This window comes from Hylaeus anthracinus, unplaced genomic scaffold (assembly GCF_026225885.1).
Source record: "Hylaeus anthracinus isolate JK02 unplaced genomic scaffold, UHH_iyHylAnth1.0_haploid 11994, whole genome shotgun sequence".
NCBI lineage: Eukaryota > Metazoa > Arthropoda > Insecta > Hymenoptera > Colletidae > Hylaeus > Hylaeus anthracinus.
The window spans coordinates 16099522-16171610 of record NW_026534341.1 but is presented as its reverse complement, the minus strand read 5'-3'; the positions used below and the strand labels follow the sequence as shown (position 1 = coordinate 16171610).

The 72089-nt window shown below is 38.4% G+C and overlaps 3 protein-coding genes across 6 annotated transcripts in view; all 3 read left to right on the top strand.

Annotated features, from left to right (window-relative positions):
• The window catches only part of LOC128888868 (uncharacterized), a 2633-nt gene extending 1553 nt beyond the window's left edge, over positions 1 to 1080 (top strand). Inside the window, exon 2 of the mRNA XM_054146034.1 lies at positions 459 to 1080. Within this exon, the coding sequence (XP_054002009.1) occupies positions 459 to 1080 (622 nt within the window). The remainder of the gene's footprint in view (positions 1 to 458) is intronic.
• Positions 1081 to 31813: 30733 nt separating this feature from the next.
• LOC128888593 (phosphatidylserine decarboxylase proenzyme, mitochondrial) lies at positions 31814 to 34388 on the top strand. Of its 4 annotated transcripts, none has more exons than XM_054145602.1 (5): positions 31814 to 32087; positions 32152 to 32419; positions 32557 to 32790; positions 32864 to 33155; positions 33330 to 34388. In XM_054145602.1, exons 1-5 carry the CDS (start codon positions 32047 to 32049, stop codon positions 33737 to 33739), a joined length of 1245 nt encoding a protein of 414 aa, XP_054001577.1. In that variant the 5' UTR covers positions 31814 to 32046; the 3' UTR covers positions 33740 to 34388. The 4 variants fall into 4 exon arrangements, with proteins under 4 accessions (XP_054001577.1, XP_054001579.1, XP_054001578.1 ...); XM_054145604.1 differs by having other exon boundaries at positions 31817 to 32082; XM_054145603.1 differs by having other exon boundaries at positions 31818 to 32087; positions 32178 to 32419.
• A 765-nt stretch (positions 34389 to 35153) lies between these two features.
• On the top strand, positions 35154 to 70107 carry LOC128888665 (uncharacterized). Its single transcript, XM_054145736.1, has 2 exons — positions 35154 to 35785; positions 70006 to 70107. Exons 1-2 carry the CDS (start codon positions 35610 to 35612, stop codon positions 70094 to 70096), a joined length of 267 nt encoding a protein of 88 aa, XP_054001711.1. The 5' UTR covers positions 35154 to 35609; the 3' UTR covers positions 70097 to 70107.
• Positions 70108 to 72089: the final 1982 nt, after the last annotated feature.

The following is a 72089-nucleotide window of genomic DNA, read 5'->3' as shown; positions in this document are numbered from 1 at the left end:
GAGGAGTTTGGAGGTGGTAAACGTAGAGAAACAAGGTTGCTCGATGAAACAGAAAGAAGGGAAAAAGCAATGAGTGAAAGGAGGAACAGTACGGAATCGAAAGAGGAGAGAGAGGGAAGGGAAAGAAAGGATCAAATGTTATTTTGGAATGTAGCTGAAGTGCTCAACAAAGACAGGGATTTCTGGGAATTTGTGAAGGGTTTTGGCTTTGTAGGTTTGACGGAAACATGGATTAATGAAAAAGGTTGGGAGAAGATAAAAAATATAATGCCAAAGGAATGTAATTGAAAATGCCAATATGCCATACTGGAAAAGGAAAAAGGAAGAGCGATGGGGGGAATTATCACAGGAGTAAGTAACCGGTGGGGTGTAAATGAAGAAACAATACAAGCGGAAGGCGTGAGGTGATGAGCAGGGTGGAATCGGATCATCAGCCTATTGTTATCACACTTGGGGAGACGGAAATCCGAGAAGAGGAAGGAAAGGAAAAGAGCGAAAAAAGAAATAGAAAGTTGGTGCTGGGAGGAAGACAAAGTGCAATCCTTTAAAGATAAGACAGGTGACAGAGTATTCGAACAGGAAGGAGTAGAAGAGAGTTGGATTGAATTAGGAGAAGGAATACGAGAGTGTGCAGTAAGGAGAAAGAGGAAGATCAAAGAAAGAAAGATAGAATATAAACTCCGGTGGGATAAAGAGTGTGGACAAAGAAAAAGGAAACTGAAAAGACTGTACAGGAAATGGAAGGCAGGAAAGGTGGAAAGGGAAGAATACGTGAAAGGCAGAACGGAGTTAAGGAAATTATATGAGGAGAAAGAAAAGAGGAAAAAAGAAGAAGAATTAGAAGAGATCAAAGGGGCAAAAACGGAGGCGCAAATATGGAAGTACATAAACAAAGAGCGGAAAAAGAGAATCATGATAGAAAAGAGCATCAGAATAGAGGAATGGGCAGAACATTTCAGAAACCTATTGGGGGGAAGTCAGGAAAAAGTGACTGAAGTAAGAAGGCAAAGAGGGAGTGAAGGAGATGGAGAGGAAGAGCTGTCTCATAGAGAAATAGAGGAGCAGATACCTAGAAGTTGAAGAAGGGGAAGGCGTCAGGGGAGGACGGGATACCAGCGGAGGCATGGAAACATTGTCAGGGTAGGACTAGGGAGAAACTAAGAGAAATACTAGAAAAGGTATGGAGAGGGGAAGGTTTCCTGAGGGATTGGAGGAAAGGGATTATAGTCCCGATTCATAAGAAGGGGGATACAGAGGAGGCCAAAAATTATAGGGGGGTCTCACTTCTGAGTACAGCATATAAAATATACGCGGCAATGCTAAATGGGAGACTGAAGAAGGAGGTGGAGGATAAGAAGATCCTACCAGAGTCGCAGGCAGGCTTCAGAAAGGATAGAGGGACGATGGATAATGTCTATGTACTGCAACACATACTGGAAAGAGAGATAGCTAAGAAGAGGGGAAAGCTATATACGATATTTATAGACTTAAAGGCAACGTTTGACAAGGTGTCAAGAGAAGAACTTTAGAGGGTGATGGAGAGAAGAGGAATACGTAGGGGGTTGATTGAAAGAGTTAAGGAAATGTATCAGGAAACGGAAAATGTAGTGAAAGTAGGGAAAGAATCGTCGGAAAGTTTTTGGACAAGTGAAGGAGTAAGACAGGGATGTCCGATAAGCCCAACACTGTTTGCGATATTTATATCAAAGTAGGGAGAGGTGTTGAGGAAAGCACAGGCAGGAGGAATGGTAATTGGCAAAGAAAAGTTTTGGTCCTTGGCATATGTAGATGACATAGTGTTGGTATCGAAGAGGGCAGAAGAGTTGGAAGAGATGTTGAAAACGCTGGAAAGCTATCTAGAGAAAAGAAAGTTAACTCTAAACGCGGAAAAATCCAAAATAATGGTTTTTAAGAAAGGAGGGGGGGAGAGGAGAGGGAGGGAGTGGAGATGGAAATTTAAGGTTCTGGAAACAGTAAAAGAATTTGTATACCTGGGGGTACGTTTCCAAAGGAATGGGGACATGGTCGGACACGTGAAGGAGAGAGCGAAGAAAGCTAATATAATAATCAGGCCGATATGGGGTATAGGGGAACGTAAATTCAAGAAGAATTTTAGAAAAAGGATGCTAATGTTTGACAGCCTGGTGACAGCAGTAATGTTGTATGGGGCGGAGATTTTCGGATGGAAAGAGAGAGCAGAATTAGAAGCGACTCAAACGAAATATATCAGGTGGTGTCTAGGCTTGGATTGCTGCACATTATTATATATATTACTAGAGGAGTCAAAAAGGGAAAAAATAAGGATGAGAGCGGGAATAAAAGCGTTGAGATTCGAAGAGAAAGTCAGGAGTGCAGAAGGAAGGGTGTTAGTGAAGGAATGTTTAAAGGAGTAGGAAAGTACAACAGTAGAGACCAGGAATAGCAGAGAAAAAACAGATTATCTCAGGAGAATTGAGTATATCCAAGCGGGAATTGAGGTATTACGAGAAGAAGGGAGAGACGTTGTGAAGGAATTAAAGGAGAGAGACAGTCAAGTACAAAGACAAGTGCAATTCAATAAAATAAGAGAGGCTAAATACAATAGTAGATTTAAATATATTGTAACGATGCTACGACCGGAATATCTAGTAAGACAGGAAAAGAAGATAGCCAAAAATATATTGCGAGGGTAAGATGTGGAAATTTGGAAGAAGAGAACAAGTATTGGCTGAGGGAGGAGGATAGGAGGTGTATTGTGTAATCTAGAGATAGGAACACTGAAACACTACACTGAGGAATGTCAGGAGCTAGAAAGAGGGGAATTAAGTGAGGAAACATTGGTAGAGGGGAGGGCAGAGGAGAGAGTTGCAGAATGCGTAAGGAAGTTGGAGAAAAAGCGAAAGGAAAAGAGCGGAAAGTAAAGAGAGAGGTGGAAGACAGAGATAAGAGGATGGGGGGTGACTTAGAGAGGGGCAACATATGTATGTGTATATTTATATGGAATATATTTATGGATAGTTTATATGTTTTGGTGTCTATATGTTTAGATGTTTTATATGTTTGACATGTTTATATAGTTTTGGTATATCTATGTGCGTTTAAGTGAAATATAGGTATGTTAGGATAGGTCTAGGTTTATATATACATATAAGTTAGGGGAAATAGATAGTAGTTAAGGGAGTGGACTCCGCCGAAAAGATCAACGCGACATAAAAACCGAGCGGCCGCTAGAAGAAGTAAATTAAGTAAAACATTTAGGCCGGAAGAGGAGCTGAATGCAATTTCTGCTGTTCAAAATATGCTGCTGATAAGGTAAGGTAAGCTTTATAAGCAAGCGAGACGTCAACGACAATGTATCGTTGGAGCGAGCAGCCGTGCCGGAACACACTCACACATGCAACGCTCCGTAGCATGTCCGTGTGCCTACGAGACTGCAAAGGTTCCGTATTGTCCTATTTATGTCTCGACAATGCAGATTCGAGACCTCTCAAAACTTGTTTCCGCTAGATAAATGTTCAAACTAGAGCGCAAGCTGGCATAGGGACTCTACTTTTGCTCTTTTCTGTCATAACTAACAATATTCGGCAGCATGATGCCGACCCGTCTCATTCAAAAAGCGCTCGTCCGGATCACGACCTTCCCTTGTGAGCTGTTGAACGTTTTCGAAACGGCTTTTTCTCCGCGTCGTCCATTATCATCTCGAAGATAAACATTCCAAATGATTTGCTATTGAACCAGACAGAAAAGGTATATTAACAAAATGCGGAAAAAAATGAAAGATATACTTCAAGATTTAAAAATTAAAATTCCTCTCTTCTGCTTACCTTGCCAGCTGATGCTCGTTCGCCGAGTCGTCGGTCAACATTACGACGATCGCTGTGTCTCCGGGTATCACACTTGTGTCAACTTCGTAACAATAGTCCAGATGATTCGTTGCTACAACATAACAAAAAAGAAAATTAATATAATCTGAAAATATAAAAGGTAAGGTGACACGCGAATCAATAGATTTCCACATCACCCTTGAGGTACTATTGTTGATGCGTTTTTTTTTGTTAGTGGTATCCCCTATAGGCCTATTCCACTGTGTCACCAGCTGATTGAGTCAGCTGGGTTGCACTTTTGTAAGTGCACTCGACGTCTGAAAATTACAACTTTAATATAATATTTTAATATTATATTCATTCGCTGATAGAATCAGCGAGTCTGCGCACTTATCTGAAAGTGTGCAGCTCGACGTCGGTTAGCCTTTGGATCGTCACTTTATATTATTAAACTTTTTTTTCTTACTTACCTTCACTTTTTGATATTCTGAGGCTCCCGTATTGCATGCCTCTGTTATATCTGCTGTCAACTATTTCTGGCAGCATACAATTCAGATAAAATTGTGTTAATTTTGGTTCCATTTCTCACTTGCAAAAATCGTCATCCTTTTCAACACGAATGGACATGATTCCTTTTTTGGTCCACAGACATAACAGGTAGTATTTTCTACCCGTTGTGTGTAATTGTCCTTGGATTTGGTAGAAGTACGGGTGTGTTTTGCGCAATGCGCTGCCCGTACTGTCGGTAAATATGGCCTTCACAGACTTCTTTGTTGTTATTGCCTCTTCTGGAGTAACATCTTCTGCAGATTTCGGGCATTTTATTTCTACAATGCCGTCTTCACCGATAACGCCATCCGACGATGCTCCCAAATAGGATAGGATGCGTCGATGAAAAGACCACATTTTTTTATTTCAATGTTTTCCTTTTTCGACAATTCTCCCCGAGCAATTTCTTCATTCTCCAGTCCGTATTCTACGGCAGAAACGTTCAATACACGTGAATACAACAGAGACTGTACCATCTTGGCACACGGTGTATCTTTGCATCGGCGGCAAACTTTACCGAAGTTGGGCGCTGTCAAAAGTTTTGTCTTGTGAGCCAACCATTTCCTGCTTTTACATTGTTCTATGGTTTCCTGCTCAATTTTTTCTTTTTGATTTTGCCATTCGTTCAGCATTTCCAGATGTTTCTCTTTCTGGAGATCGAACATAAATTCATCCATGTCTCACTTCTGTGCATTTGGTCCGTAATCATTATCTTTACTTGCACGGAAATTTTTCTTTTTGGTCTCGCTCTTCTTTTCTTTTTCGGTATTTGTCAATTCTTTCTTCTTCTTCGAATTCTCTAGATTTAGTAACAGCTGTGGCGGCTCTTTTCCACACGTTCTCTGTAATCGAGACAACACTTATTTAGTGTTGTACTGAATTACAGCACAGCACATCTTCCTGTGTATGATCCTCTTTGGCCAAAATTAATGCGTTTTCCGCAAATATATTTCGCAATGATGGCATTAAAACTTTCTACTGTATTATTGTTGGTTCGGTACAGTAAGCTTTTTGCGTGTGCCGCCAACGATCGAAGAATATCTTGTATTTTTTTGATAAACTCCCAGGTTTAATAAATGTGGGACGATGTTTTGTTCATTCTCCTTCATCGTTCCGTTGCAGAAATATCCAATTCTTTTGCAGTCTTTATGTTCTCCAAACACGTGGCTGGATACATTCATAATATCTTCGTATAATTTTTGTTGTCTCTGTAATATCGAAGTATTTTCATTAAATCTATATTCTGCAGCTTTTGTAATTCCCATACGCATCCGTCGAATATTATTTTCGATGGCTTGTCTATAACAGCCCGGCGGAGTCTTCTTCGCAACTTCTTTTAACTTATTGCCGAAGTTGCGCAACAAATGATTCGTGGATTCAATTTTCTTTACACGAATCATATTTTTATATGGGTCGCAGTCTAAAATTTTTTTGTAGACGCTACTATCGCCATCAGCAAACAGTGTCGAATAAATTAATCCTCTTTTTTCGACACTGCTCTTGAAACCTTCTACGATGGCATCGCTCTCCATCTTGGTAGACGCTTTATTTCTACCCCAATTTTTGAAACATTGATGGTGTGGCGGGTCTTTTTCTTTTACGGCTGCATTCCGGCATATACAACAAATTTTGTTCTTCGCGCCAATAAATAATACTTTCTTGGTGTGATAACCAATGATCACACCAACACCAAGCAGTGAGTCGTACTTTCCTGTTCGGTACGACCTTTTCATCCAGCTTCCGTCTGCAACTACAGGAATATGTGGAATTCCACATGAAAGGACATCACTTCTTTCAACGGCTAGCCTTTTTTCTTCTTTTGCCGCTGCTGCCACTTCTGTTTCGGCAGCAGCGATTAATTTATTGACGATGTGATCGTGACATTTCCTATATTTCTTTTTTGAAATGCAAGGGACATTGATAGATGTCAAAAAGTCCTCCATTTGTGCGTAGCCGCCTCCACTGAAAATGTTTGCTGCAACTGCATTCTCAGTTGTATTCATTATCTGAGCATTTTTAGGTTGGCTGTGCACTTCGGCTCTATAATTGCACATCTTGCATTTTAGAATAAGGGTTGAATTTAAACACGATCTTTTCAAACGTTTCTAAATGTTCGCCGATCAATTTTATCTGGTCGAACACGTGATGCATGTCAACAATGCTGAACCCGTCAGACCGACATAACTTTTCGTCTGATTTCGTCATTTCTTTTTCTACGACTAGATATTCTTCTTCGTCAGTGGCAGTTTCTGTCTGCATGACGACGTCTACTATCCGATGAAATTCTTCTTCTGTTTCATTTCTTATATCTTCTATTTCTTCTTCTTGTCGATCTTGACATTTATTCTCTACAATGTATCTTCCATCTAATTCTATTTCCATTGCTTCTTTCATTTGTAATATTTCATGTGCCGTTGCAGCTGACACAGTTTCAGTCTACTCCTCTTCGCAAACTTGTTTACCTAACCGTTTCAATCTAGAAACAAAATAACATAAAAACCATGCTATAACGATATGGCCTTAAGTTTCCCTTATACAGACATATTTTTTTAAATCTGGAGACTTGACATATCGCGAAATTAAACTGATTTAAAATGAACGCTACACATATTTTTAAAAAACAGTCTGTACAAAATGCATTTCGAAAAAAATTAGGTACATTCTATTTAACGACGTACGTGATTATGAATTTTTTCAGTTTTTTTGCACTGCAAATAGGATTTTTAAAAAATTCAAAAAGTTTAAAAACATTTGTTTTTTAGAAATTATGAAATGACCACGATTATATTTTTACACTGTTAATGTCTTCTTATGATTATTGGTCTGTAATTTTTCCATATTTTTAGAAGTGGTGGAACGACGTTGGAAAAATGAAAAACCGATTGTTGTTTACATTATTACCTTAATTTGTCACCTGACTATGTTCATATTGTGTCTGTTTTAATAGTTTATTACCGTTATTATAGTATGATATTTTCAGATTTTTTGCACAGGTGTGCTACATACAAAAAAATTGTAAATAGATATTTTCTAACTTTCCACCGTCGATTTTGGTCAAACTCTAAAATTGTCTACAAAAATTATTTTTCACATTCTCGGTCAAAATGAAGCATATTTTGTTTAATAACATATTGGAGTGACTTCTATTATTTATGAGAACAAAATTCCTAAAAAAAAGAATAAAAATGGTTTGAAAGAAGTGATCCTCGGAAAATATCTTTTTTTCGAAAAAATATATTTAAAAACAGATTCATATTATTGGATTATGGAATTTTTAAATGAACAAATTCACACTAAATATTTCATATCAAATATTCTTTTATTTTAAAGAACACGGAAGGACGTCTTTATTCTTCTAGCGAGACTAACAGCTCTTTCAAAAGCACATAGGAAAATCGGCGCCCAGGTCGTAGAAGAAAAACACGGCATGGGTCTGCCACATGTTTTTCACACTGCTCTCCTGAACATAAATACTGTCAGAGGCCCAACTACGAAAGACAGAAGAAAAGAAGCTTTCACTTTTGTAAAACGCAGTGTCCCTCAACTCTAGATTTATTTTTGTTACGTTTATTATTAAATGAAGCACAACATATCTCATCGAGATGTACAAATTTTGTTTAAAAGATTCGAATATACACAGTACTCCGCTGCAAACGAAAAGTTAAAAAATCGATTTATAATTTTTTTTGTATGTGGCAAACATGTGCAAAAAATCTGACAAAATCATACAATAATAACAGCCACGATAAAACAACCACAATATGAACATAGTCAAATGAAAAATTAAGGTAATAATATAAACAACAATCGGTTTTTCATTTTTCCAACATCGTTCCATCTCTTCCAAAAATCTGAAAAAATTACAGATTAATAATCATAAGAAAACACTAACAGTATAAAAATATAAACGTGGTTATTTCATAATTTCTATTAAAAATAAATGTTTTTAAAGTTTTTGAATTTTTTAAAAATTAGCTCTGGAACTATCCCTCCGGTAATGGTAACGGGTTGAAATTTTGCACAAATGGTTTTCTTTGAACGCTCTATTAAATGATATGCTTACTTTCCAATTTGGGTCAAGGGTAAGGGCACTTTTGACCCCCTTATCCGGCTATGTTATAAACATTAAGAAATTCATAGATTTTTACAAATGGGAAAACAATGAAATCAGCTGTCATTCAATGTGATCTCAATAGACATTTAGAGATTTTGCAGTAGTAATTGTTATAAACATTGAGAAATCCATGGATTTTTACAAATGGGGAACTCAAGACATTGATCAATTTCGATCGATAAATTCATCTCCAAGTTACATAATAAATAGGAATTTTGCAATAACAATACTTATAAATAATAAGAAAAAGTCATTTCTGTAAAGTGAACAAGTCGAAAACCTTTTCGGCAGCAAAACGTAAAGGGTTTCATCGATTTCATCGAATTCAGGCCGAACATACGTAAAATAGTACAATTTTGCGATAAAAAAGTGCAATAAAATTATAAAAGATGGATGAAGGTGAAATGCCTTTTTAAGCTTTTAGGAGGCACCGAAGCCCTACCAGATGCAAGAAGAGTCAATCCGATTGGTCAATCCCTTTTGAAATAAGAAGCAATACAAAATTTTTCTGTTCTTTTGGTAAAAAAAAGAACGGGAGAAAAATAAAAAATCTTAAAATGTCGAAGTAACGGGGCCAAACTGGGAATATGCTCTACAAGATACAAGAGATTTCATCCCGATCAATCAAGCCGTCTGGACGTAATCGGCGAACATACATAAAAAAAAAGGTAATTATAGAGAACATCCTCTCCAATTTCGATAATTCTTAAATATGTTGTAGAAATCAACATTGTGAATAACTTTTTCCTATACATATAACCGTCGCTCGGCCTTAGTTTCCGAGATATTTGCAAAATATCATTGCTACTACTACAATGAATATTGCGTATAGCTACGCAACTGTGGCAGTGTGTGTGTAAGCGTTCAGTCGTCGATTGTTTAGGCTCGGAATACACGTACACGTCTGTGAGTTTCCGTAATTTCGAGGCGTATACTTTTCACGCAAAATCCTTTTACAAAAATTGAAAGGCATATATGTCTCAATCACACGCATGTTGGCAGGCTGCGCCCCCCAGACCCCCCGCTAAACTATAAACACTCCTCAGGCTAACCGTGTACACACCTGAGTGGTGCGCTGCAGTACTCGTTGTTGGGGGCTTCGCGCTCAAACCCCCGACCGGGGGCAAGTCCCCGGACCCCCATTTTTTTACTGTACGAATATAGATCATGCGCTACTTTATATGTATAAATGAGTTCGGAACAGATTGAATCACGAGCCGACCAGCGAATGGTAGGTAACGCATACAAACTCACAGACGCGTATGTGCATTCCGAGCCTAAACAAGTGACAACTCAACGCTTACACACACGCTGTCACAGACGCGTGGCTAGCTATACGCAGTATTCATTGTTGTAGCACCACATGGTATTTTGCAAATATCTCAGAAACTAAGGCCGAGCGACGGTTATAAGTGTGGAAAAGTTATTCACAATGTTGATTTCTACAACATATTTAAGAATTATCGAAATTGGAGAGGATGTAACCTGTTCTCTATAATTACCGTAAATGCATATTGTTTACACTGACCTATTTCGAAGGTACGCTCCTTTTCTGCTGTATCTTTTCCTGGAGATGCGAAGACGTTTCAATGATTCTTTCCCCTTCAAGTATCGTGACGCCACATTCCGTTCCATTCATATCGTAGAATTATTGTTATCCGTTTTAGAAACACAATATTACAAACACTATACACAATATTCAAAAATAGCTCAATTTTATATGTACACGTGCGAACGGGTTACGATATATCACTGAACTGATTTCCCTGTGGGTCGGGGAACAGAATACGCCCACAGTAATCCCTACTTGTCGTAAGAGGCGACTAAAAGGGATAGGCGAGACCGTGGGCTGTGGCATCCGCGGTCAGGTGGGGAGGTATTCACTCCCCACCGGAGATGGCACTCCTCCCTTCGTTGGGGGGGGGGAGGTGCGGGGGGGGCACCGGTAGCGTTCGTAAGAGATCCCGGGATCTCTTACGAACGCTATCGGTGCCCCTCCCCAATGCGCCGTGGCCGGCCACCGTTAGGTTTTAGTGGGTATTCCCCTTGATATCAAATCAAGGGGCGAGTCCCACACTACCCCCTCCTTATGAAGGGGCGTGCGTAAACGCATTTCCTCACATAAAAAAAAAAAAAAAAAAATCACTGAACTGAATCAGAAGTACGAAATTCATTTAGTAGCTTTCAAAGTCAGACGAGTGGGATGATTGTCGTTCTCGGTATACGATCTTGAAGACGCGGGGGTTTGGGGGGCGGATTGGCTGAAGGGACCGATCACGTCCGACGTCAAAAATGACGATCTCAGAAGTTTCGTCGTTGACGCCGATCGCGAGCACAGCAGTCAAGCTAGAAGAAGCAACAGTGCATGTTCAAACCGCTGCAAGTTTACTGTACTACAGAAGTTTACTGTAAGTGGCTTGTTTTCTTATAATTATCAGAATCCAGTTTTATACAGACTGTTTGTGTCAATGATTAATATTTAAAACCAGGAAAGAGGAGAAAGTGATAGTGTTTATTATAACCAACGTAACAATGTATATAAAGGGTATAGCCGGATAAGGCAGTCAAAAGTGCTTTTAGATCGCTTTCGATCTGCGACGATGTATTCGATAGGTTATCAAAAAAAACTAATCTATGCTAAGTTTCAAGTACCCCTCCCGCCCGGGGGGGGGGGGGGAGTAAACAAGAAAAAAAAAATCATGTTTTTGACCAATTTCTCTTGTCCTATTGCATACAAAATTTTAAAATATTTCAATTAGCGCGTCACATATTTCATAATTTTTTCGGATTTTCAATTCAAAATCCAAGTTGTGAAAAATAAAAAACGCAACAGAATCATTAAAAATACCAGTTTGGTACCGAAATAATTTCAGAAGTATGATTATATAATTACAGGAAGTGTATTGTTGCTGCTGTTGTTGTTGTTGTTGTTGTTGTTGTTGTTGTTGTTATAATCCTCAATTTTTTCATAATTTTTAGTGTGATGCGCCTAGTTGAAAAAATAAAAAACCGATTTATTAGCTGTTTTGCTGTGTTATAGTAACTTATATAAGGAAATTTGTATACATACTAGTATGAAAAAAATTGAGGATAATAATAATAATAATATACACTTCCTGTAATTATATAATCACAGTTCTACTTGGATTTTGAATTGAAATATCTGATAAAATTATGAAATATGTGACGAGCTAATTGATATATTTCTGATTTTTTTCAAAATTTTGTATACAATAGGACGAGAAAAATTAGTCAAAAACATGATTTCTGTTTTTTCTTGTTTACTTGCCCCCTCCCCCTTCTCCCCCAGTCGAGATAGGCACTTAAAACTTGGCACAGATTAGTTTTTTTCGTTAACCTATCGAATACATCGTCGCAGATCGAAATCGATCTAAAGGCACTTTTGACCCCCTTATCCGGCTATACCCTTTATATACATTGTTACGTTGGTTATAATAAACACTATCACTTTCGCCTCTTTCCTGGTTTTAAATATTAATCATTTACGAGAAAAACGCTTGCTAATTAATCTCTGAACAATTTTTTACTGATACATATTTTCGTATATAGATGGAATCCGAAAATAACAATATTGCGCCGACGCCGACGCCAGCGCAAACACCGGCGCCAACAACACCGGCGCCAACACCAGCGCCAACACCAGCGCCAATAGCGACGTCAACACTAGACCAGGATAAAAAAAGAATTAAAAAGTTGGAGAAAAAAATGGTAAGTTACCCTAAATATATTTGAATTACATCAACAATCTGAAATATGTTATTTTTAAATTTTCATTCACTTTTTACAGAACAAAATGTTACGCCGCCTTCGCGGTAATATGTACAAACATAATTGGCGGAGAAGCGGAAGAGGAGGAGGAAGGGGAAGAGGAAAAAGAGGAAGAAGAGGAAGAAGAAGAGAAGGAGGATGGAGTGAAGGGGGGGGGGGAATGTCTATGTCTTCCAAAGAAGTTAAACAAAAAAGAAATTTAATAAATAACAAAAAAAGTTTTAAATTATTGACTTTATTTTTAGTTGTATTGTCCTCCTCCTGTTGTAGTCATAAATTACTTTCAGGTATAGGAAAGAAGAAAAATTATTGTAAATATCGACTAGACTCTGCCGATTAAGCGAGACTTGCAATATTACATTTGTGACATTTTTCTGATTACGATGATATTTACAGTAATTTTTCTTCTAGCCGCTAGACCCTTACTTTCAGGTATCGCGTCATCACGCAGCCTATTCGTAGGCACACGGACATGCCACCAGGTGTTGCATGTGTGCGTGTGTCTCGGCACGGCTGCTCGCCAGCTTTCATGGTCGGCATCATGCTGCCAAATATTGTTAATTATGACAGAAAAGAGCAAAAGTAAAGTCTCTATGGGAGCTTGCGCTCTAGTTTGAACATTTATCTAGCGGAAACGAGTTTTGAGTAGTCTCGAATCTGCATTGTCGGGAAGAACTTTAAGTACAAGATTTAAAATACAAGGACTGTTTCTATACGTTTAAATAACTAAACGTATTTACTATATATTAGCATAGCATATTAAAAAAAAAAAAAGAAGAAGAAGAAAATATAGAACGTATTCTCCTAAGCATACCGGTAAGATAATTTTTCAAAAAAAAAAAAAAAATATGACATGCAAATCCTTGTTATGCAATATAACATAAGGAGCTCAACCTTAGGCTGTTTTTCAGTTTCCTAATTTTCATTTTTAATTTATTTTTAATTTTTACTTTTAATTTTTATTTTTAGTTATACCTTGATACATGTACTTTTTTGTTATAATTCTGTTACGAGCCAGGGCGATAGCGACGCGCGTGTGAGCCGTGCGAGTGGGTTGAATTCAAGAATCGAAGAAGATACGATTAGTCCTGTTTATTTCAATGGATCCAAAGATTGAGGATGGAGTAGAAATCGTAGACGACTCTGACGCGAAGTCAGATAGCTGCTGGGAATTGGTATCTCCCAATTAAGGGTAACCGTAGGATCGGTATCTTCCTGCCTCTTCCACAAACCTCCAGGTCGAGTCAAAAACCACGACCTAGCTGATATTTCCTTATACCAGGGGGGGCGCTTTGGCGTCCTCCTGGGCGGGGAATTTCGGCAAAGTTGGCGGGCTGCATCCGATCAAGACCACTCACCGCACCTCCTCTTGGGGCTCCTGGGGCTCCGCTTCAGTAGTCGGCGCTCGCTCGCGAGAACTGATTTGCTGGATGCGGAGAGCGAACGCGGTGAGCTGGCAACAGGACGGATCACTTGTGGACGACACGGCAAGCGAGAAGGAGTCTAGGGTACGGTGCCCACCCGCAATGGGGCACCTTATTATGAACAATGGACACTAAAAGAACTCAAGTTTACGGTGCAGGGGGCTTCGGATCCCCCAGTACCGGCGCGGTAAGGAGTAGTCGACCAGGCTCCCCCGCGTCGTTATCCTACCCTTGGGAGAACCCCGGGGTGGACCACCAGGCCCCCGGGTTCAGCAATGCATCTGGTGAGGAGGCGACTGTGGCGTGGACATCCTCCGCCGCAGCGTCTGCTTCGGCAAACGGGGCGCGCGATGGCACCCTCCTCACTCGGGCCGTTATACGGATTGAGAAGTTGGGGGATCGTCGGTTAGGATCCAGGCGCCGATTAAGATCGGATGTGGACCTGACTACCGACGGTGCCGACTTAGACGCCTCGACAGGTTCCGGTGTGTCGAACGGTGCGTGCTAAAAAGCGGAGGGAGCACCGTAAGGCCGCGGCAGTGCTTAAGGTTGCCGGCGGTTCCGCGGCTACAAGGCCGCCTGCTGCCCGGCCTGGCGCGCGTGGCCAGCCCAGTGCTGGGCTCGCCGTCGCCCCGACGGTGTTGCGGGCGGTCTCTGTGCGACAAAAGTGCTCCAGCGAGGCGGACCGCAGCGCCAGGTGCTACCGACCACAGGGTCCGGGACTGCACGGCGCCGCCGTGCTGCCCGATGTGCGCCGACATCGGTATGCTGGCCAATCACCGACTGAGCGCCAAGGGCTGCGCTCCTCCCCCGCCGAAGCGCAGAAGGAGGGCTCCCGCGGAGCCCGGATCGTCGGGGCTGCCGACGCCGGTCAATAAACCGGTGGAGGAGCCGCGGGCACAGGCACCCGCTAAGGGTGAAGTATGATCCGGCCCTGGGGAGACCATGGACACGGCCTAGAGTTCATGCACCAGATACGGATCCTCCAAACCAACCTCAACCACTCGGCCCGGGCACAGGGCCTGTTCGTCCACAGCCTGGCAGAGATGGGCGTGTGGTTGGCCGTCGCTGCGGAGCCGTACCGCGTCCGTGACCGCCCTGATTGGGTGGCGGACGTGCTGGACTCCGTGGGGATCGTGAGCGACGGAACCGTGCTCCTGAGTGTAGTTTCGCGGGGGGGCGAATTCGTCGCTGTGCTCTATGGGCGCTTGGCGGTGATCGGCGTATACGCTTCGCAAAGCCTTCCCCTCGTGTCCTTCGAGAAGTTGCTGGACGGGTTGCGGGAACTCTTGTTCCGTAATCCAACCCCCCCAGCTCTGGTCCTGGGGGATTTTAACGCGAAGTCCACCCTCTGTGGCAGCCCCAGAACCGATGCAAGAGGGGAGGCCGTGCTGGAGTGCACCGGCTCCTAAACCGGGGGTCGGTAAGCACGTGCGTGCGTTGGCAGGGCAAGTCGATTGTCGACTTGTCGTGGGCGACGCCTGCCGCCGCGCGCCTTGTGTCCGGGTGGGGGGTGGCGGAAGAAGTAGAATATTGGTGGAGCGACGAGATAGCCGCGTTGCGATCTTCGTGCAGCGCGGCGCGGCGTCGATTCACCAAGGCACGCCGGAGACGCAACTGTGACCCAGCGAAGGAGACCGAACTCTACGGGGTCTACCGTCAGGCGACGGTCGACTTCCAGAGAGCCAAGGCGCAAACCTGGGGAGAGCTTCTCGGAACTCTGGACCAAGACCCATGGGGGTAGCCGTACTGCGCCGTGTTGGGGCGCATGCGCCCGGCCGCACCCTCGGTAACGGAGTCCCTCGACCCCCAAGTGCTCGGCCAAGTCGTTGACGCCCTCTTCCCAGCAGATCCGGAGGAGGTCGCGCGGCCGCCCGGGCCGGCGGTTTCGAGCGATTGGACCGCCAACATGGGGGTCACGACCGAGGAGCTCGCAGCAGCTGTCCGGCGCCTGGTAACCAAGAACACGGCGCCGGGTCCGGACGGCATACCCGGGCGAGCGCTGGCCCTGGCCCTGCGCGTCCTGGGCCTACGACTCAGACGGCTATTTGACGGCTGCCTGCGGTCGGGGCGGGTCCCGCTCCAATGGAAGCGGGCACGGATGATCCTCGTCCCCAAGAAGGGAAAGCCCGCGAGCACACTCTCCGCGTATCGGCCGATCTGTCTCCTCGACGAGGCGGGCAAGCTCTTCGAGCGTGTGCTCACTGCCCGCCTGTCGAGGAGCCTGTCCGACTGTGGTCCCGGACTGGCAGACTGCCAGTACGGTTTCCGCGGGGGCAGGTCGACGCTTGACGCAATCGACCATGTGCGTGCCCTCGCGAACTGGGCGGTCTCCCGGGGCAGGGTAGCGTTGGCGATCAGCCTGGATATCGCCAACGCCTTTAACACTCTGGGCTGGGGCACGATCCGAGAGGCACTCCAAGAGCATGGAGTGCCTCTCTACGTGCGGGATGTGCTGCGGGACTACCTGTCGGACAGGCAGATCGAGTTCCCCCGGTGTGCCGGAGGATCAATCGAGGTGTGCCCCAGGGGTTTGTTTTAGGACCCCTACTATGGAACGTGGGGTACGACTCGATACTGCGCGGGCTGCTCCCGTCCGGTGTCAGCGTCGTCTGCTAAGCAGACGACACGCTGATTATCGTGACGGGACACATCGGGACGAGGATCATTCGTTTGGCGGAAATGGCGGTGGTCATCGTCGTCGCCAAGATCCGGACACTGGGACTGGAGATCTCGTCGAAGAAGACGGAGGTAGTCATGTTTCACGGACCGCCTTTGTCGCGGCGGGCGCCCCAGGCTTGGATCCGAGTTGGTGACGCTCACGTCCAGGTGAGCGAGACGATGAGGTACCTCGGCCTCGAACTGGATAGCCGCTGGCGCTTCGAGGCTCATTTTGACCGCCTTCTCCCCCGAGTCCAGGGCGTAGCGACCCAATTGGGTAGTCTGATGCCCAACCTCGGGGGTCCGGAAGGGGGTCAATGACCGTATACGGGGGTTACCCGTTTGGGCCGGCGACATGATGGTCCGTCGGCGCAGCCGGATGCTGCTGCTCCGCGTACAAAGGCACATGGCCATCAGGGTCGCGAGGGCATACCGCACAATATCCCACGAGGCGGTAGCCGTCCTGGCAGGGGTGGTGCCGTTTGATCTCCAGCCGGAGGCGGACGCCGATACATATCGGCGTCTGCAAATCCTCCGCCGGAGTAAAGCCACCCCGCCGGATGATGCGGTCAAAGAGTGGAGGCGTCGAGCCCGACGGCTCACCCGTGAGAAGTGGCGGCGCGAAGTCCTGCCAAGTCTGGACGCTTGGATGGACCGCCGGCATGGCCGGCTGTCGTACCGGCTCACGCAGGTGCTCACCGGACATGGCTGTTTCGGTGAGTACCTGCAAAATGTGGGTGCGGAGGCGACAGCTGTATGCCACTAGTGTGGGGCCGATGTAGACTCGGCCCAACATGCGTTGGAGGAGTGCCCAGCCTTCTCGGCGAAGAGGCGGGCGCTCCAGCAGGTTATTGGTTAGGACCTCTCGCTTCCGGCCGTCGTTGCGTCGATGGTCGAGCGCGAGAGGTCCTGGAGGGCGGTGTCCTCCTTCTGTGAGGTCGTCATATCGCAGAAGGAGGACGACGAACCGGATCGGGAGAGAACTGATCCCGCTCGCGCGGAACGGAGGAGGTAGAGGCGCGCGACGGGAAGGCGGCTACCAGCTGCTCCCGCTCCTGCCGGTGGGGCTAGTCCCCACTGAGCTCCTCTCCTCCACCGGCCAGTAACCGCAATACATGGTCCGGCTGGGGGAGCGATCCCGCTGGACACGAGCGGCGAGCCCAGCACTGGGCTCGCCCTCTGTTGCCCGTGGGATCGCTGGGCATGGGAGGACTGCCGTGCAGCAACGCCGGAGGTCCTCACTAAGACAACCCATGCCCAGCAGGGGCGCCGTCGGATGTAGCCCCCCGGTGGCGCTTTTCCCTGTGTAGCGGGGAACAAGAATACGCCCACAGTAATTCCTGCTTGTCGTAAGAGGCGACTAAAAGGGACAGGTGTGACTGTGAGTAGTGGCGCCCGTAACCAGGTGGGGAGGGATGTCACTCCCCACCGGAGATGGAACTCCTTCATTGCAAGGGAGGAGGCGCGGGGGGGGGCTCTGGTAGCGTTCGAAAGAGATCTGGTGCCCCTCCCCAAAGCGCAGAGCCCGGCCACCGTGGAGTCTTAGTGGATATTGCCCTCCTTCTGAAGGGCGAGCCCCACACTACCCCCTCCTTTGAGCGGGCGTGCGTAAATGCATTTCTCCGCGTTAAAAAAAAAAAAAGGATCGGTATATCCTGGTAAAGGGTAACCGTTGGGAGGGTTAGGTAAGGATTAAATCGTATCGTTGGAATATAATACGCGTCGTGGATAAAGCCTCGCAACTATTAATTCTAAACAAACAATAACTCGAGCGGTAAAGTTATTATGTTGTGGGGTCGTTACACTGGTTAGGATTGCTTATTCCAATGGCGAAGGTTTAATAACGATTTAACAGACCTTTTAAGGTTAACAAATGATTATATATTCAAAACTGAATAATTCTAATAATACAATTGTACAGTGTCGTGTTGTCGCGGTTAGTGTATGAATTTAGTTACCTAACTGTTGCACGGTGTTAACGCACTGGCGATGCGGGGGTCGAGAATGCTTCTATGCCGTAATAGATTTTGTACCGTCCTCGCGGATCTATATGGTTAATGTTGATCGAAAGGGATCTGAAGCCCGATCCCACTGAAGCGCAACTCTAAAGACGATCGACGTGACTTTACCAAGTAACTCTTTCGTACTAATCCCGCGAGTAACGAAAATCATGGGTTTATATACCCCTAGATATTGGTGGGGATACGTCAGTGATTCCCATATATGGAAATTTGGCGGTTGAGATTTTCGTTACTCAGAGGTGAACATCTGTGGGGCTTTAGGGAAAGTTTAGATAAAGGGTTACCTACGCAACGCGAGTTAAAAGATGATTATGAGAAAAATATGGTACAGCTGCAGGGTGCACTTTGGTAAGAATCCACATTCCAAGGAGTCGATAAAATAAATGAACGCGAGCTTCGAAAAGAACGAGTATGCATACGTAACAATTCTAAGAAATGGTAGTCAGTATTAAAACTCCATTCACTCCCTTATTTTTACTTTAAACCTATAATGTGTGATACAACCCGAATAGGATTAAGATTTGCACTTTACGCCTGTTAAATTTTTTCTTACTAAATATAAATTAAAATTAAGACAAAGAGAAACCAATAGTAAGATGATAATTATAAATCTAGAATTAACCGTGACGACCTTAGGAATAAGCCGACAATAGAAAGTACAAATGAATATAGCTACAAAAAATCTATTTTTTACATTTATGCCAAATATATATAATTATCTAGATCTATATCACGTACCTGAAAGCTCTTGTACTGGAAAGGAACGAATAAACGCTCATAATAATAATTCATTGAATGAAATGTTTAAAAAGAGGAATCAAATATATGCACCCCCCCCCCCCCCCCCAAGCAATAGATATCCCTTTTTAATTCTCATCGAAAAAAAAACTTAGTTAAAAATAATTTAAAAAAAAAGAGGTTGGAAAGTAAAGAAAAGCAATTAAAATAATTAATAATAGCTTACATACAGTTAGATTACTTGCTTATTAATACTTCGATATATGAGTGAATTTAAGAAAGCAAATGAAAACGGTCATCCTTCCTTTTCATACATAAAAGTTCATTTCTTTTTGTCTGACAATAATTTTGAAAGGAATTTAAGATAGGTCTATGGAAGGCAAGAAGCTTGAGAGGAAAATTAGATGAATTAAGAAGGGAAATGGAAGACGTCCAAATAATGGCAATTACGGAAACATGGCTCAAGCCGACAGAACAGGACCCAAAGGTTCCAGGTTGCATCTGGATAAGATTGGATAGACAGAACAAGGAACCTGGTGGGGACGTGCCTTTCCTAACCTAGCAGAATGTAAATATAATGAACAAGGAGATACTAACCTGGAAAGTGGGAATGCTTCATGTAAGAGTTTTGAAAATTACGGTTAAAAGTGCACAATCAAATAATGATATAGATCTTATCCTGGCATATAAGAGTCCGGTTATAAAAACGAATAAGAAGAATTAGCAGTATTTGTTTAACTTGCAAAGACAAGAGATTAACACTATTTTCTTAGGGAACTGGAATGCAGCAAGTAAGTCATGGAATTGTAGGAATGACACTCCCACAGGCATTGCCCTTAGGGATTGCGTCGAAATGATGGATTTGAGAATAATTAATACAAATACGATCTCTAGACCAATGTCAGGAGCATATACCCCCTCCAACATTGATCTATATATAACCAGCTCTAATTTAGGAGATGACTTTGAAATAGAAGAAAAAAGAACAAGCCTTGGATCAGACCACCAGATAATCTACTTAAAAATAGGTGTGGAATGGATTAAAACTATTAAGGAAAGATACAAAGGAACAAGAAAATATAAGATATTTAAAATCAACTGGGAAGTATATGAAGAGGAACAAAGAAATAATTTGAATCGGCTAAAAGAAAAGATGGAAAAGGAATCAAATATTAACTATAAATGTAACTTATTAACAGAAACATTACAGAGGATAGCAGACAGGTCCATGGAAGGAAAAAAGAAGAAGAATACAGAAAGTATTCTAAAAAAGAAAAAAGTCAAACAAACATGGTGGAATGAGGATTGCGAAAACGCAAAAAGGGAAAGAAATAGGAAGGTAAGCATTTTCACCAGAAATCCAGACAGAGAGAACTGGCAGAATGTACATGAATCTCAGAACAATTTAAAAAGAGTCATTAAGGATACAAAGAAAAAGGCATGGGAGGAATTTGCAAACAGTATAAATTACCGTACGGGTATCAAGGAGATGTGGAGCAAGGTAAGAGGGTTATCAAAAGGATTAATTAAAAACACAAATAATAACATGACTATACAGGAACTGATCACCCAAGAAGAGGAACAGATAGTAAACCTATTACCAGACGAAGTAGAAGAAGAGGATGAATTATTATCCAATGCAGCAGAAGACCAAAAATTCGATAAAGAAGAATCAAGACAGAATGAAAATTTTCTAGAGGAAATCACTCACGAGGAATTCGTATGGTCTATAGGTACGATAAAAGAAGGATCGGCATCAGGAGAAGATGGTCAATTCCAGCTTAATCAAAAAACATATACACCCGTATAAGAAAATAATTTATAACTTATACAATGAAATATGGAGAAAAGGAGATATCCCCGACAGATGGAAAAATGCTGTCGTAAGCTTCATACAAAAACCGGGGAAAAAAGCGGTCAGACCTATCTCTCTTACAAATTGCCTAGATAAGTTATTGGAAAAGATCATAACTAGAAGGCTCACTTTGTGGGCGGAGGAGAACAATATAATGGATCAGGATCAGAATGGTTTTAGAAAAGGCAGGTCCACACTTGATAACCTAACGATACTAACCATGGACGCAGAGGCAGCAATCGGCAGCAAAAATGATATGATTGTTGCACTAATAGACATAAAATCGGCTTACGATAACGTAGATCATAGATTAATGGTAAACAAATTACGGGAGGAGAAGTGTCCTTTGAACTTCTTAAAGTACCTCAAATCATGGATAAATAATAAAACCATTTTATGCAATAGAACAGGAGCGGACCCAGTGAAGGGAAGATTTATAAAGGGACCGCACAAGGATCCATTATTAGCCCAATACTGTACAACATATATACATCGGACATATCAGTGAATATCAAAGATAATAATACCGAAATTTTGCAGTACGCAGACGACATAGCTTTATATGTTAAAGGAAAGAACATTAGAGATATTAAAAACACTATAGAAAAAAAAAATGAAGGTTTTGTCATACAATCTGTGTTGCGTCACAAGATAACCAATGAAGGGACATGGCATTGTTTGCGAGCGGCATGACCTTTTGAGACATACACATCGCGCGATATTTTGGATACCTGCCCTGCTCTGTGCCCAACCGCTTCCCACTGGTTTCCGGCCTGCCGGGTTAGCAAGGGGAGAGGTTCTGATTGAGAACCAGATTGATTTCGACTCCCGAAGGGTTCGAAGCTCTGAGGCGTGTATTGTATATGTACATTTTTGCGTATCGTTACTACAATAAATGTGTATTCAGAAGTGGTGTTCTTAACTCATTTCAACAACAAAGGTACAATATTCATAACTAACTAGATCGTGTAGCATTAAGTTGTGACACGGTCAGCGGCAGTCACAAAACGCGATCACAACGTGGATTCGCGTTACGCGCCGTAACAACCTGGAAAAGATCAAACTAAAAATAGCCACTGAAAAAACACAAGTCCTAACTTTGGGAAAACATAATTGGAAAGGATTTATAGACAAAATCAGAATAGGAAACGAAGAAATATCTCTCTCAGACACCGTTACGTTTTTAGGCATTACAATAGACAACAAACTAACATTTAAACAACATATGGAAAAGGTAAAACAGGTTAAGGAAGAGACTAGATCTTCTGAAATTTATAGGAGGAATAAGAAAAGGAGCTAACCCTGCGACCATGGTTATGCTATTTAAATCACTTATTAGATCGGTGATAGAATATGGCAGTATAATTTATTTTCCTTTCAGAGAAGGTAAGAAAGAGTTAATCGAACGCTCCCACTATGCAGGCATCAGAACAGCGATGGGATATAGGATTACAACGCCTCTTAATGTGATGTACATGGAATCAGGAGTAATGGAACTGGGAACAAGGGTAGAATTGCTTACCTATAGATATATGTATAAACTTAAAAAGGAAACAAGAAAATATGTGAAATTATTAAGAAAGCTTTAAAGTATAAATACTCGAATAAGGGGACGGTACAAAGATTTGAAATACCATACAAAACAGTAGAGGAAGAAGATCAATACTTTCATACATGGACAGGAGAAAGAGCAGAGAATGCCAATCTAAAAAACAAGGCTAACCAATTAATGGATTCTAGAATATCTTGGAAAGCGGGATTACAAAGAAGAGACATTGAAACCCCAGAGGAAGACCTCCAAAATGAAATTAGGAAGGATTTAGGACTTGAAGAGGAGGAAAATATAGTATGGGTATATACAGACGGATCCAAAAAAGAAGGTACTGATGCCAATGGTATTGGAATAGTAATCAACATAGGGAATATCTGGAAAAGCTATTCATACAGTGTTATAAACAAAGCGACAATATATACTACTGAGGCTATAGCTATTATGAAAGCTATAGAATACTGTAGCTTCCACTTTAATAACAAAACAAGTATTATACTTACAGACTCCATGAGTGTTCTCAGAAAAATCGAACAAGAAGACATTAATAGTATAGAAACTCCGTGGAGCTATAAGATTAGAAAAAAGCTGGATGAACTCTATCAAATAGAAACAACAGGTACACAGCAGAACCATAATTATACAAGAATAAGACTGAGTTGGGTCCCAGCCCATAAGAATATCAAGGGAAACAAACTAGCAGATGAAGCAGCAAAAAAAAGACTAAATGGGAATCCGGAAGAGAAAACTAAAATTGGAATAAGGGACTTTAGAGTCAATAGAGAAATTGTATAATGGAAAAGGAATGACAGGAACCTAAAGGAACAAGGAAAATTTAAAGGAAAAAAATATATGGACAGGACAGACAAAAACATTGGCAGAAAGAAAGTATAGTTTTGGAACATGGTGGACTGGGAGAGGGCAGATATAACCCTCTTAAGTAGAATAAGACCCAACCATTTTCATCTAGGAGAGTCTCTTTTTAGGAAAAACTTGATGGAGTCGCCAGAGTGCGAATGCGGACACCCATGTGAGAATCTGAACCATTTTGTTTGGGATTGCCCTAAGTACAGGGTAAAAAGGAAACACTTGGAGAAGATCTTGGAGAAAAGAGGAGTGGACAGAAACCAAGACTTTGCTTTACTTATTAGCAGAAACAATGAAGAGATCGCAAAGGCTTTCTCAGATTTAAACAGAATTTTATAGACATAACGAGATACTAGGAGACATACAGGAAAACAAGATTAGGAACAGGGAGAGAAGAGGAAAGAATAGTTTTAAAATAGTACAAATATTTTTAAACTAATTAATGCCAACCTTTGAATAAAACACAAACAGAATATTTGGGGAAAAAGCTTTAGCTAATCATATATTTGGTTTCTCAATAGAAGATTACAGTATAGGACAATGTATAAAGTAAAATATTTGAATGTATAATAACTCATAATGTATGATGTGTGATATACATGACTAAATGCATAAAGTAAGGGTAACTGATAAATCTAACTTAGAATTATGTAGAATAAGACACAAATGTACAAATTAGAAATGTAATATTCGAAATGAGTAAGGTCCTAACAAAAATAAGGAATAAGTACGATTATGTAACTTTGTAAAATGAATGTATAAAAGATGAAGGGAGAGGTATGCCCCCCTCAGAATGACTATAGATATTCGTTGGGCAAGAGGAGGGGAGCTATCACCACAGACGCCATCTTTAGACCATATCTTGTAGTTCTAAAGAGAATAAACAACTAACTAACTAATACCCTGAACGCCATCTCTAGACTGCACCACAATCTATGTATTAATGTTCAGCAGAAAATAAAATTTGAATTTGAATTTTACGTGCTCTACCTCGACTTCCCCTTGATCTGTCTGGTTTTTCCTCTCGTAATCTTTAAGTATTTTTTCCTTATCTTTCTTTTCTCCGTCTATATTTTCCTTCAAAACCTTCTTTTGACTTTTCTCTCGCACTGTCGACTATTCCACTCACCTTTAACAAAGACTCTTCGTCTGCTTGTCCTAGAGCTTCTTCCTTCTTCTTTTCTGCCACCAGGTGGCGCTTCCTCTTTCCCTCCTCGTCCTGATGTTCTATTGGACGTTTCCTCCGCAAAGTTCCCTCCATCGTAATTTCCATTGGGACACGCATGCCCCTCAGCTCCTCTACCGGTACATTCTTTAAGTTGATTTTCGGGTCCCTCGAGCCCATCTCTTCACTCATACACTCGTTCTTCCTTGGAGCAAGCTTCACTTGGCTCCAGGGATACTGATCTTCGTAGCCTTTTTCTTCAGCCCTCCTTGGTCTTTGTGATCAACTTTCACTTCTTCTCTTATTAAATTTCCCCATCACCCTCTTTTAGGTTTCTTTAATACGATATTACACCTTATTTAATACGATATTACACTTTCTTTCGTACAGCTTCAAACACAGACCTCCACTCCTCTCGCCATCTTGGAAGCCTTCTCCTGTATAATACGTATGTACGCTCGGCCTGGCATGGAGTTTTGGACTCCTGATTCCGACCACCGAAGTGTTAATCTTTTGGCTCCATTAATGGAGCAACCTTGGGCGACGAAACTGATCTCAGCTCGCCCAGGTTTATGATGTGCAGGCCGTGTATAATGTTCGATAGGCGTGTTAGCTATGAGGAGTGTAATGTCTCCTCGATACATTGTGGAATGTTTGGGGGTCGTGCGAACGATGATGATGTATTCGTATCTTAATCAGTCGCGACGAATAATAACGTTCGCGGGTGAACATATTTGATTTTAGAACTTTCGAATAATCATTTCTTATGGACAGACTGAAATGTGTCTTCGAAAGAGTTCTTTTCTATATATTTTATATATAGAATAATATTTAATTGAAATCAAATTTTATTTCCATGCATAATTACATAATAAAGTCACAGAACAATACTAAAATAGTGTTAATTGAGCAGTTAATCAATTGAAATAGGTGATTCGTGCTTAGGTTTGTGTTGAATGTTATGGTGTACGTGGCAAAATTCTAGAATATGTACCGATGACCAGGATTCAAATCCCCAAATTGCAATTTTTTTTTTAAGTTATTGATCTTTTTTCATTGATTATATTTTTACACATAACGACACTTATTTATATTTAACTAAATTTTAAATAAAATATCTTTATTTGTGAGACACTGTAATAAATAAATAAATAAAACATTTTAGGGAGTGTTACGCTATCACGTGAACTTAGCTTCATGCCATGTAGCGCCACAACACGTAATAGCTTAAACACTACCGCATGTAGTATATATTTATATTCAAATTAGGAGGGGAATTCAAGTGGATTAACGCATTGAATCAACGAACAGCCACGTACATTGTTAAGACATTCGACGTGGGTGATCAAGCGTGGGAAAGTCGAAAGTCAGGAGAGAAACGGGAACGTTCGCTGAAAATACTTAATAGATTTATTATAGGCCGCGTCGAATCGCCGTTTCCGTTGGAATGCATTTCTTTAGAATTCAAGTCGAGTTAGCTTTTGTTCCAGCTCGTAGGATCCTTGAAAATAACAAACTCGCGCTGTACCTCGGTTCGCGTTTCCGGCGACTTCTTCAAGTGGGTCATAAATTTCCTTAAGAGTTGCTGTGTCTCGCCGGCGCGTTTTCTCTCTCTCTAGACCTCCGCGCTTTCCTTTTTCACGTGTAGCCCTGCACAAACATGTCCGCGCGACTCCCACCCCCACCCGACTCAAGGATGGATCCCAGATCGATGAAGATCACCGATAAAAGGAGTAGGGCGCAACCCTGATTGGACCAAGATAACTCGAAGGGAGGATCGGGAATCTTCCGGAGAGGGGAGGGAAGCAGGAGATCAAGCGAAGATTTTTCCAAAAAGATCAATCGTAATCCAACCTCTGGGAACGAAATACGAAACGATTTTTCAACCGAACGAGTCGACCGAATAAACGTCTTTGCTTTTTCTTAAAAGTATTTCGAATTTTATTTCACGCGCCTCTCCGGGCAGAGCGTTTCAGTGCTCGACAGGCACCTTACCCACGTCAGAAAATTCCCTATCACCGCACGACGCGTTCCGCAACAGGGAAAACAAATTGTAGGGGTTTTTAAACTTGTTTTATGAAGGGTGCGCAGGAGACCCAGCAAAACTCCGAGTTGACTTCAGCGAGAGTTGCGGAGAAAGTAGGAAGCTCTGGAACAAGGATAGATAGATCCTTGTGTCTCCAATAATGCTGTGACAGAGAGGAAGATACCTCTATCGCAGGAGAGACAAAGACAGAATGATGTCAAACGTTTGCAATTTTCCGAACAATTATTGTAATTTTATGAGGCGAGGAAACGACCTCTCCCGCTGTTTTTTTTTGGTAAACTGTTCTTTATAAAACACCGCTGCGGGGGACACCAACACATGTTGCAATTCGCTTTTAAAACGTGCAAAAAGTACGTTCAAAGACAATACATTTTTTGTGGCTCTTTTTCCAAAAATCTAAACGAATCCACCGCAACAGCGTTTTGGGAGGAATAGAAAAAGAATCAACCGGAAAGGTTGCTCCTCGCCCATGAAATCACAATGGTGGTGTCGCAGCGGTTGAGACGATTTATATGCCAACATGGCTGCTCTACTATAATGACGTAAGTTTTTATAAAAGCTTGTAGAAACTCCTTTCACATCCTGACTTCTTTTTCAAAGCGATAAAAAACATAAAAATTGCACAATATTGTATACAAATAATCTTGATATATAAAAAGGTAGTTTCCATAACAAAACGTCATACAAACGGAAGAAAAAGTAAAAACTAAAATAAGTGACTCCTACCGGGATCGCACCGCGTCCAGCGCAAAGCTAGAGTTTCGAAGCGGCGACGAAAGTGGAAAAAAACAGTTCGATGAAGAAGGAAGAGAGACTGAGAGTCGACGTTGGCAAATGTAAAGTTACGGGATGCTAAGCGCGATTTTGACCTCAATGAAATGGCAACAGTGTAGTGAGACGCTGTTGTGAGAACGGCAACGTCGCAATTGTATCGACATCACGTTAGCAGTCGTCCTCAGTAAGCGCCATCTCCTATCGATTGTCTGAACTAAATTTGTGACGTAACTTGCTCTGCATTATCGTCAAAATGGCGGAACTCGTCTTTGGGAATGTTTTTACGATTTTTCGCTTTTTGTTCTTATATTAGCATATTTTGGGTTGAATGAGGGCTCATTCGAAAGAGAAAGGTCCAACGAAGGGTGCTCTGGTCATTATTCGAGTCACAAAATCCATTTAGTAACCTAAAAATACTTCCATTCTACGGATAAGTTTTGCTCGTCTTTTGTTCAACTTTGGACGCTCATATTATTAAATATCAACACACTATCGTTCTATCATGACCAGAGCACCCTTCGTTGGACCTTCCTCTTTCGGATGAGCCCTCATTCAACCCAAAATATGCTAATATAAGGACGAAAAGCGAAAAATTGCGAACCTCTTTTTAGGCCCACTTTTGCCGGTAATGTCACCTCGCTGCATTACCCGTGTCTATCCCCTTAAGGTGAGGTCCCACGAACGTAATGCTCGTGCTCAGGCAATAAATTATCCGTACTCGCCGGATTTTGTTCGAAAAGACGTTTCTACTAGCGTCCAAAAGGTCGCTAAATGCGACGACAAACGGTTTGGAACCACTTGAAACGGTAGATTTTTACGAGCGTTTGAGTCTCGGCCCATGGTCTAGACTCACGAGCACGGGGACTATTCCATGAAAAAAAAATCGACCCTTTCGTGTGGTTCGAAGTTCCTCCAATACTTGTTTTCACCGAGACCGTAGGCGCCTACCTGGGTTCGCTCAAGAGTCTGAGGTTAAACTGGCGATCGACTCATCAGTTTTTGATAAAATCGAATTTTTTATTCTTTATCGTATCAACGTGAACGCGATGCCATTGAATTCTTAGTGTTCTCCCGATTAAAATGATATCTCACGTCGCGTAAATCGAACTATTTTTAACGAAATAACTTTTCAATTATGCAATCAGATTTTGCATATAATTTCGTTAAAAATAGTCCGATTTACGCGATGTGAGATATCATTTTGATTGTAGAAGCATCAGGAATCAATTGAAGTTGATTCCGCAAAGTTTCGATAAAAATTGTCGCGGTTGGTATTTTCAATTCTTTATAACATCCCCTTATCGACCGCCCGTTGCGATGATGGTGCCTAGCCTTTTTCGAGTTTCCGTGCTTGTTTAGGTGTTTGCCGTTCGTTGTGCCAGCTCGCCTGGGTTCATCAGACCCTCCTGCGCGACGAGTTGACAGTTTCAAGTGGACGTTGCTCGTGGTCGTCACCCGAACTTACGTTCATGGAACCTCACCTTTAGAATCGACACCTCGGCTGGTTATTATACCTACATACATTGTATGTGTAACCAAATGTTTCGATCAGCTTCGAATCCGTCCAAAGTTTGAAGGCCTCGACGAAGTAGAAAGAGACAGTTTGATGAAGAAGAAAGAGAGACTGACAAGGGAACGGGCTCAGATATGACGCTAATTTTTTGATGAGCCTTTGCACAGTGGAAAACTGAAGCGAATGATATTCAGTTTTGGGGGTAGACGATTTATAGTTTGCGTCGTAAACTTTACGAGATATTCAACATTGAAGTTATTATTGCTGCTTACTTGGTGAATTATAAGCGACTCCATTAATAGCGAATTCGGCGTGATCAGTAAAGCATCAGCATAATAATTCCTCTGTCGCAAGTTCGAGTCCCGTTGAAAACGTTCTTACACTATTCTTTCTTTTTTCACTTTCTTTTAAAAATACATTCGTTAAATATGACTTCGGATATATTTTTTAAAACAAACAATTTCCATTTTGAATGTATGATGTACATAAACTTGGGTGATAATTTTTGAAAAAGCAGTGGAAACAAAAATTGTAATCACCATGTACATCGAATGAATGCTTTAGATTCACAACTGCAAAATTGTTTATTTAATTCTACTGGGAATACCGCTTGATTTACGTTAATGAAATGTACTCGATTTTTTGATAGTCATGATGCGTACCAAGCATATCTATGTAGAATCGAGATAAATATATCGAAATTCATTATACAAATAGAAACAAGTACAGCAATGTCTCGAAATAAGTAACTCGATCGGGACCGGCGAGTTGCTTATTTCGAAACAGTTATGGTATATTCGGCTTGACTGTTCTCGAGCGTGACGAGGAGGAACCCGTAGACAAAACAGAGGGTTCGGTGTAGCGGCAAACTATAAAGTGATCGCTCGAGCACGGGTGTTATACTTTAGAGAATGATAGAAGATAACATGCTTTCTCATTTTAACACTAGTAAAACCGAACGAATGGAACGTATACATGTACAACTAACAGTAGTATTCCGGAGAATACACACGCCAGAGAAAGAGAAAACATTACACACATTCTGTCCTCTTTACGCTTGGATTCTCTGATATCGATGACTATTTCTTCAAAACAACTTGCACGCACAGAATCACTATCCATTTTCAAACTTTCAAACCTTCCTTCATGTGACTGTCACGATAAAACGAAATAAACTTACGACCAAACATAAAAATCGTTGTAAAGACTTACTCACCTACAGCAAGTAGGTATTCCGGCATGATATGTTACGTTAAAAAATTAATTTTAACCTTAAAATGCGTAAGGTAATATATAATATGCAGTATATAGTACATGATATCCAAAAAGTATATTTCTGATAGAAAATTGAAATAAAAAAAAAAATACATCAATCGGGGATACGTACCCGGGGTCAAGCAGCGTTACAACCTAATACTCTACCAATGCATTCAACGAACTTTGCTAGATGCTTTTATTGTACATCGAAAACAAACATACATTCTGAAAAAAGCCAGAATGGTTTTGCAGTACTGCATGCGTACTACGACCCCGTAGGGTGTCGTTGCAAAAGCGATTGCAACATCCGTGCCTTCCCTTTGTTAGTGTGCTTTTTCTTATCTAATTACGTATATTCAAAAATAATGTTCATAAACGTTTTACCTTTTTTATTATACAATATCTTTTACATTGCATACTATCATTACATTCCACAAATAACAATTAGTACTTTATTATGTTCGTACCATATTACAAATATCATATCAGTTGTTTATTATTTACTACTTTGAAATTATCGTAACAGACTATTCTGTATCAATTAATTGCAATGCAATATAACAACCTTAACATATACATGACGTTTCTTAACAATATAATATTGAATATACAGGGTGTCCCAAAAGTCGGGGAGGAGCCGGAAATGGGGGGTAGCTGAGACGATTCTGAACAACAATTTCCTTTGCAAAAATGTCGGATGGGGCTTCGTTAAGGAGATATTAAGAGAAAACCACGACCAATCAGAGCGCGCGTAGACCGTTCAAGCGGCCGCGGTAGCGAAGGCTACACGCTAGGCAGCAGCGTCAATGTCCTTCGATGCACGTCGAGTCACTTGTTCGCGTACAAGCGCGGCCGCCAGCGCGTAGCCTTCGCTACCGCAGCCGCTCCAACGGTCTACGCGCCTGTATATACATATGCAAAAGTAGAATATATAAGCTCGAGCGCTTCATACTTTTAGTATGGTACTGAACCATGCTGAAAGGCATTTTTAGATTATCGGCACACCAGCAGCAGGAGAGACTACACCAGCGCTGTGGTGGAGAGCGTGAAACTCAAGTCATTGTGCAAGCGCATCAGTCTTCTCGATTTCATAACGACAACACCATTGTAATTTTATGAGGCGAGGAAGCGACCTTTCTGGCTGATTTTTTTTTTAACTGTTCCTTATAAAATACCGCTGCGGGGGGCAGTTACACATTTTGCAATTTCGCTTTTGAAACTTGCTAAAAATACGTTCAAAGACAAGAAATTTTTTTTTTCTTTTTCAATTTTTTCTAAAAATCGCTTGACGAGACGATAGATTTACTTTCCCTGATTACGAAATGCATAATTATTATATGTTTTTTTTCATTATTGTGCCTGAAAACCGGGAAAAACTATCTAGTAGTTCACCTACTTTCCGTTAGTGGCGCCAGTTTGTCTCTGCGCACCCTTAAAAATAAAACCGCACGGATTCGCAACAATGCGGACTACACTATAGGTTGAGCGGTCCATGTACTTTATGGTCGAAGCATATAATATTTGTATGGAATCTGACAGAGGAAGCTCTTTGTTCTATCTTATTTTCTTTGTTTCCAATTTCTGTAGTTAATGGTAAAACGTTAAAGTACATTTATAATGAATTTGCACACGCGTCAATACGCGTACAGATACGTACAAAGTACGTGATGTAAGTATCCATATGTGAAAATGAAGAAAAATAATGTAAAGTGATTCGTATAATAATTTACAATATTTAATAATTAAAGTTGCTTATAGTATATACATTTTATGGTGTTTTAACCATTGCACTTTTGAAATTGATGTTGTGTATACCAATTTTCTTACAGGAATTAGTATACAATACAAATTAATCTAAAAGTAGAGAAAGAATACAAAGAAATTTGAAACGTATTTTTTTCATAAATTTAACCGTTCGAGATGACCGTTTACAAAATTTCCAGATTTATTCAGCATGTGAGGTTTGTGATTTAATTGTTGATGTTATGAAATTATCCAATATTTAAAATAATTAACGTATTTTAGAAGAAACTCTTACGAATGTTGTACAGATATGTATACAAAAGGATTTCTGAAGATTTCGATAAAGCAAAAATTCTCAAGAAGACATGCATCGAATACAAGTACAACGCAACATAAAGTTAACCCTTGGTATTCGTTTGTTAAATGGGAATGGGGTATTCCTACCGGAGTTGGAATATCATTACTTGCGATATTGCAATGGAAGCATTTGAAAAAGTATCCATATGCGAAAGAAGACAGCAATGTGTATGAGCCAATTAATGTTTTTGTGGTATAATTTTTTACAATAATAGCAAATTAATTATTTACATAAAACTTAAATAATGTTTTAAAATGATAATTTGGAACTAATGTAAGTAACAAAACCATATAATTAGAATTCAATGTTTATTATAATTTTGTATATAGGTAAACTGTTACTATTATCTACCACTTCGGATAATAAGTAGAATATGGGGCTGGATAGCAAGTTTGAAATTACCTGTTGTTTTAAGACCAACTTTATATGGATTTTACGCTAAGACTTTTGATGCTAATTTAGATGAAGTTGATTTAGATCTGTCAGATTTCCCAAGTCTTGTTGATTTTTTTGTTAGACCTCTTAAACCTAATGCAAGACCTATTGATCATAATACAAATATGGTATGTACATATTTGGATAATGAATAAATCAATATCTTAAATATTGTGATATTAATGTATATATTGATTACAGGTTTCACCTTCTGATGGAACTGTATTACATTTTGGACCAGTAACGTCTTGTCATGTGGAGCAAGTGAAGGGTATCACTTACAATCTTAGACATTTCTTAGGTGATATACGCTTGCCTGTCTCTGATCAACCACAGAAATTTACAAAAGAAGATGACAATGCTTATGTGAAGTCTCTTCTGAAAAATCCAGTAAACCAGCTTTATCAATTAGTAGTATATCTAGCTCCAGGAGATTATCATAGATTTCATAGTCCAACAGATTGGGAAATAGAGTTTCGTAGACACTTTCAAGGTATATTTTACTTTTACTTTTTTGTACAAACATGTTTCATATAATTAATTATAAATTTTTAAATATGAAATAATTTAAATGAATTAGCATTAATAATTTTTTTATCAAGTTATATACAAGAATTGATGATTGAAGCATAACTTGTGTAAGTTAAAATTGGACTATTTTTTTCAGGAAAACTGTTGAGCGTCAATCCAAAAATAGCCCAATATTTACCAGATTTATTCTCATTAAACGAACGTGTGGTGTATATTGGAAAGTGGACTGGTGGTTTTATGGCCTATACCGCTGTTGGAGCCACTAATGTAGGTTCCATAAAAGTTTACTGTGATAAAGATCTACATACAAATACCATTAAGTGGCCTGAAGTGAAACACTGGAAAGATGCTACTTTAGACTGTGCACGTATCAGCAAGGGAGAATTATTTGGTGAATTTAGAATGGGATCCACTGTCGTGTTGCTATTCGAAGGCCCAAAAGACTTCAAGTTTTGCATAAAAGCAGGACAGACAATTAAAGTAGGTCAAGCTTTAACCGAGTGTGCAGTTAGAACTGAAGAGAAACAACATAAACATTCATTATGACAATTAATACCTCTGGTCGCACTTGATTGGAAATACGTTTGGCGAATAAATACATAACCCTTTAAAAATGATTTACCGATCTCATTTGTACTGATGAAATTTATAAAAGACTTATAAAGACTTATCCTCGATGGTATTGTTACTGTAAATACGACTTTTATGCGAAATGATTACAACTAGTATTAAATTGAAAATTCCAAATAAATCACTAAATTTTAAAGAATTTGAATTCTTTGGAATTTTTACAGATTTTATGAATGTAACGAAAGTAATAGATCGTTATAGAACGTTGTCACTTAGCGTTTGAAGAATCAAAAATATTTTTATTAACTATACACAAACAGACACCCAGTTACTACAAAAAGCGACAATACATTGCACATTTTAAGTTTTTGCGTGTTAGAAGTGATGTAAAGTTACTACTAATACAAAACATCGCATTTAACAATCACCACTACTAGTAATATTTGTGGATGACCACTTGACTCGTCGTTGACGTGATTCACTGATAATGTGTATCACAAATGTAATCCTATAATGTACATTAGTTTATGTGTATATACAGAACTCAGTTCTTTAAATTTTGCAAGAATGATTTTGTATATGAACCTGACATGTAACGAAGAAGAAAAATAAATCGTATTTGTGCTAAAAAGTTTAACAATCATTACCTCAATATCCTTGCTCGGTTCATGCATTTTAAAAGAATAACAATTCCTTTATTGCAAAGTGTGAATTTAACAGATATAGATAATACACTCGTTTTTACATAAAATACTTTGTGATATAATTATGGTCAATGCTGAACGAATGAAAGCTTATCCGAACAACTGTATAAATAATTATTTTATTTATTTATAAGGTTGCGGAATAGTCTGCGCAATTATAACACCTTTTATATTAGTCTTCAATTAGAATTTTATACACAGTCCGTTTTTACAATCTTTGTTAATTTCTATATGTTGCTTTACATTCTCATCTTTCTGTGAGATGTCCACTAGGGGTAGCAGTAGTTTTTTATAGCAATAATCAAACATAGTTACAGTCATGTTCTACAATGTATTTCTTTTGTTGTCTTAATATACTAATATTGAATATAAAAATATTCTTTATCCTTTACTATTTTTATTTTGATTATTAATTTATATTTTTGTCCAAATTCCACTTAAAATGGTTGATGTCCCTGTCTTAACACAAATAATATTCGAATTAAATTTGCGATCATTCTCGATATTTTCAATATTAAAATGTTATACACAGTCTTTTTTTACAATATTTGTTAACTTCTTTCTTTACATTGCTTTCTATTTTCTTCATTTTGTGACATTCCCACCAGGGATGTCAGTAGTTTTTTGTAGCTACAATCAAACATAGCTACAGCCCTTGAGGCAATTGTGTAATCTAATTAATAAACTCCAGATATTTATACAAATTCTTCTAGGTCTTAAAAAAGTAGATCTTAATTTCTAAACAGTGTGATACGCACTTTATCGTAGATATTTTATTTGATTTACAATATCGCCAAAAAGAGGTTTTTTGAAAAGATTTAGATCGAGAAGGGGGGTCTCGAGAGGTGAAACAAAAAATTCTCAAAACCGCCGTCGCGTGTCGGGAATCGTGTTACATCTAGATCTACGACGCTGCAGTTCAGTTCAGTATTTCAGTAAGCGCCGCGACACCCGTGGCGCATGTTGTATCGTTCGTGTGCGCGAAACTTGCAAAATCCTGCGGGTCTGTTCAGTTCTGCAGATCGTGTGCTTGCGACCATTTGTCACGCGATTTCCTTCTGAATCAATCCCTTTGATCATCCACGGATTACTCCAATTATTTTTTTTTTATCTTGTCTCCCAAAGTACGATTATGGTGCTAGATGGGTGCTGATGGACATTTTCGTGTCACGTTGTCCCTCAGGAGGGAACCGGCTGCCGGTCCAGTTTACTGCAAGGAGGAGACATCGGCGAGGTTTAGACAGCTGAAGACCGTCAAGCTGAGCTGCGAAGCTACCTATAGGCTGGACATCAGCTTCAAACCACCGCAACTGTTGGAGTGGGTACAATTTATACGATGGTCATTTTCTTTGGTGTAGACATCTCGAACTTTTCACTCGAACGCGGTGACGCATTGTTCTAGAGATGTTCAATTGGACATTTCTTTTTTGAAGCGATATTTCGTAGATTGTTTGAAATTTGGATAGATCGTGGGCTTTAGGAGTGTTTAAGTTAAAGTCGGAGTTATCGCGAAGGATTTCTTAGGATTGTGGAGAGTAGGGCTTTATTAGTCGTTTCATATCATTTTATCATCAGATTTCTGAAAAGAAGTTTTTTAATAAATTACAATTGTTGAAGTAGGCATTGGAGCAACTATTTTAAAAAATTTTTTGAAACGAAGTCATTTTTATTTTAATATTAACCTTAATTTTATTTTAACTTTAATTTATTTTTGAAGAGTAGTGGTTCCTAATAAATTTCAATTACTGAACTAGTCCAGGAGTAACTATCCTAAAACAATTTTCTTGAATTGAAGACATTTTTATATTCTGCAGTTTCTGATTTTTAGGGTAAGCACAAAAGATTATTACCGATTTGATCAGATTTCTGAAGAGCAGTGTTTTTTAATAAACTACAATTCCCGAAGTAGTCATTGGAATAATTATTCTAAACTAATCTTTTGGAACTAAAATCATTTTTATTTTGTAGTTTCTGGTTTTTAGGGTAGCACATAAAATTTCATTTTCATTTGATTGGTAGTCTAACAGTAACAATTTCCTTTTCCTCTTATCTTTCCTTTTTATTATAAGTTTCTTTTACTATAATATTTTTATTATATGAAATTGATCCAATTTAATTAATAACAATATTTACAATGAAAAATGTTCGACGTGTCTGTCTTAATGCAAATAATTCTTTGCTTCCTCGCGGTGTATTCTCGCCCTGTTCCTTTTTATCTGATCCTTTTTCCATTCGTTTTGCCGCACGAAATTCTCTCCCCAGTGGTAATTTTATGTTGAAAGCTAGAATAAATCTGACGTCAGACGACCTTCTTGAGAAAATAATTGCTTGAAGATCTGAAGGCTCGATTGCTGGCTTACTATTGCTTTTACCCCCCACTCGCGCGATAGTCGTTATTTTTTTAATCTGATCGCGTGTCTTGACGCTTGGACTCGCAAGTAGTAATATCTGTAGCAGGTCTTCGTACCAGTGAAAGAAGTCAATGAGATCTCGTACCTGATCGTTGGCTACTATGAATCTTATTACTGGGACTATTGGGTTTTGTTTTTTAATCAATTTTTGTTCTACTGTGGATGTATTGCATGAATGGTTACATATTTGTAGTGTTTGATGGTCCTTTCTGTTTATTCTGTTCTTGGTAAACTATCTAGAGAGAGATTGCAAGATTTGTTTAATAATATTTATGGAAAACAACTTTGATCGTTTAGTATTTTTCTTACTGTTAGTCAGTGCCGTAACAAGGGCGTGGCGAAGAAGGGACCTGCCACGGGCGCAACTGGGTTTGGGGCGCAAAACAAAGGATACCGACTCAGTTGAGAGTTGCATGTGACTTTTATTTTACTTGACCATGATTGACATGAATCAGCACCAACTGTCACTGACCGTTTTTCGTTTCCCGACCAAATAGACACAGACACGTACATATTATTAATACGTTTACGAGTAATCCGCGAGTAATACGCAACGAACGGTTCGTAGACTACGCGTGGATGGTCGAGGTTATGAGAATGCATGATGGCCGGTGTTATTTGAAAATTTTCCCGATATTACTCAAAATATATGATACTACTTGTTACTCTTGGTCGGTAATGCCAAATGTACTGAACTGTTTTATGTTTTTATTACATTATTTTACCGTATACCTATGTTTTATATTTCTTTTATTTTGTCGTCAATGAATATGAATAAAAATTTGTTCGTATTTAGGTTATAGATTATTTATTCATACAAATACCTTGACAAATACATTATTGTATATACAGCTAACTCATCTTGATGAGGTCAATAGTATTTAATATATTGCATTTAACAAAATTTAACATGTTACATTAAAATTTTTAATTTTATTTGTCATTATTTGGTTACGGAAAGGCGCAAGTTAGATACTTGCCACAGGCGCTTCATATCTTCGTTACAGCACTGCTGTTAGTATTAGACCTGAGCTCGGCAAGATTTGCACTTTTCGGCCGTTTTTCGTTAAACCCCGTACAAGCCGCGCGCAGCCAACGAGCTGCCTGGAGGCTCAGGACTGTACCACCGTCACCGGTGCCTCGTGAACAGATTTTTAATAGCTTTCCACATCACCTAGGGGGTACTATTATATTATACTGTACACCAACAATCCGAAAGTATTTGGCATGATTATGTATACTCAATAAATAATACAGAAAATGGCAAGAAAACATTTTTTTTCTCTATTTTATGGATGCCTTTTTATATCACAAGAAAGATTATTTGAGAATTATTAATAGTTTTCCAACAAAAATTTATGAATGTAGTCGGTAATGATTTGATTTGCGCGCTGAAAGTGCGAGAGCGCGACGACACGGGCTCCTACGTTTTTTGCTTGCGATACTCGTGTGTCTACGGTATGCCAAATACGGTATAGCAGTAACGTTCTGCGAGTCGACCCGTCAACAACGATACGAATAAACCACGTGAAACTGGTAAATCTGTTCTTCCTTAACAACCACGACCAGACAGAATAAAAGTATCCCCACATGAAAATCACCTATTGTTCTGAGCCTTGGACGGCTCGTCGGTTGCGCGCGGGACGTTGCCGTAAGGGAGAGACGGAGTTTACCGAAAAACTGCCGAAAGTGCAAATATTGCCGAGCTCTGTATTTAGACATTTCTACTGTCAGAATGTAATTAAGTGCTATCAGTTAAATATAATTGAGATTATAATATTATACAGGGTGTTCACACTAAAGTGTGACAAACGCAAATTTTAATAATTATTGATGATACGACAAAATTGTTTACATGTAAATTGCAGGATACAATGGGCTCTATATTGTGGCGTAAACGAAATTTTTTTTATATTATTAATTTAAAAGATATGATGGTGAAGTTTCGTTTTTTAAATGGAACTATATATTTTTGAGGGATCATGCGATAGCGCTTTTCAAGACGAATTTATTGACCCTTAATGTATTTACCCGATTTTTATTAATTTTCAAGATAGAACACTTAGAAATTTACTGATTTTCAGCGGAAAATTCTCGGTTTGAGTGACAAGTCATAAAATAGGTTCTATTATTGCGGTGTTTGACTCTGCCTGTTGAAACCAATAGCAAGGGTCTACGTCCGGAACGGCTGACCCGAACAGTAAGAAACATGGAAAGTATTGTCCATCATGGTTTAAGTTTGCCGGATCCTCAAACGTAGACCGTGATTGACAATACTTTCCATGTTTCCTACTGTTTGGGCCTTGTCGTTCTGAGCATAGACCCTTGCTATCGGTTTCAAGATCCCTCAAAATATATAATTCTATTTAAAAAACAAAACTTCACCATCATATCTTTTAAATTAATAATATAAAAAAAATTTCGTTTACGCCATAATATAGAGCCCATTGTATCCTGCAATTTACATGTAAACAATGTTTTCGTATCATCAATAGTTATTGAAATATGCGTTTGTCACATTTTATCGTGGACACCCTGTATATAAGAGAGCTATTATCAATTGGAGAGCTTCCACCTGATCATTTACCTAATCCGTCCATTAATTAAAACAAGCGAGTCAAAATTAAAATAAAAATATTTTACAAAATTTGCGGATTTAGAAACATTTTCTGTCGTAAAGTAATTCATCAAATAAATAAAAAACGTTCATATAGATGCATAATTATGTGCAACGTTTGATGCAGTCGTGCAAAATGTTTTGTGTAGTATTATTTTAAAAAAGAGAGGTTTATATTTCTTTTATTTTGTCGTCAATGAATATGAATAAAAATTTGTTCGTATTTAGGTATACGTTAGGTATACGTGACTGATTCCGATACACTGAGAGCGACATATACCGCAGAAAAAAGATTGCACCCACTTTTGACGCACATTGAGAGAGATTAATCATAGGTTGGAAACGTTGGAATGATGTATGCGTGGCTTACAATGGGCCAACCTGAATATCATGCACGTGTGTTGTAAATGTTCGAATTGATGTTTGTACGGGCATAGTTGCCAATAAACACGTATTTTTTCAACTTGCCTTCTCACAGAACGCTGAATCATGTGTTAAAGGGGAAAATAAGTTTAGTACTACGTTTTTTAGTGATCTGCATGATTTTTTTTTAGTAAGAAAGGAATGTATATAATTTAATGAAACTTTGAGAACATTTTATACATATATTCAAGTAAATATTGTAATTTTTTAGAAGTATTTCGTCGGCAAATATGGAAGATTTCAGCTGCCACATATCGAAAGTCATCAACAAACGTAGCTGTTGCGTGCATTTTGAAGGCCATAGTTCTCATCTGAAATCAATGAGGATTTAAATTTACTTTACAGACATGTCTTTCTTCTATAAGAATCTAAATTCTCCCCTAATAAATTGAATATTGCATTTTTAGTGGTGTTTAAGCGAAAAAGCATAATTTTTTGCCATTTTTGTATAACGTTTTTTACAGTAAAAAGATACTTTAAACAATGATATTACTCCGAATGTAGGTTCTTATAAAAGAAAGACATGTTTTTAAATTTAAATCCCTATTGATTTCAGATGAAAACTGTGACCGTCAGAATGTACACAAAACAGCTACGTTCGTTGATAACTTTCGATATATGGCAGCTGGAATATTCCATATTTGCCGAGGAAATACTTCTAAAAAATTACAATATTTACTTGAATGTATGTGTGTAGTATCCCAGAAATGCTTTCCAAAAAGAGAAAGCAGAAACCTTGAGTCCAAGTGTCGAGACTCGAGGTAAGGGCGTCGCGTCGCATCACGACCACCTAGGCGACGTTAGGGTATGAATGAGAGAGAGAAAAAGAGAGAGAGAGAAAGAGGGATGAAAGTGCAAATGGATGGTAAACAGATGTGAGTGTTATACCGAACTTTCCTTTCGGAAAAAGGAAAACGGTCAGTATGAACGTAGCGAGCGAGCGGTAAAGACCTACTGCCGTATTTCATTGTACCACAACGTTTTTTTTGTCTTTTATTAAACTTTATTTCTTTTATTTACGCATCTGTGTTCATAATATTACAGCAACTCCTCTTGATTGATCCCACATGTGTAAAATTGTTCTCAAAGTTTCATTAAATTATATACATTCCTTTCTTGCTAAACAAAAGTCATGCAAGTCACTAGTTCTCAACCTATTTCACCTTTTAATTTCGCGTGTAGAGACATTCGTTTAAAAAATTGCAACATAAGCATGGAATACTTTTTAATACCATAGTCATAATTACCAATGATAATCATTGAAGAATAAATCTTGGCCCAGTCAATTTTTAATCTACATCTGAGAAAGAAAACTAATAATTATTTATCTTCAAAAACTTTGAAAATTTAATTTTTTATAGGAAATTTCTATTAGAAACGTTTAAATTAAGCTTCGTTTCACCTACACAATAAAGATTGTGAAAGGAATCTCCTTTTCAGTTTGTAGATTCTTTAGATCTATATTATTCCAGGCCTTAACACTTTTAACCCTACTTTTTTCTGTTTGTATTCTATTCGTTTCTTTTTCGAGAAACTAATTTTTATTAAACTATGATTGACTGCATATCAAAGGCTGCAATGAATAATCTATAAAAAATCAGATTTTTTTGAATCGCTGTATCGAGTTTGAGATTTAGCAAAGAAACATGCTTCTACTTTCTCGAAAATAAATTCTTCAAAGAAAAAATAATGTAACGAATGAGAAAAGCAGTTTGTCCCAGCGCAAATGATTTTCATTTTTTTCACATGTGTTTCTACAAGTCTCGCTTGTAATTTGACTAAAGGCAATCAAAAATATTCACGAGGACATATACGTATGTTCCATTACGGTCGAAAGGGTTAAAGATCAATTCCAGGATCATTAAAACAGATGCAATAACTTCAAAATAATCGAGTTGCAAAGAGTTACCTAAGCCACCCTGTATATTATTCGTTCAAGTGAAGATTTCTCGTCCATTACCTCTAGCCCACTATACTCTAATAAAAAGCGAAAAAATATAAAGTACGATCGTTCTAACCTCATAAATGGTTATGTATTTTATGGTGACGAGAATGATCGTAAGCCTGGAGAAGACTAAAACGACTCTCGAAGGGATGAATTTCTTCTGGATAATCCTTGGAAACTCAAATGAGAGTTAAATAAAGGAGCAACTATTTCCTCGAACATTGTCGATGGATAATTGTATAGCAAAGTTCTGCACGACGATATTAAAGGTTTAAGAGGATTAAGCCAAAGCCAACGATAAGTCTCAATTTACGGATGATATCCTCCGAGGATCGAGGATTACGAAATGTCATCGTATAGGAATACTAATAGCAGCATTTCGTAGACTGTAATACAGGAAATAACCACCCTGTTGATAAATCCGTGGACATTAAAATCGTGTTGCAGTTTCCTCGATAAGCTTGCCACGATGATTAAACTTTAAATCATTGTTTACCCACGATTTCGACGAGTCTGCAACAAATCTATATTTGCTTTAAATCACTGATTCGAGACGAATATGCTTTTCTTTCCTTGAAAATGAATCCTACTAAAGAAAGTTTAGCAATTGATACACGCTGAAGAATTTGAATTTTTGCAGATATAATTTACATTTCAATTCTTTTCGGCTTAACTTATTTCATTTATGTGAAAAAAACCTTAAAGAAAAGAAAAAAATGTTTAAAAAAAAGTAATCATCTCGATGGGTTATGAAATTGTTGTTAAATATATATTTTCTTAAACTCTGTAAAAAATCCATATACATATTTTTGTTAGTAAAATTAATCGTTGCAATCACAAATTGATCATTTCGCACATTCGACGACACAGACACATTTAAAATAACTATCACTACATTAGCAATACCAACAAATTGAAATATACACTTTACCAAGAATACAGAAATACGAAGTTTTTACCAAACAGTTAATAATTACGTTAATGAAATAAATTGAAAATGATTACTCTTCTTTTGAGTACAAATCTTTCAGGAGGATTAATTTGCTCAGAGAATATCAAGAGAGCCAATGCTAAAAAGTCTATGCACAAGAGGTTTGAAAATATGTCAGGAGGTAACGGATTAAGGTGTTTAGCGAACGGGCCTGTCGACGAGGAGAATTGTTTGCCATACCGTTTTCGTAAAGAACGTTCGTTACGAGAGTGTATTTACACAGTGGGTCAAAATGGTCAAAAAGGGAGAAAAACTCTTTATCTCAAGAACCGATTGACGTATCAATCGATCAGTTGTCTCATTCGATTCAGGATAAAAGATGCATATTTAAAGGATAAAGAAAAAGGATAGGATAGGATAAAGAAATGTACGTTTGGTATAATTTGGTAAAATTTCTCAAAAAACCGAAATGGAATAATTTTTTATAAGTAACCGTTAAAAATTATATAAGAATAAGAAGAAAAAATTAAAAAATTACATAATTAAAAAAAAATCGCATAATAACATATTAAAACAAATAAATGCTCTCTGTGAAGTTAACACCTCATTTTCAAAAAACAAAATTTTCAGCACTAGTTATATTTGCGTCCACAGTAGTTTTATAGTTTCTGATACATTTTAGAATCTGTTCCACCGAATTACGCGAGAAACAGCATTTTTAACCGACTTCGAAAAGGAAGAGGTTACTCAATTCGACATGTATTTTTTTTTTCTTTTTTTTTTTTTACGTCTGTTTACCGATCGCGCCGAGATACCTTGACCAATTGGAATGAATCCTGTCGCATCTTGTAGAACATGTTTCCCCGGTGGTCCCATTCTCACGTCTTTTTGCGATTTGCCATTTTTTACCCGTTTTTTTTACCAAGAAACCGTGATTTTTAGGTATGCTTGCCGATTACCTCGAGATGGCTTGATGAATCGGAGTGGAACCTCTTGCATCTTGTCGAATATTTCTTCCAGATGGTCGCGTAAAAGAAACATTTTGTGATTTGCCATTTTTTACCCGTTTTTTTTTTTAAACAGAAAAATTTTGTCTTGCTTCTTACTCCGAGACGGATGGACCAATCAGATTGAAACTTTTTGCATCTGGAAGAGCATTCGCCATTTGGTCCCATAACAAAACATTTGTCCTTGTCTTATTTTTTACCACTTTATACCACTTTTTATCGCAAAAAGCGTACTATTTCACGTATGTTTATCCTGAAATCGATGAAACCCCTTACATTTTGATGCCGGAGAGGTTTTCGCAATGATCACAGATGCAAAAATTTATGAATTTTTCATATTGTTTATAACTATTGTTATTGCAAAATTCCTATTTTTTTTTCTTGGTTCATTAATTAATTCCGATTCCGATCCCGATTAATTCCATATTTTCCTTCCAGCATTCCTGATAATCTCATTTGCAACTATACAGGGTGTTCCAAAAATGTTGGATGTTCTTGAATGAGGTGTTTCGGGGGGTGATTTGAAACAATTTTTTCATAGCGAAAATGTTGTTCGAGGCTTCGTTAACGAGATATTGACAGAAACCCCCGACCAATCAGGGCGCGAGTATACCGAGAAGCGCCTGCGGAGCCTATGCTACCGATTGGTCGTGAGTTTCTGTTTCTGGAATATCCCCTTAAGGCAGCCTCGAACACCATTTTCGCTAAGGAAAAATTGTTTCAAATCACCATCCCACCCGCCCCGGAACCACCCCTTTCAAGGACTATTACTATTACTATAACTATTGTTATTGGATGAAACCTATTGGTTATAGGTTGCCACTAAAAAGAGTGAAATAAAATAATTTTTTGGAAACAAAATTTAGCCGACTTCGAAAAAGGTGTAATGAAAAGTATGAAATAATTTCTAGTCAGTTTTGATGAATACGCACTAACTCTAGATATAATTGCTTAAAAGTATGGGAAAGTGCAGTGAAAAGTATGAAATAATTTCTAGTTAAACTGCATTGTTATTCACCATCGTTTGATGAATTTGGTTAAATTATTAAATACATCATATAAAATGCAATGCACCTTTTTCGAAAGCGGCGGAAAATTTAAAATTAAGTATATTCAAAATTGCCAAACTTGATTTAACTTTCTGTCGGAGAAACAAAAAATATGGTCTTTAATTATTGCTATCATTACATCTACTTTAGACATCATATTCATTAACACTATTCAATATCGCCGCCCCCACCAAATACTATCCCAAATCTATTCATACAGTATTTCCATGGGGAGAGTTTATACATTAGCAGTAATCAATATTGCCGCCCCTCCCCTCCAAAAAAGCCCCAAATCTACTCAAACTATATTTCCGTGTACATACTATATACATTAACTATTAATTCCACATAGACAATAAACATGTATACATTGACAGTATTCAATATTGCCGCCTGTACTAAAAGCTAACCCAAACCGGAATTAAAAAGTTTTTACATCTGCGCCGCCTCCGAAAACGGTGCATTGCATTTAATATGATGTATTTAATAATTTAACCAAATTCATCAAACGATGGTGAAATAACAATGCCGTTTGAATAGAAATTATTTCATACTTTTCACTGCATTTTCCCATACTTTTAAGCAATTATATCTAGAGCTAGTGCGTATTCATAAAAACTGACTAGAAATTATTTTATACTTTTCACTGCACCTTTTTCGAAGTCGGTTAAATTTTTTTTCCAAAAAATTATTTTATAAAATATGAGGTGCCAACTTCAAGTGGCCACGACTTTTTCATTGATGAATTGACGACTAAAAGCTATAACAACTTTTGATAGAACTGCTTGGAGTGTCAATGGAACTCTCCATCAGAACATTGGAATTTGTGGCGTATCAGCCACAAACTGAAACTATTTAGATATTTTCCTAGACGTCTGCAGCCTGGTAGTCAAATGCTTGGCGTAGCCAGGCAAGGTCAAGGTGTCGATGAATAAGAATCATTTTAAAACGCAAAATAATGAAAGTGTACTCATATTGTCAGAGTTTTAAATTGAAAAAATATGCGCAAGCCTTTTTTTTTTATTGTGGAGAAATGTATTACGCATACCCCAATTTTCCGAGGGGGAAACCGAGGTTATGTGGGACTACCATTGGAGAGGGGAGCGCGGGAAGCGCCCCCATCCGCGATGGCTACCCACTAAAACCCCACACCCGGCTAAGCTACGTGGGAAGCACCTGGTTCACGCGGGTAGTCACAGGACACTTTCCAGCAAAATTATGTGAAAGCCTGCAAGAGAGAAAGTATAGGTCTTGATAATCTAAGAATACCTTGCCTGGGCACGCCAAGAATTTGACTTCCAGGCCGCGAACATCTAGGCAAATTTTTAAACACTCTCAGTTTATGGCTAATACGCTATTTAGCTTTTTCATTTTACCGCCAAAGTGTGGAGCAGTCACTTTACATGAGTTGTCATTAGGGTCTGAACTTCAGCACCGTTGAACACAGAATTTTAGCTGCGCATAGTTGGAAAGTACCGAATTTTACATTGTGTTACACAGTGTCGCCATTGCACTGTGCTGAAAAGCACCTCCATGTACTGACAGCACATTTCGATTTCACATCTTTTTCTACTTTCTTGTAGTTTTTTATGGGAATCTTCTATTTTTCAATGATATCAATATCTACTCAAAAATTTTAATATAAAATCAATCTCTACCTGAACAGTTAATCATAATATTTGTCGCTAATGACGTTGTAGTCGATGAAACATAAAGTAAATAAAGAAAACAAAAGATAGAGTTACAAAAGGCTGTGATGTGCATGCGATAAACGTGTGCCAGAAAAGGTGAGACCTGACCAGATGTTACCACGTATGTGGAATACAAACAATATCGCCTTGAACTGTAAAACTTACAAATCGATCGCGATTTCCATTCGTTTAACCCTCGAGTCAGACCACCGATGTGTGTCATAACTTTGCGTACACGTCTAATACGCGTGCAGTTCGTTAATAATAAATTATTAACGATCTTTATGATTCATTTATTCATTGGATGCGTTACTTGTGTGATGATATTTATGTGTTGGGAAAAATCTGCATCGCTATCTTTCATTTATGTTGTATTTATTTTGAGGAGTAAAAGGATATCTAAATGTGATATTTTTAATTAATCTATATATATACAACAATGAAGCCCTGATTGATTGCAATCAATGCCCAGGCTAAACCCTTGAACGTAGAAAGCTGAAATTTTGCACAGAGGTTTCCTTTATGATGTATACAAGGAATAAGAAAGGATATTTCGAAATCGAACCCCTAAGGGAGTTAAAAGGGGTTGCGACATTAGTATTCCATGCGGGTGAAACTACAGGCCACAGCTATCGGAAATATCGATTGAAATATCTGAGTTACGGAAAACAAAAGACAGTTACCTACTCTGATTCACATAAAATAAATAGTATTCCACGCAGGTGAAACCGCGGGGCACAGCTAGTATCTTATATTGAGATTATTGTATGTTTCTAGAATGTGTGCTTCAGTTTTAAGCGTTTTTCTCAGTTTTATATATGAAATAATTTCATGGTGAAATGAAATGAAAGGTTTTTAAAAAATGTGTAAAATATACAGGGTGAGCCACGTAAAGTGTTGCAAGCTATTTTATCGGAAACTATTAGTGATATCCACAAGTATTTTTTTAGTATTATAAGGTACGATAAGCCCTGTCATGTGACGTGTGGGAATATTGCTGAATGGCCCCTCAGGGGGACAGGAGGACACAACGATCCATATTTTTAAATGATATGGCATATAAATTTTTGTTTTTTCGGATAGTCTTTTTAATAACAAATAATTTTTATGTGAACAATTTTGTCATATTCTGCATAGTTTATGAAATGGTATTCGAGCCGCGTTAGGCTATTATGTACAAGAAAATATTTATAAACACACTTGAAGCGGAACAGGAAATGGTCCAAAAAGTTATTAGTGATTTTCTGCTAAACTATGCACAATATGAAAAAATTGTTCAAATAAACATTATTTGTTATTAGAAGGACTATTCGAAACAACCAAAATTCATACGGCATTCCATTTGAAAATATGGATCATTGTGTCCTCCTGTCCTCCTAGGGGGCCATTCAGCAATATCCTCACACGTCTCATGATAGGGTTTATCGTACCCTATAATACGAAAAAAATACTTGTGGATATCACTAATAGTTTCCGATAAAATAGCTTGTAACACTTTACGCGTGTATGACTTGTATATTATCCTGAACATGAATGTAAATAATTTTATTCAATTTGTATATATTGTAGATATGAACAATTTTCGAGAGGTTTGATGTACTTGTGATAGTTTGTGCATATTCGCGAAATATTTTATTTCTTATTTGCTAATATATTCTCCTGAACGAGTTTAATAAATATTATTTTTCGCATAATATTTCTCCCTACAGTGATTAAAGATTTACCATCTATTAATACGTTTATAGCAAACAAAATAAATGTTTTAAATTATTTCCTATTAATTCTTTTTTAAATATATCTTTTCTTTTATTAACGTCAATATTATTATGAAAGAAAGTTCTAACAAATTATCACAATTGATACAGTTTAATTAAAAATAGTTTAATTTACCCATCGTTGAAAGAAAAAAAGTTTAATTCAAAGAACGACTTCCTTCCAGGGAGGGGGCGGGACACTCATGTGGCAATCTACTACTAATACTTCTCTAAATAAAAATTTGAAAGTTAAAGTGAATGTGAAATAAAAAGTTTTTAATAAGGGTATAGATTTTATGACTCAATTGTTATAATAATATTAGTGTGATAATAACATTGTGATCCTACTATACAAGAATACGTATTTCCAAAATTTCATATGGCAAATTACTGGTAATTACTTTTTACACGTATATCCCCATAAAAATTAAAATATCTCCTTAAAAAATGAAGTTATCTAAATCAAATCTTGTTTACATACTCTTTGCAACGTACAAATAATCATACGAATAAAGGTATGGATTTTATGACCCGATTATTTTTTCAAAATTATATAAAAAATTCTTTTTTAAAATTCAATTTTACAGTATTTAATTAACCGTCGAAAACCATACAAGAATACATATTTTTATTATTTGATCTAAACAAATTACTGACAATTGATATTCACATGAGTGGCCTCCGTTAAAGTGATAACGAACTGGCCTCATTGAAGAGTATCACAAACAAAATAATTGTCTACTGTAAAGAACACATCCTCAACACTGTTTTCCGAAGAAGAATCGACCTTCAAGTTGATAGTACCGGAACGTCACTTCAAAGAGGCGAGCCTCGTCCTAGTTACATTCATGGTTTAGCGTAACGATGTATTAAAGTTTCACTTCGTTCGGGTCGACAAATCGATCGAAGTCATTCCCTACTCAACCTGCGCCACGCTCGAAATAATTACAAACCAGATGTGATGTATCGTGCCTAGCCAATGAAAAGACGTCGTTACGACATAATAGACACCTCAAGAGAAGAACGTGATCATGTACGGCTGGCTGAAATATCCACTAGCGTTCTTGGCACGGTAGGTCTCTTCTAGGTAGAAAATCAGGAGCTGTTCGTAACACGAACACGACCTAAAATTACTTGTTGGTAATTGCGATATACAGACTGCTACCCATATAAACCTGCAAACCCAGGAATATTGTTAAACGATTAAGCGTAATTCACTGGGGCCAAGTGGTTTGGCGAACAGAGGACTTTTTGGACTTGTAATTTATTCTATTAAATTATTAGGAATTTTATTGAATTAGGATTCGTTTAGCGTTTCCATTGAATAACTGTTAGATGTATAAATTAATTCCTTCCCTTTAGATTGAATTGCTACGTTAAATTACCAATTTTCAATGTTCTCAAAGTGATATCATTGTAATTTATCTGTACATAGGAAGTACAGTAGTTTACAAGTTTTGCTTATTCTTGTTTTTTTTTTTTTTAATAAATTACAAGTGTACTTTCCTCTAGTTTAAACAGAAATATTTACCTACAATTTTGTATGATCCAATTACTTACTAACCTTCGTAATAATGGAATACACTTGTATTCCACAGTGCTTCGACATTTAGTTTTCCAATTACATATATCTACTTTCTTGGAATGTGTTACTGAGGGAAGATTATAAGCTGTATGGTTTTTTTTTATAAATAAATGGTAAGTTTACCTTAGAAAGGCACAGAATTAATTTCTACGCCTAATATGTATATTGCAGAAGTTAACCCAAAATAACATGTGAGTGTTCTGAAACGAGAAATAAATGAAACATGGTAATTTCCAATGAGTTGGTTTAGTACCATTTTAATTGAAGAGAGTATATTGGTGTATGTATGTAAATAAGTGGTCATACGAGCTACTTTCCACGCTGACGAAAAATTTGTAGATTTTTCGTCAGCGTGGAAAGGCGTCACACGGCTCACAATCAGGTGTTTTCTAGTGTACTCTTTTCCATTTCTAAAAGATACATTAATTTATGGAAAAAAATAAAAGCGACTTAAAAAAAAATTAAAACTGCACTAAAAAGTATGTAATAATTTCTTATACTTTTAAGGAGGTAGATACGGGCAATGCAGCGAGGTGACATTACCGCCAAAAATTGGCGTAAAAAGGGGTCCGGGACTTTTCGTTTTTTAACCGACTTCGAAAAGGAGGAGGTTACTCAATTCGACATGTATATATAACTTTTTTCCTTTTTTTTTTTAATGTCTATTCACCGATTAAGCCGAGATAGCTTGACCAATCGCAATGATTCCTGTTGCTTCTTGTAGAACATGTTCCCCCGGTAGTCCCATTCTCACGACTTTTTGCGATTTGCCATTTTTTACCCGTTTTTTTTTTACCAAAAAACCGTGATTTTTAGGTATGCTTGCCGATTGCGTCGAAATGGCTTGATGAATCAGAGTGAAACCTCTTGCATCTTGTCGAATATTTCTTCCAGTTGGTCGCGTAAGAGAAACATTTTGTGATTTGTCATTTTTTACCCGTTTTTTTTTTTAAAATAGAAAAATTTTGTCTTGCTTCTTACTCCGAGACGAATGGACCAATCAGATTGAAACTTTTTGCATCTGGAAGAGCATTTGCCATTTGGTCCCATAACAAAACATTTGTCCTTGTCTTATTTTTTACCACTTTATATCACTTTTTATCGCAAAAAGCGTACTATTTCACGTATGTTTGTCCTGAAATCGATGAAATCGATTGAACACCTTACATTTTGATGCCGGAGATGTTTTCGCAATGATCACAGAAGCAAAAATTTATGAATTTCTGTATTGTTTATAACTATTGTTATCGCAAAATTAGGTAGCTCGACAAGGAATTTACCAAACGCAATCAATTCTTTCACATGTAGTTGCACATATATTCCTGATGATAATCCCACTTGCAATTATACAGGGTGTCCAAAAAATGTTGGATGTCCTTCAGTGGGGTGTTTTGGGGGGGGGGGGGGGTAATTTGAAACAATTTTTCATAGTGAAAATGTTGTTCGAGGCTTAGTTAAGGAGATATTGACAGAAACGCCCGACCAATCAGAGCCCGAGTATGCAGTGGAGCGCCTGCGGAGCCTATGCTACCAATTGGTCGTGAGTTTCTGTTTCTGGAATATCCCCTTAAGGCAGCCTCGAACACCATTTTCGCTAAGGAAAAATTGTTTCAACTCATCATCCCACCCGCCTCGGAACCACCCCTTTCAAGGACGTCCAACGTTTTTGGGTCATCCTGTATATTGCTCATAACTATTGTTATTGCATGAAATCTATTGGTTATAGATTGCCACTAAAAAGAGTAAAATAAAATAATTTTTTGGAAAAAAATGTTACCGACTTCGAAAAAGGTGCTGTGAAAAGCATGAAATAATTTCTAGTTAAACTGCATTATTATTCACCATCGTTTGATGAATTTGGTTAAATTATTAAATACATACATCATATTAAATGCAATGCAACTTTTTCGGAGGCGGCGCTTAATGTAAAATTTTTAACTTCGGCTTGGGTAAGTTTTCGGTTGAGGGCGGCAATATTGAATAGTGTTAATGTATATGATCTGTAAAACGGATATAATGATAGCAATAATTACAGTTCATATTTTTTGTTCCTTCGACAAATAGTTAAACCAAATTTGGTATTTTTGACTGTAGGTAGTTGTTCGGTATCTTTGTTCGAACAGAATTTTGCCAAGTTGACAGAATTAACGTAAGATATTTCCCGGTTCGCAGACGAAGCAAATACCGATGTGTAAAGGAAACAAAGATTTTTATGTGAAACTGGTGAATCACAAGAAAGTGAAGAAGTCTCGCAGTTCGAAACAGACGAAGCACGGGCTTCGTAACATATTTCTCGCACGCGTCGATGATAATTACGTAACGTATGTCAGCGGTGACGCTCTATCTGTTCCCATCTTCGGAGAACAATCTGGGCGCCAAAATTTCCAGGCGTTTACGTCTCTCCAATCCATGTCGCTCTCCGTGGTGGCCATCATTGTCAGAGAGACAGAAGAGAGAGATGATAATATTAAAGGTTGGGTGAGGGGTCATTCGAAAGAGCAAGGTACATTACAGTACGCTCTGATCATGATTCAACGAGATCTTGTTAATATCTATTAAAATGAGTGTCCAAAGTAGAGCAAAAATACAATAAAATATACCTGCAGAATCCAAGTATTTTCAGGCCACTAAAAGAGTTTTGTGACTCATACCATTACCAGATGTACTGAACCGGATGTACTGAACCTTCCTCTGTCGAATGAGCCTTCACTCAGCCACAAATATTCTCATATAAGGACGAAAAGTGAAAAATCGTAAAAGCATTCCCGAAATCGAGATCCGCCATTTTATGGATAATAGTAGAGCAAGTCGGGAACAAATTTAGTTCAGGCAACCGTTATGAGATGGCGCTTACTGAGGAGAACTTGTGGGGTTAATCACATCACAAGAAATTTTACTGATGAATATGCACCATTTATTTTATACAGCGCGACATACGAATCAACGCCAAGCACGTACAGCAATCGTTACGCGTTAGTACAAAAGGAGACGCCACTACGGACTAGCGCGATATTTGGAAATGAACTCGTACTGTCGCCACGAGGCAGGAAACCTAGGCGAGAGAAGGAAAACAAACGAAAGTCTTCTTGTTTGCATAAAGGAAGAAAACAAAAGAAAGTTTTCTTTTTCCATAGAGAGAAATAGTATACTAGTAACCTAGAAAGAATAAAGAAAAAAAAAGTTATCGCAAAAAAGGAGTCGAATATTATTGTGTATCGCACCCTTCCAAATAGTATCCTAAGTAAAAGAGTTGTTACGGAAATCTAGATTGGCATGATTACATTCTTGTGAGAAAGTTTCATTACAGAGCACGAACCCCACAGACTTGTGAGCACCCGGTAATGGGAGAGCTTTTTAATGAGCTAGAATTCACTGGAATGACGCGATCTTAATTAAAGAACACACTTTTTATAAAACTTAACTTTATTAGAATAGCGCGTAAATGGCGCATCTGTACTCTTTACAGGTTTTGTCTAGACTGAACTAGGCACTAGGTGGTAATGTTTCCACCAACTTATAACTAGTGTGTAGGGGGCGCATAAGTCGATGTTGACAGTGCTGCCACAGACTCGATGCACGTCAAGCCACTTTTCGCGTACGAGCGTGGCCGCCTAGCGCGTAGCCTACGCTACCGCGGGCGCTCCACCGGCATACTCGCGCTCTGATTGGTCAGGGTTCTTGTTAATATATCCTAACGAAGCCTCGGACAACATTTTTGCTAAGGAAAAAGTTGTTCCAAATCACCTTCCGAACCACCTCTTTCAAGGACGTCCAACATTTTTGGGATACCCTGTATACAGGGTGTTAACAAATATGTGGGACATTTTTTAAGGATCTAGTCTTCATACTAGTACAAATCGAAAAGTCTGTTACCATTTTGCAATCTGAGGCTTCATTGTTGAGAAATAAGCGATTGAAATTTACAGGTGGACTTCCGACGCCGATGGCACTACAGACGCCCTCACGTCGGAGGTATGAAACAAGTGAGTGTTCATCGGTGTGTCTTTTTCGCGTGTGAGTGCGACCATGTGCGACAGCACGTTCAGCTGTCAGGGATTTAAACAGCCTACGCCGAAAGTCCACCTGTAAAATTCAATCGCTTTTTTCTCAACAATGAAGTCTTAGATCGCAAAATGGTAACAGACTTTTCGATTTGTAATAGTTTGAAAACTTGATCCTGAAAAAATGTCCCACATATTTGTTAACACCTTGTATATGTCGAATTGAGTAACCTCGTCTTTCTTCGAAAGAACGATTTTTTGAGACATTTGTTTCATCTCAATGTGAAATAAAAATAGAAATAGTATAGAATACAATGTATACTTGAATAAGTTTTGAATAAATATTAATGCAAAACTAATTTGATTGAATTACCTAATTTTCAATTGTTACGATAGTACAATTATGTGGACACATTAATCAGATATCCCATCTAAAAATTTATTCGATTGAACAATTAAATTCGTATTCGTCCTTCATAAAGTATTTAATTCTATAATTAAAATTGCAATATACGTTAAATGTTCTTATGATTTGTAAACTTTGTGATGTACAACAAAGTTCTTCCTTATCTTATTACGTTCCCGTTCTAAATTTCCTTATTTGAAGTCGGATGTGCGCACCCGGTATTCTTCGCGTAGGCATAGGAATTCGAGACCAATGCGAAGCTAGGGTGTAGTCCCTCGAAAATCTCGGAATCGTGCAATGTACTTTCCCGCCACCCCTTGGTCTATGATTTTTTGGTATAAAAAGGGTGACCACGAAGGCATATCTGGTCTAGTCAAAGTCTAGAAAGGGTTCTGTACACGTCTGTGCGTACTCTTACGAATTGTCTACACGAGAAACTTAGTGAGATCGGGTTCAAGTCCCCTTCGAGCAAAATCTTAACCATACAGTACGTAGTTTACTGTTAGGCATTATTTTATCGTTGTAGTCGTCTCCCGTTTGCTCGTTTTCGTGAAAACCGAGAAGGATTAGATTCTTGCTTCGCGAAATCGAAACTACACTTTAAACTCAGTTCATATTTGTAACAACTTAGCTTATTACCATTGGTATACCTCGACAATTACTCTCATAACAATTGTAAGTCCCGGTACATATCAGAATATATATATAATCATTTTTAATTAGTGTTGATCAATTATAATATCCAGTCCAGTATCCACTAAGGTGTACCTTTGCCGCTCGAGGTACATCAAAAACTGTTACGAGGTCTAATACTAACATTTCCTGCGGCTCCCCCCGTTAGCCATACGTGTGTTCGTCCGCATATCATCTTCCTGAGGCTCCCTACGTTCGCCATACGTAGGTTCGTCTCCACGTCTACTTCCTCAAGACACCCAGTGTTACCTAACAACACTGGTCAAGCCATTAACAAAACCATATTTCAATAGAAAAACCCCGGCTACGCAGCCGCCCCCTCCGGCTCCTAACAATGTACAAAATTACGAGTAATAAATGATGTGTCTATGTACCTGGAATTAAAATTCCAACTTTTATTCAACAAATAACAGATGCACAGTTGTTCATTTTTAATTTGTTACTCGAAACTTTCATCCACGTATGAATTATGCCATAAGAAAACTTTATTATTAACGCTACTAGCGGTATAACTTTAATTGAATTCGCTACTTTTATTTCCAGTAACTACATCACTGTGTTTTACACGAGGTTATTTATTATTTGCATAATATTAACGCGCGAGGAGCCAGGAGATCTCTACTTTATTTTACCAATTAACAACCACGACACTTATAGTTAAAAAAGAAGGAAGAAGCATTTCGAAGATAATAATAAACAAATCAACAGCAAACATTGTAAAACGCGACGACTAAAAAAAATGCTCAAAGTGCACTTGACAGATGCAGGAACAATTTACATCCATAAAAAACACTTTGATGATTGCACAATTCGGAAAAAGTTGCAGATGACTTTTCAGATAATTTTTAATAAGGATACCCACTACATTCCAGTTCCTAGAATTACTGTTAGTGTATGTTAGCATGCAAAAGCTTTTACAGTACTAGATGTCTCACTTACAATTAGAGACAAAATCATTCGAGCAGATAATTTTTTAATTATTTCGAACAGCGTATTATCAAGACTGACGCGTTACACGTACACCTGACAATTCATTTCGAATTACCTGTCTATGCACTTTATTCATCGAGTTTCTAATTAATCCCAGCAATGTTCTACAGGAATACACAGTGGGAATCACTTGAAATAGGAACGCCTCAATACCTTACCTATTTCATAGTGTAGGAGTCTAAACGAAAAATAAATATAAGATACAGGGGATTCGAACCCACGATTCTCGGACCCACAGTTGACCGCTTTAACTACAAGACCAATTCCGTACCCTAAGTTTCGTGTTCAAGTTTGACTCCTTATTCTTGGGTATGGGGGTCGCGATACAACAATAGTGATTTTTTGCGAATTTATTGGTTTTCAACATGAAAGAATTTTCTAATTTAAACAGAAATTAGGAAAAAGAATTTTTAAAATGAATATTTCCATCTTCAAGAAATATATAATTAAAGTATAATTAAATAAAATAACTTTTTGGAAACAAAATTCAACCGACTTCAAAAAAGTTACAGTGAAAAGTATGAAATAATTTCTAGTTCATTTATATGAATACGCACTAGCTCTAGATATAATTGCTTAAAAGTATGGGAAAATGCAGTGAAAAGTATGAAATAATTTCTAGTTAAACTGCATTGTTATTCACCATCATTTGATGAATTTGGTTAAATTATTAAATACATCATATTAAATGCAATGCACCTTTTTCGGAGGAGGCGCAAAATTTAAAATTAAGTATATTCAAAATTGCCACACTTGGTTTAACTTTCTGTCAGAGAAAAAAAAAATACGGTCTTTAATTATTGCTATCATTACATCCACTTTAGACATCGTATTCATTAACACTATTTAATATCGGCGCCCCCACCAAATACTATCTCAAACCTATTCATACAGTATTTCCATGGGGAGAGTTTATACATTAGCAGTAATCAATATTGCCGCCCCTCCCCTCCAAAAAGCCCCAAATCTACTCAAACTATATTTCCGTGTACATACTATATACATTAACTATTAATTCCACATAGACAATAAACATGTATACATTGACAGCATTCAATATTGCCGCCTCTACCAAAAGCTAACTCAAACCGGAATTAAAAAGTTTTTACATCTGCACCGCCTTCGAAAACGGTGCATTGCATTTAATATGATGTATTTAATAATTTAACCAAATTCATCAAACGATGGTGAATAACAATGCAGTTTAAATAGAAATTATTTCACACTTTTCACTGCATTTTCCCATACTTTTACGCAATTATATCTGGAGCTAGTGCGTATTCATATAAATTAACTAGAAATTATTTCATGCTTTTTACTGCACCTTTTTCGAAGTCGGTAACATTTTTTTCCAAAAAATTATTTTATTTTACTCTTTTTAGTGGCAACCTATAACCAATAGGTTTCATCCAATAACAATAGTTATGAGCAATATACAGGATGACCCAAAAACGTTGGAAGTCCTTGAAAGGGGTGGTTCCGGGGCGGGTGGGATGGTGATTTGAAACAATTTTTCCTTAGCGAAAATGGTGTTCGAGGCTGCCTTAAGGGGATATTCCAGAAACAGAAACTCACGACCAATCGGTAGCATAGGCTCCGCAGGCGCTCCACTGCATACTCGGGCTCTGATTGGTCGGGTGTTTCTGTCAATATCTCGTTAACGAAACCTCGAATAACATTTTCGCTAAGGAAAAAGTTGTTTCAAATCACCCACAGAACCACCCCTTTCGAGAACCTCCAATATTTTTGGAACACCCTGTATAGCACATATTTCCATATCTCACCTAGGACTGCAGGTAGATAAAATAATTTTTAGAAAAAAATATAACCGACTTCGATAATATATTAAAATTGCACTAAAAGGTATGAAATAATTTCTATTTCCTTTATATTAAATTATGTTAAATAACCTTTTCATAGTCGGCGCAAAATTAAAAATTACTTACATTAAAAATTATCAAATTTGGTTTAACTTTTTGTCAGAGGGATAAAACCTATGCCCTTAAATTATTGCTATCATCATATCTACTTTGTAAATCATACACATTAACATTATTCAATATCGCTACTTCCATTAAATACTATCCCAACCTACTCAGACATTATTTTCATAGAGAGATGTGTATATACATTAGCAGTAACCAATATTTCCACCCCAGGCCCCGCAAAAAAAATGCGCCAAACCTACTCAGACAGTATTTTCGTGTAGATAGTATATACATTATCTGTATATACTACACAATATTGCAGATATACTCTATCCCTATAAAAAACTTCAGAAAAGTAAAAAAATTACGCCAAGTACATGAAAAAGTGGAGGACTTAAAGAGTAATCATAGAAAAATAGAAGATCCCCCTAAAAAAATTCAAGAAAGTAGAAAAAGAAGTGAAATCGAAATGAGCTACCAGTACATGAAGGTGCTTTCCAGCAAAGTGCAAAGGCGACACTGTATAACACAATGAAAAATTCGGTGCTTTCCAACTATGCGCAGCTAAAATGCTGTGTTCAACAGTGCAGACATTCAAACCCTAATAACAACTCATGTAAACTGACTGCTCCGCACTTTGGCGGTGAAATGAAGAAGCTAAATAGTGTATCAACCACAAACTGAGACTGTTTAGACATTTGCCTAGATGTCCGTGGCCTGGAAGTCAAATGCTTGGGGTGGCCAGGCACGGTCAAGGTTTTGATGAATAAGAATTATTTTAAAATGTAAAATAATGAAAATGTACTCAAATTGTCAGCATTTTGAACTGAGAAATTATCTGAAAGCCTGTGAGAAGAGGGGTATCTGCGTCAATGAATGTCCTTAGAAATATTTTAAAACACAATAAAATGAAAATATACTCATATTGTCAAAGTTTTAAATTGACAAATTATGTGAAAGTCTGCGAGAGAGAAAATATGGGTATCGATGATCTGAGATTGCTTTGCCTGGCCACGCCAAACATTTGACTTCTAGGCCACGGACATCTAGGCAACTGTCTAAACAGTCTCAGTTTGTGGTTGATACACTATTTAGCGTCTTCATTTCACCGCCAAAGTACGGAGCAGTCAGTTTACATGAGTTGTTATTAGGGTTTGAATGTCTGCACTGTTGAACACAGCATTTTAGCTGCGCATAGTTGGAAAGCACCGAATTTTTCATTGTGTTATACAGTGTCGCCTTTGCACTTTGCTGGAAAGCACCTTCATGTACTGGTAGCTCATTTCAATTTCACTTCTTTTTCTACTTTCTTGAATTTTTTTAGGGGGATCTTCTATTTTTCTATGATTACTCTTTAAGTCCTCCACTTTTTCATGTACTTGGCGTAATTTTTTTACTTTTTTGAAGTTTTTTATCGGATTTCACTTCTTTTTACAAAGGTAATTTGCATAGTGAATGACTTTAAATAATTTTTATATTATATGTATATAGTACTTTGTGTAGAATTCATGGTGCCTGAAACAGTTTATGGATGCAAAAAATTGAAATGTCAAAGATGAAGTGAAAAATAGGAAAAATATGTCCACTATTTGTAATGCACAATTTATTCTATTAGAATGAAGTTCATAAGTATGCAAAACGCATGGCAGAAAGTCTTGTTTCAAGAAATTTAAATGTTAAAGATAAAATGAGAAAATTAAAAAAGAGATCCACTATATATGTTAATATATCTATAATATTTTTAATATCTATAATCTAAAATTCGTCCACTGTATATCGATAATATTTTGAATATGTATAATCTAAAATAATCCATATGAAATAATATGAAGAAATGAATTTTTTAGTTTTGTGATTTATATACACAGACTCTTTATTTTTTTAATTGAATAGAGGAAAAGAAAGGTTGGGGGGGGGGGGGGTAAAGAAAGTGAATATATATATTTCATATCATAATAATTTATTGATTATGAACATTTATTCATTTAATTCACGAATTAATATAAATACCAGCACATTTGTTATGCACACTGCATCATCTTATGCTTCCAATATACCTGTCAAACTTTATCGTATTTCCTGTAATACTTGTACGATTCTCTTTGTGGCATTTTAATAATTACTACCAGATATCCTTTACTCAGATAAAATACTAGAATTTCACAGCGGCAGTTTCTATTTTTGAAGAGCACCAAAATACTGTTGCTTCGTCTGCAAATTATTTGCTTCATTCGTTTCCTCTTATTGGAATGACTGTCGCTGCTTATATCCATCAAAGACTATGTAAACAGAAAACACAAGAATTTACAACGATAGTACATATACTTTAAGCACACAAAACTACTTATCAAATAATGATAAACACCATCTACCTTTAATTGTGGATTTCACTTATTCTTTTATTGATGATGTTATATGCTTCTCTTCTTGTTGTAATAGGTAAAAAATATGTCGCACTGCTAAAACAACTATGATGGTTTTTTAATGCGTGCAGACACATATTACAAGGCAACATTACAGTCTCTTGTGCATTATTTCTTGGAGTATCTGGTATATCTTTTTTTCTTCTGTCTTAATAACCTGCATCCAGTCATTCCTTACTGTAACCTATATCTGTCAAACGATACACACGTATTTCTTATGCCGGCCGACGAGCTTTGCCAAGCGATTCAGAGAGTCGACGAATCGACGAACGGCCTTAGCTCCTATTGGCTAAGTGTTGACGAAAAATTCCTTGACGAAATAAAACCGGGAGAACAAGAACAAGTCGATTCTGTCAGATCATGACATGATATTACGATATCTCAGTTGTACGTGGACCGATTTTGTTGATTTTGGTTTTATGATTTTGGAATGATGGATGTGGAAAGCAAAGTAGAGCGGATAACAAAAATGGGAAAGGGAAATAGCTACCTTAGCTCAGAACAGGAAAGAATGGAATTAGAGGAAAGTATAAAGGCAGTAGTGATTAATAAAGTTGAAAAAGAGATGGGTGGGGAAGTGGGAAAGATAAGAGGGTGGATCGGAAAACATGAAAAAAGTAGAACGGAGAAATAATCAAGAAACTTTTAGTTATAAATAAAATACTAGGAAATATTTGGAGTAATAAAGGGTCTAGAGGTACGGCAAGGCAATGTAAAAACGCAAATTAATAATTTTCTAGAGACAGAATTAAAAGTAAGAAGGAAGATAATTTGGGTGAAAGAAATCGGTAGGAAGGAGAGGAGTGTATTAATAGTGGGATTAGAAAGTTGGGAGGACAAGCAGATCATGAGATATAAAGGTAGGTTAAGAGGTACAAAGGTCTACATACACCACGATTTAACGAGACATGAGAGGGAAATCCAAAACAATCTAGTAGTAATTGCTATGGAGGAAAAAAGAAAAGGGAGAAATGTGGAGGTAGGATACCAAAAATTATGGGTGGATGGAGATGAGTCCAATGGCAGGAAAGCTGGGCAACAGTGCCGGTTAGTCAGGTTTTTCGGTAAATTTTCAGCCAGGTGGGCAAATAAAGGGGATGATAGACAGAGAAAAGCCAGGAGAATTGAAATTATGGTAAATATGCCGAATAGGAGACCCCGCCCCTATGACCTTCACCTTGACATATGTTGTCAAGGACACCCTCCTGAGTAACTTTTTAGTAACTTTACCGTTGCTTACTGCTTATTAAAATGTTATTAACAACAAAAGTTGGTAAGTTACGCCAGGTTATACATACGAACGCGTTATATATAGCATATAAAAAAACACTACAATGGTTCAAACTTGTTTCGAGAACTTGATATGATGTACGATCTTTACTCGTCCAGTAAAAAATTGGGGGTCTGGGGGCCAGTCCCGGGTCGGGGGTTTGGGGGCGAAGCCCCCAACAAGGAGTACTGCAGCTCACCACGCAGGTGTGTACATGGTTATCCTGAGGGATGTATATTGCTTTCAGGGGGGTCGAGGGGGCGTAGCTCTCAGTTCGGTAGGGGGTCTGGAGGGCGCAACCCTCCAGCAACCGTACGGTTTCAAGACACATATTTTCAGCTGAAAAACCTTTTACAAAATTTAAAAAACATACGTTTCAAAACTATACGCTTGCTGAGGGGCTGTGTCCTCCAGACCCCCGGCGAGCGGGGGGCTGCGCCCCCTCGACCCCCCAGAAAACAATATACATTCCTTAGGATAACCATGTACACACCTGCGTGGTGCGCTGCAGTGCTCCTTTTTGGGGGCTTCGCCCCCAAACCCCTCACCGCGGGCCAGTCTCCGGACTCCCATTTTTTTACTGCACGAGTAAAGATTGTAGTATAAGTTACATATTATGTATAGGAAAAAGATAAAGTTTAACTGGAAAAATGCCGTCTGTAATCAAAATAGTTACCAACTTTTTTGTTAATAACTTTTTAAGAAGCAGTGAGCGACGGTTAAGTTATTAGAAAAAGTTACTCCGGAGGGTGCCCTTGACAACATATATCAGGGTGAAGGTCATAGAGACGGGGTCCCCTATTCAGCAGTGGCTGGATTAGGAAACAAAGATCAAAGTTTTTGGCAATATGTGGAAAAGTTTGATTGTATAGGCCTGGTAGAAACGTGATGGAGGAAACAAGTTTAAAAGTAGATTATTGAATGATTTTGTGTGGAAGTGCCAAGGGGCAAATAAGGTAAACAGAAGAGATAGAGCTAGAGGGGGAATAATAACAACGGTGAAGAAAAGCTTAGACATAGAATGTGGAAATAACGAAATAGAGGGTTTAGTAGAAAGGAGAATGAAAATTGAAGATAGAACATGGAGGATTTTTTCGATATACAATTGACAACAGTGGAAGAAATTGGCAAGAAAGATGGAAGAAGTGATTAAAGAAGAGAAAGAAGAAATAATGATAATAGGCGGGGATATGATGCAAGAATAGGAAGAGAAGGTAAGATAGAAACTAATGAGACAGAGAAGAGAACGGACAGCAGGAGGAAATCGAAAGATCTAACGAAAAATAGTGAGGGAGAGCAACTGCTAAAAATGTTGAGGTAAGAGGAATGCACGTAGCGAATGGTAATATTACAGGAGATGAAAAAGGAGAATGGACGTATGTGGATGCTGGAGGAGCAACGGTGATAGATTATGTGATCTGTAATGGAAAGGGGCTAGAGGAAATAGTACGTATTTTAAGGTGGAGAACGGAATAGAATCTGACCACCAACCTTTGGTTGCAACAGCGAGACTACAGGCGAGGGCGGATACAATTGGAAGGGAGAAAGTGACCGGAGCTGCCCGACAAGCATTCTGCTGGGAAAAATAAAGCATAGAGCAGTATAAAAGTAAAATAAGGAACATACAATTTTCGGAAGGAAATGGAAGGCTATGTTGACAAGAATTAAAGGCAGCGAAAGACCTAACGAAAAATAGTTCTGTAAAGTATGGATAAAAGAAAAATCAGGAGGAAAATAAGAAAATTAGGACATAAATTCTGATGGTACAAACAGTGCAGTAAGATAAAGCTAAAGCTATAAAACATGGAAGGTAGGGAAAGTAACAAGACAAGAGCATCTGAAAAATAAAGCAGAGTTTAGAGAATTGTGTAAGAAGAGGGAGCTGGGTAAAAGATAGGAAGAGATAGAGAAAATAAGAAATTTAAAAACAGAGGTGCAAGTTTGGACATACATTAATAAAGAAAGGAAAAGAAATACAGAAGGAGCAACATCCATAACGATGGGAGAGTTGTTAGAACTGTGACGTACCTCGCGTGGGCGGCCGGGAAAGCCGCTACTCGACACGCTCGGTCGCACAATTCCCACGGACGAATTTATTTAGAAGAATTGGGCGCCAGTGCCAAGTGCACGTGTCCGTTACTTTCGTTCTTCCGGCTGCTCTACGGAGAGCGAAACTCAGGGGAGGTTGAAAGGGGGGAAATTAACTTTGATCCGCGGACGTTTAGGTAGATTTCTTTATTCAATCGAAACCGACGCGGGGGAATTCCGCGGTACACACACCGTTGGGGAAAAGGGTGTGACGACTACGCGCCGAAAGGGATACGCGGCGCGGAATTCCTGATACAAAAGAAAGTATTCGACGGAAAGAAACGAATACGTTACCGGCGCGACTTAACTCTATAGGGGGCCTCTAAAACAAATAGTCCGCCCTAGAATCAAATACAATCAAAAAGGATTACACCGGGAATTAACGGTTTCGCGTTTCGATGGAGAGGGCCCCTTCGAAACGCGGCGCGTCCACAAACCGCGCAAGGTCACGCGGGAGATTCGCGGAACGGACGGAGGGAAATCTAACGGAGTTCCCTCCGGTAGTGGTCCTGTCGCGGACGAAAAGGGTGCTCCGGAGCACGCTTGCAGACACAGACACACGATCCGCACTCTCGCACCCACGCACGCCACAAACGGAAACCCAACCAGTGGGCCGTACCTGAATCTCCCCGGAGTCTCGGTCCTCGGACGATCCTCTCGTGGAGATGGTAGCAGTGCTCCCACACACACTCACGCAAAGTGGTAATAAAAAAAACTTCTAGGTTTCGCGGGACAATAGGGGCGGCTCGCTCGCGTGTTCCGATCCGTTCGCTCACGGTTAACCGTTAATTCTCCTCATCGATCGCGCATCGATTGTGCTCTTCTCGTCGCCGGCTCGCGGCTCTCCCCACCCAGAGCTGTAGGGGCTCCTCACGGTGTGCCACCACCATGGCATCTTCGGGTTTCCCCTCGTGGCAGCGTCGAGGGGCGATGGCTCTAGTCTCTTTTGCGAGGGTGGTCAGTCCTCTTGGTGGTGGCCACACCGCGGTCCTGGGGTGGAGGACACCGCGATCGGCGACTTGCCGCGCTCGCGCGAAGACGCGACTCTATCGGCGAGGGTGAGGGGGGGGCGAAAAAAAGGGGGGTCTCTAGTGCCCGCGGTTCTTTCATCCCTCCACTCTCGCGGACCACCTCCGGCCTGGGGTGTCCGGCGAGGAGGGAGCGAGGCCCTTCCGGGGGTCAGGGTGCCTTCGTAACGGGCAGAAAAAGTTTGCCCCGTCACAGAGCATTTTGTAGAACTTTTAGGAGGGACGAAGAGAGCAAATACAGGGGAAAGAAGACAGTTAGGAGAAGGAGTCCAAGAAGAAGACGAATTGACGAATTTTGAAATTGCAGGGGGAATGAATAAGATAAAGACAAAGAAAGCTGCAGGAGAAGACGAAATTCCAGGCGTCGCGTGGGTGCATATGGAAGATGAGGCGAAAAGGAAAGTTTTCGAAATAATAGAAGAGGTATGGAGAGGTGGTGGTTTGCCGGGCGAGTGGAGAAATGGAGTCATTGTGCCTTTATATTACTCAATTCGGTATACAAGATCTACGCAAACGTCCTAAATGAGCGTCTAAAACGCGACGTGGAGGAAAAAGGGATTTTACCTGATTCACAAGCGGGGTTTAGGAAACAAAGAAGCACATTGGATAATTATACAGGGTGAGTCTTATAACGTGACGACCTCAAATAAATCGTAAGGTATTTGTTGTACGACAAAATGTTTCAAATAAAAGTTGCATGGTATCTAGGGGGACATACAGTGCTGTAATCTGTTTTTCATTACCTTACTTTTTTATTAAGATATTAGGGTTACCTTCAGTTTTTTAAGTGGAATGTCTAATATTTTTTTTCGAATTCGGATAAATCATCAAATTTTGCGTAAAAAAGTATTACATGAAGTGGGACTTCAAATGAAAAATTACTGAGATATTTATAATAGAAGTTTATGGGCAATAGTTGCTAAGGTTGAAGTACGACATCCTTCATTATTCACAACTTTGTGATACCTTTTTAACCGACTTCGAAAAGGAGGAGGTTACTCAATTCAACATGTTTTTTTTTACGTGTTTGTACATTAAAATTGCCATGTTCTTTGACTCTTCGACTAAGCCTTAAGAAGGTAGAATGCGATGACTGATTTCGATCAGGATACTTAGCTTGGTACAAGATCTTAGCTCTTATAGCATTTTCTTCACACGCACCATAAACAATTATCATAACGTTGTTTAACTGTTACTGAACATCGTAATAAAAATGTAGCACCTTTCTCAATACGACTTTAAGGCTTACCGAGATACTAAATAGGCATTTCGTGTTGATGATTATTAATATTTAACAGGGAGCTTCTTTACAGACATGACTTACCGACGTGGATTAAGTCGTGCTAAGAATCACGTTGACTAAGCGTTTTTCCTAATAGAAGATTATTAATTTGAAGATATCTCAGTAATTATTCATTTGAAGTCCCACTTCATGTAATACTTTTTTACGCAAAATTTGATGATTTATCCGAATTCGAAAAAAAATATTAGACATTCCACTTAAAAAACTGAAGGTAACCCTAATATCTTAATAAAAAAGTAAGGTAATGAAAAACAGATTACAACACTGTATGTCCCCATAAATATCATGCAACTTTTATTTGAAACATTTTGTCGTACAACAAATACCTTACGCTTTATTTGAGGTCGTCACGTTATAAGACTCATCCTGTATATCCTGCAACATTTGGCTGAGAAGGTGACTATGAAAAAGAAGAGCAAAATGTATGCTTTGTTTGCAGATTTCAAAGCGGCCTTCGATAAGATCAATAGGACAAAACTATGGAAAGTGATGGAGAAGATAGGAGTAAGAAAAGGGCTAATTGAAAGAACGAAAGAATTATATGAAGAGATCTCGAATACGATTGGATGTAACGGAAAGGTATCAAGACGGTCTTGGGCAGCGGACGGAGTCAGACAAGGAGTCCACTGAATCCGTTATCGTTTACAATATTCATATCGAATCTACAGAAAGAATTAAGGGCTGACCAGGCTCGAGGCTCGAGCCTCATAGTATGAGGCAAGGAAAAAGTTTGGTCACTGGCTAATGCTGATGACTTAGTGCTATTAGCAGAAGGGATAGAAGAGATGGAAGAAATGATACAAAAATTGGAGAGATTTTTAGATAAGAGAAACTTGGTTTTGAACACGACCCAAACAAAAATAATGATCTTCGACAAAGGAGGAGGTGGGGTGAAGAAAACGAAATGGCTATGGAAAGGGCAGGAAATAAAGTCAGTCAAGAGTTTTATATACTTAGGGGTCAAATTTTTAAGAAATGGAGACATTACAGAACACTTGAGAGAAAGGGTTAAAAAAGCCAATGTATTAATAAAACAAGTTTGGGGCATTGGGGAGAGAGAGTTTAAAGACTGTTTCAAGTGGAAGGTATTTATGTTTGACCGTCTAGTCAAGAGCGTTATGTTGTATGGGACGGAACTACATGGGTGGAAAGAAAGGGCGGAGTTAGAAAGGGTGCAATATAAATTCGTGAGATGGATTTTAGATTTAAGCAGAGAAACGCCGAGATATATATTGTTAGTAAAAACAAAACGAGAGAAAATTAGAATAAAAGCAGAAAAGAAAGCTCTAAAGTTTGAAGAAGGAATTAGAAAGGCGGTAGGAAAGAATTTATTGAAAGAATATCTTAGGGAAAAGGAACAGGGAAGGACAAAAAATGGTAAAGAAAGAATAGACTATGGCATACGAAACAGATATGGTCAGGAAGGGATAAGGAGATTGAAGGGGAAGAGTGATAGAGTAACGCAGGAATTGGTGAATAAGGATAGGGAAAATCAGGAACAAGTGCAATTTAACCAAATAAGAGAAGCTAAATACAACAGTAGGTATAGGTATTTATTTACAAGAGAGAGGCCAGAATATCTAAGGAAAGATGGGAGACTAGACAGCCAAAGGCTTGTGTTAGAGTTGATGCGTGAATATATATTTATTAAGATGTGCATTTACCGAATTACAATTGGTAGGATTACAAAAGACAGCGTGTCGACCCACAATGTTCTAAGATTTTAGAAAAACCGACGATCGGGGGACTCCTCCAAAAAGTACGCTAGAGGACACTCTCATCTGGCGCGAATTACAAACAGGATTCCTTACAGCTTGTTTGATTGCAAAGGTGAGGTGCAGAAATTTAGAACCTTGGAATAGACACTGGCTTGCGTGTGAGAAGAGGAGGTGCGAGTTTTGTGGAAGGGGGCAGGGATCTTTGAAGCACTATATAACAGATTGCGACAGGCGGGAAAAGGCTAATATAAGCATAGAAGAACTCTTAGAGGGTAGGTTTAACGTAAGAAATGTAGATTGGATAAGGAACTTAGTAAACGGAAAGAATAAGATTACAAACCACAATTAGTAGCATACGTTCAGAGGAGGCAAAGAGAGTGTGTGTAATTGCGTGGTGACGAATGTAAAGTGGCAGGGTGGATGGATGTGTGAGTATAGAATATGTAAAACCAAGTCTCATTTCTGGGCCGAAAGGCTGAAATTAATAAATTTACTACTACTACTAATCTTAAATTTCTTTTAATATAAATTGTTACAAAATCCAACAAAGAAGCACGAAATGAGAAATCCTCTTTAAGAAACATCAATACAATAAAACAATAGTATTTCATCCTCAGGATATTTTGTCGCGTTGAAGCAATGGCAGACTGTTTGGAATGCGAGTTTAATTAGCTAGTTGAAAGAAAACCAACGCTTCGTCGCAAGAATATTCGTCAAAGGGCCATTTTCCCCGACGCTGTTCAACATTAACATGCAAGTGTATACACAGGAGGAGCGGTCTATTCATTAAGACAGTAAGACGCGCGTCAGCGATTCTTGTGTTCTTCGTTAGAAAAGCGCATCTCCTCGAGAAGTGTAACGGTTGGCTATGAATAATGTATAAAAAGAAGTTCGATTAACGGTGTGTTCCCTTAGTTACACAGAAAACGATGGGGGATCTAAACAAGTCCAAGAGGGGTAGGGAGAAAGAATTCTTATATATTAAGTGTAGAAATTAACTCTGTGCATTTACAACTCTAGTTTAAGTAGAAATATTTACTTGTCATTTTGTAACATTAAGATACCAATCTTCCAAGTCCTCGACTTAGTCTCCATGAATCCATTTTTATAATGAATCTACATATATGTACAGGTAAATGACCTGTCTCAACTTGATGACCACTATAATATATTTATATAATCGAAGTTTAGTAGCAAACAAATTTCGCTTATGATTTTTATACATTTATAGGAAATTTGAATGTGCAAGAAACTATAAAATGCACACAGTATGCAATAATATACAAAAGTTGGAAAGTACAGTTCATATTATAATATTATTGTGGTGGTTGTACCTGTGGAGGGAGAGCGAGAGAGGGGAGAAAAGGAAGGGAGCGTTTCGTCCTAGCCCTGCTAGTGGACTCGTGAGTAAGGCTAGTTAGCAGGCCCGTACCTTAGACGCCGGGATATTTGGAGTTCGGTCGGGAAGAGCTTATACACAGTGTTAATAAATATGTGGGACATTTTTTCAGAATCAAGTCTTCATACCAGTACAAATCGAAAAGTATGTTACCATTTTGCGATCTGAGGCTTCATTGTTAAGAAATAAGCGATTGAAATTTACAGGTGGACTTCCGGCGCGGGCTATTTAAATCCCTGTCAGAGGAACGTGCGGTTGCACATGGACGCACTCACACGCAAAAAAGACACACGTCTTACGAAATCGTCTAAAGTCGTTTGTCTAGGCCTGTTCCGTTCACTTGTCAATAGCAAGACTTTGTATCAATGACACTTCGTCTAGCCTTTGAACTTCCATCAAAATTTAAATCATTTTGTAGAAACTGAAAAAAACTACCAAATACTACTGCGTAATACTGAAACAGCGTTAAACGGTGCAACGTTAAGCGGGGTCTTACTGTAATAATAAGTAAAATTTTATGGCTACTAAAATTCATATATGTAGATACATTGTAATGGCCGTCAGGTTGAGGACGCAGAAGGTTTGTACTTTAATTTCCCAAAATGACAAATAAGAATATCTATTTAAACTAGAGTTATAAATGATTGAATTACAAATGAGTATAAAAACAATATTATAATGGTGTTATTTGTTCTTTGTAAAATAAAAAGGTTTCTACAGAATACAAAGACTCAGAATTAATTTCTGCACCTAATAAAGGAAAGAGTAGAGATTTTCACAATTCGAGAACCACATCCCTAAAACTACTTATCCCTTTCATTACTATATTCCCTTTGGTCTTGTTAACCAAGATAGATTTAGATTCTTTTTGTCAATAGGGGGACCTCGAGCCCCCGTGCCCCCTTCCTTATGCCCGCCATGGGTCTACAATCCGTTCGTCACTCTCGAACTGCAGGAAATCCATACTAGGTGAACGAGGGTCTCCCAATTGAAAAATCAAGACGTTTCAAGACACGAGCTGGCGAGTTTTGATCTATTGTTATTATTGAAAAATATTGTATTAAAATAGCAAGTTGGTAATGGGTATTGAACCGGGACAAGAGTATAATAATATTGTCATTCAACGCAAATAATTTTTATTTATGGATCTTTTACTTGTAAAACTTGTGCCATTGTTGCAGCAAATAAGGTGCAAATGATAAAAAGCAATCAACTTTCTGTCCAATAAGCGTTAAATATATACTTGAAATTTGAATTAAATAAAAAACGAATTACAAAATTAACCATTTCAATTACTTTTCATCCACGTCATGTTGGATTTTATCTTCAGCATTTATAAAGATATTTTTAATATATATATATATATATATATATATATGTATACGAGTAGCTGAACGTGTCGCACATGAACGCACTCACACGCGAAAGAGACACACCGATGCACACTCACTTGTTTCTTGATTATTCAGAGTAATAAAGGGTCTAGAGTTTCATTCCTCCGACGCGACGACGCCGTCCGTAGTGTCATCGGCGTCGGAAGAATGAAACAAGTAGTGTGCATCGATGTGTCTTTTTCGCGTGTGAGTGCGTCCATGTGCAACCGCACGTTCCTCTGACAGCGATTTAAATAGCCCGAGCCGGAAGTCCACCTGTAAATTTCAATCGCTTATTTCTTAACAATGAAGCCTCAGATCGCAAAATGGTAACATACTTTTCGATTTGTACTGGTATGAAGACTATATATATATATATATTTATATATATATATATATGTGTCGAATTGAGTGACCTCCTCCTTTTCGATATATATATATATATTTTTTTTTATGTATGTTACTCGATTACGTTCAGACGGCTTGACCAATCGGGATAAAACCTGTTGCATCTTGTAGAGCATATCTCCGGGGTGGCCCCATTACCAAAAAATGTTGCGATTTCTCATTTTTTAACCGTTTTTTTTTTTTGCAAAAAACCGAAAAATTTGGTATTGTTTCTTATTCCAAAACGAATTGACCAATCGGATTGAATCTTCTTGCATCTGGTAGGGCTTCGTTGCCTCTTAAAAGCTTAAAAAGACATTTGACCTACTTCCATTTTTTACTACATACTTTATTGCACTTTTTATCGCAAAATTGGACTATTTCACGTATGTTCGGGCTGAATTTGATGAAATCGATGAAACCCTTTACATTTTGTTACTGGACAGATTTTCGAGTTGATCACTTTGCAAAATGATTTTTCTTATTGGTTATAACTATTGTTATTGCAAAATTTCTATTCTTTTATGTAACTCTGCAAGGAATTAACCGATTGCGATGGAGCCTTCCGCATTTCATGACAGATGAATTCGTGATGTTCTCATTTGCAATAAAATAATTTTTGGAAAAAAAATATAACCGACTTCGAAAAAAATATTAAAATTGCACTAAAAGGTATAAAATAATTTATCTTTCATTTATATTAAATGATATTAAATAATATATTACATTTCTATTTCCTTTATATTAAATTATGTTAAATAATCTTTTCATAGTCGGCGCAAAATTAAAAATTACTTACATTAAAAATTATCAAATTTGGTTTAACTTTCTGTCGGAGGGATAAAACTTATCCCCTTAAATTATTGCTATCATCATATCTACTTTAGACATCATACACATTAACATTATTCAATATCGCTACTTCCATTAAATACTATCCCAACCTACTCAGACATTATTTTCATAGAGAGATGTGTATATACATTAGCAGTAACCAATATTTCCACCCCAGGCCCCGCAAAAAAAATGCGCCAAACCTACTCAGACAGTATTTTCGTGTAGATAGTATATACATTATCTGTATATACTACACAATATATACACTACACAGTATTGACGAAAATATTTATTTCTAGCTTCTGCAGCCTCCTCCGAAAATTGTCCAATTGATAAAATGTCATTTTCAATAACCACGGGTCCAT

Excerpts from the sequence above, each read along its gene's own strand:
- LOC128888593 (XM_054145602.1), top strand. The coding sequence starts at position 32,047 with ATGACCGTTTACAAAATTTCCAGATTTATTCAGCATGTGAG. Across the intron at positions 32,088-32,151 it reads AGATTTATTCAGCATGTGAG|AAGAAACTCTTACGAATGTT; the intron begins GTTTGTGATTTA and ends AACGTATTTTAG. Across the intron at positions 33,156-33,329 it reads GTTTCGTAGACACTTTCAAG|GAAAACTGTTGAGCGTCAAT; the intron begins GTATATTTTACT and ends TATTTTTTTCAG.
- LOC128888665 (XM_054145736.1), top strand. The coding sequence starts at position 35,610 with ATGGGTGCTGATGGACATTTTCGTGTCACGTTGTCCCTCAGGAGGGAA. Across the intron at positions 35,786-70,005 it reads AAACCACCGCAACTGTTGGA|GGGGACCTCGAGCCCCCGTG; the intron begins GTGGGTACAATT and ends TTTTGTCAATAG.